The following is a 72,089-nucleotide window of genomic DNA, read 5'->3' as shown; positions in this document are numbered from 1 at the left end:
GTCTCTGAACCAACCTTCCTCCATTGCCTTTTTCCTGGAACTTGTCCATTAAGCTGAAAGAAGATGTCAGTCTTGTAACTTACTTCCTTCATGAGCAGGTCTGGGTCTCTTGCATGACTTAGACCAAGCGAGTAAGTAAAGCAGAAATGCCCACATTCATACCAGGCTGGCACTGGAGTTACTTCATCTGAGAAAGCTGCCTGCTGCCTGCTACCTGTGGCTTAGCCAGCCTTGCTTAAGGTCTCCACAGAGGCTACCATTGGCATTGTGAGAGGCAAAGAAAATAGGCTGAGTCAGAGGCAGATTTGCAAGTAAGCAGGAAGCCCCTTAGAACCCTTGCCAAGAGGAACTGCAGTACTTAGCGTTCAATTAGACAGCATAAAAGAAGAGGGCACTCGGAGTAAGTTATAGGGCAATTGAAAGCTGCTCCATTATGTTTGAAAATGGGACATAGAGTATTCCCCATTTCAGATTACAAGGTCAGGGTGTCAAATGGGATCATCAGTGCAGATATTGAAGACTCTGTGAAAGGGTGGTGATAATCAATAGTTATAATGGAGGCTTACATGCTAGGCAATGTGCCAGGCACTCCATATGTGTCATCTAATTAAATTCTTACAACACTTCTGTGAGGATATAGAGATTCAGAAAGGTTAATTAACTGGCCTAAAACCATCCAGCTTTTAAGTTGTTGAGTCATATTTGAAAGCCAATTCCATCAGGCTCCAAGAGCTTTGCATTGTAATTGCTTCTTCAAAAATATTCCAAATATTCTCCTCCTGAGAATTAAGTATGATCTACTCCAGTGAAAACCAAATGTCCCAACAATTAGGACTATGAGAACACTCTAGACCTAGAGTCATGTGAATCGTGGGGTGTTAGAAAGGTTATTAGACCAGTTATTAGAAGAACTGAAATATGGTTTCTAGACCTTTTGATGAGTACCTGAATGACTCCTCTTAAACTTAGAGGGAGTATATGTAAAGGAGTTATCATAGTGACTAGCTTGCAGTGAATGTGTAATAGATGTACCTTCTTGTTATTATTTGAAACACTAAATATTGCTTAAAGACTTTCAGAAATGACTTTATGGTTGGAAGCCACAATACTAGACAATCTCTAAAGTCCTTTCTAGTTCTAAAAGTTTGATTCTTTCTGCTTTCTCCATCCCAATCTTCAAGGTTTTCCTAGAAACTTTTGAACCTGCATTAAACTATAAAGCTCAATCCTAATCCTCCTATTTAGAGGCACCATAGTTGACATCAAATATATTTTCTTCTGATCTATTTTCTTTTGTGTTTTTACATGATAAATATTATTGTGCATAACAAACTTCTATCATGTTTTCTTCATTTAACTTTTTATTGTATTTTTTCCACATCCTTAAATTTTTTCCTCAATATTACTTTCAATGACTGAAGAATAATCTATCATTTGGATATGTCATTTGGATATTGATCAGTTAGCTTATAACATTTAGCTAAAAGAAATAATGCTTCAATTAATATCTTTGTATAATAAATCATAGCATTTAAAATTATTTCCTAAAGGCAGAGACTTTGAATTGAAGAAGAAATTGCCATGCTTTTATACAAGTTATCCGAGTTCTTGACTTATGAGTCATTTTGCCAATTGAAGCTATTTCTTCAAGCATTACTTTAAAGACAGATGTGTGGATGGTACATTTATTTAACATATGTGTACCTGAGAGTATTTTCCTGTTGCTTTCACATATGAATTATTGTATTCTATTATTATCCCCTCAAAACCATTTCTCTCTTTTTCTCTATAGCTTGGTATCACAGAGGAAAAGTGTATTGTCAAACAGATATACATTTCTTTACAGGTCATTTGTGGATCATCTGAAAGGATGCTTACAGAATTTTATTTTTACTTATAATTAAAATATTCCATTTTAGGCCGGGCGCGGTGGCTCAAGCCTGTAATCCCAGCACTTTGGGAGGCCGAGACGGGCGGATCATGAGGTCAGGAGATCGAGACCATCCTGGCTAACACGGTGAAACCCCGTCTCTACTAAAAAATACAAAAAAAAAAAAACTAGCCGGGCGAAGTGGCGGGTGCCTGTAGTCCCAGCTACTTGGGAGGCTGAGGCAGGAGAATGGCGTGAACCCGAGAGAAGGAGCTTGCAGTGAGCTGAGATCTGGCCACTGCACTCCAGCCTGGGGGACAGAGCAAGACTCCGTCTCAAAAAAAAAAAAAAAAAAAAATTCCATTTTAGATTTACATTTAGATTTGGGTCATTTTCTTTGATTCTATCTGAGAATGTAGTAAGATTTCTCACCCTAATATCTTCCTATTAAAATTCTCCTTAAAAAAACTGTGCGGAACATTCTTCAATTATGTTCTCCATTATTGATTCAATATTAATGATTCTGGATTTTTCCTGAGAAATTCATGTAATTATTAGGTGGAATGTTTAGTCTCTGTTTTCTCTATATATATCATCACTCACATTTTAATATTTATCCCATTCCTCTAATTATTAAACACACTTTAAAGTTTGTCATTTGTATCACTAAACTGAATTTTTCTGCCACTTCTGATCTTTAATACCTCAAATATAGATTTAATTCTGTACTTATGGTTTACAGAAAATCTACATTTTATTTTTTTCTTCCATCTTATTATGTTATCTGTTAAGTTTAGGTTTTCCTAGAAACTTTTGAAACTGCATTAAAGTATTTTAACTGCATTTTAACCTTGTGGAATTCTGTTTCTGTTCCAGAGAGGTCACACCTCATAGCATCTTCTTAAATATACAAACAATTTTCTAAACTCCTTTTCTGATCCCTGTAGTAAATTACCTTCAAAGATTTGCTATTCCTCTGCATCTTTACAATAAAATAGCCTTTCATCAATCCTGTAGAATATTCTAATGGATCCCATAATGTTTTTGTTCTCGTGTGCTTGAATAAATGTGCTTTATGCAGAGTCAAAGTTTGCTATGTGTTATTAATCATTGAGGCCTTTGAATTCTGGTAAACACTTTTCTCGTATTTTATAGTCAAAGAACAAAATGGTACACACAGTTCCCAGCCCAATTTCTTGTTTCCACTGGGCACTCAACCTATGTGGAAAAAAATGCTGAGTGCCGGGTGCATGTAGCCCCCGCCTCATCCCCACAGACATACCCACTGTAATACTCCCCTCCCTTATATGTCTTGTTTTGTTGTTTTCTCAGGGGTTATGTATATGGGTAATGTAAAATTTACTGAAAAAATGTGTATTGAGAGTGCACTAAAGAAGTAAGAAGCCATATTTTGTCTGCCAAAAAGAATGACATCCATGTAGTTGAGAGCCATTGCTCCATTTTCTTGGATGTGTTTCTTAACCAGATTGATGGTGATGAACACAGGTTCTACCTATTTATTTTAGGACCAGAGTTTTTCATAGGTGAATTAGCAAAAATGCAAGAAAAGTTGTGTCTAAGGCTACAGCAAGATATAATCTTAAGCCAGAAGCAATATTCTAGGAACCAAATGTCTGCCTCACTTTCTTGGGTCACAGGAGCTAAATTAATTTACTCTAGGCTGTGTTTAAGATTAGAAGCTAGTTTTGCTGGTATAACTTCCTTTTTCTTCTTGTCTTCATCAACATCTTTCACCATCATGTCTTCTTCATTTTTCTAAGTAGCTCTCTCTTTCATTTAAAATTTTCACTTCTTTCCTTTGAAGCCAAACATTCCTTTTAGTAGAATGAATTCTATGCAATAATAAAGAGATCTTTCTGTAGCAATGAGATGTGAAAATAATCATTTTCTTCTACATGTCTCTAATTTACACAACATAGATACCATCAATTTCTAATGCACTGGATAGTTATGCTTAATTATTTTTTACATCATTTCCCACTAATGAGTTTAGGGGAAGTGATTACTGGAGATGTGATTGAAGTACTAGAAATCCATTTGGGAGACAGATGGTTCATCTCAATCCAAGAGCTCAATCCATCAGTACGAAAATAGAATCATGCCCCAGGTGAGATAGTAGATGTGTGAAATGCCATGTTTGTGTGTGTTCAACACACGTGCAGGCATGTGGTTTTATAGGCCATTGGTTATGACTCTGTGTGGATATAGGACCTGTGTAAAGAGTTTAAGATTCATTAAAATAGTATACACTCTGAAGTGACAAATTTTATAGTTCTCTGAATGTACAATGTTCCCTTTAGTGACTTTCTACATTTTGAGACGTAATGATCATTCAGAGTTTATTATCATGTAAATGAATACGGGGAGTTGGTAGAACTTTGCAATTGTCTTTCACCACTGCTAATATCTGCCATTGGGGGCAGAAATAGAAGTTGTAGGAAGAGGAATAAATGCCTAAACTCACTTCTCTCTCTCCTTCCTAACTCACTCCTGTTTTCTCCTATCTCTCTTCCCTACAATGTGGCAAAACTGTTCTCAAGGATTCTTGCTTCCTTCTCCACTTTAATCTTTCTGCTTTCTTCCGTTAAATACTCAGAGCAGGTTTCCCTTCTTACCCATTGGGAAATCTTCCTCTCTTCACTTAAATTCCATCTCTTTTTTAAAAAAAACCTGTGCTGTCATTGGACAAAATTCTAACCTTAGATATCCTCTCCCTTTCTGCCCAAACCAAATAATCCAGAAGATAGGAGTAAAGGTGAGCGCAAACATCTTTGTAAGTATGAATTGTAAAGTTATGAAAAATGACATCTCAGAACCTCCAAAAAGTTTTAGAATGTTATATATGGCATGCTGCCAGATTATTGACATTCATGAAAAACCTCTTCATCTCCCCAAATGTAAATAATAATAATAGTTTATTGAGAGTCTATTATGTGCCAAGCATAAGCTTAGGCTTGGAATTCAATGATGAATTAGATGTAATCCCTTTCCTGTAGGAGCTCTCTGCACAGAGGTACTGCTAGGCACTCAAAATAAGAAATAGCAACATAATGTAGTCCTAAGATCACTCATGGGAGTACCAATAGAGGAGTCATGTGATGGTTAATTTTAGGTGTCAACTTGACTGAATTAAGGGATACTCAGATAGCTGGTAAAGCATTATTTCTGTGTATGTTTGTGTGGGGGTTTCTGAAAGAGATTGACATTTGAATCAGTAGACTGAGTAAGAAAGATCTGCCCTCACCAAGTGTGAGCAGGCACCATCCAATCCATTAAGGGACCAGATAGAACAAAAAGGCAGAGGAAAACTGAATTTGTTTTCTCTTCTTGAGCTGGGACTCTCATCTTCTGCTCTTGGATATCAGAACTCAAGATTCTCTCCCCTTTGAACTCTGGAACTTGCACCAATCCCTCCCCCAACCAAAGCTTTTGGCCTTGAACTGAGAGTTATACATTCAGCTCTCCTAGTTCTTTGGCCTTCAGACTTGGACTGAGCGAGGCTACTGGCTTCCCTGATTTTCCAGCTTGCAGATTGAATAATGTGGGACTGCTTAGCCTCCAAAATTATGTGAGCCAATTCCCATAATAAATACCCATAGGTAGATAGATATAGATATAGATAGATATAGAGATAGATAGATAGATAGATAGATAGATAGATAGATAGATATAAATTTTTGAGATATGGTCTGGTTCTGTTGCCCAGGCTGGAGTGCAGTGGTGCAATCTTGGCTTACTGTAACCGCCACAGGATCAGGTTCAAGTGATCCTCCCACCTCAGCCTCCCAAGTAGCTGGGACTATGGGCACATGCCACCATGCCTGGCTAATTTTTGTATGTTTTTGTAAATATGGGGTTTTTCCATGTTGCCCAAGCTGGTCTCAAGTTCCTAAGCTCAGCGATACAATCCACCTCAGCCTCCTAAAGTGCTGGAATTACAGGGTGAGCCATGGCATCTGGCCCCCTCTCACATATTGATATCTATTATCTGTATCTCTCTCTCTGTGTGTGTGTGTGTGTGTGTGTGTGTGTGTGTGTGTGTGTGTGTGTGTCCTATTGGTTCTGTTTCTTTGGAGAACCTTGACTAATACAAGTGATTATATCTGGAGATTTGGGAAAAAAATATCCTGGAAACGTGACCTGCTAGTTGGATTTTAAAGAGTGAGAGGGATTGGTAGGTTGAGTAAAATAATGAATAAACTCTTATGCAGAAGAAAGAGTAGGTACAAAACTTTGGCGATATTAAAGAGCAGAGCACATTTGGGTGAAGGTATCTTAGTCCATTTTGTGCTGCTATAGCAGAATATTTGAGACTGGGTATTTTATAAATGACAGAAATGTATTTCTTACAATTCTAGAGACTAGGAAGTCCAAGATCATGCCATTGGCAGGTTCAGTCTCTGGTTCCAAGATGGCATTAGGTTGCTGCAAAAGTGATTGCAAGTTTTGTCATTGAAAGTAATGACAAAAACCGCAATTACTTTTGCACCAAACTTATACCTTGTTGCCGTATCTGCTGAAGGGAAGGAACATTGCGTTCTCACATAGCAGAAGATCAAAAGAGAGTGAATTTACTTCTTTTATAGCTTCTATAGTGGCATTAATTATTCATGAGGGCTCTGCCCTCATACTTAAACACCACCAATTAGGTCCCACCTCCCAACACTGTTGCACTGGGGATTAAGTTTCCAACATGTGAATTTGTGGAGACACATTCAGACCATAGCAGAAGGCAGGAAGTTCACTGTAACTGGATCCCACAGTATCACAAGGAGATGCAGGAAGCAAAAAGGCATAACACGAAGCTGGGAAAGTGGGTAGAAGCTTCATTTTGAAGGTAGCATAAGGTATGTGAAGGCTTTTATCTTCTAGATGGTGGTGAACCACTGGGTGGGCTTTGAGAAGGGATGTGAAAGGATCCAACTTTTATCTTAGAAAGCTCATACAGAATGTAGTATGCAGAGTAAGGGTGAGTTGGGTATGGAGATGTGACCCTGGGGGAAGGAACCCTGATCAGAACACTATGGCCATGGTCCATCCAAGAAAGAAGCTCAGATCACAGCAAGGGATAGATGACTTCAGAGAACACAAACATTCTCCTTTCAGCTAAAACTATAATATATCAACATCATCCAAGGAACAAAACGTAAAAATGTTGAGAGGTTGTTTCTAATCTTTTCTGATATGCTCAACTCTACTGAGCTCTAAAAGGAAATTTTGCATTCGGCTCTATTTCTCTGTTTGTATTTTATTGTTGTCTGCAGTAGTGAGAACTACACTAGAAAATATCTGCAGTGGTTTCCACCTAAAACAGCTTAACATCTTACTTTATTATGGCTTCCTTTTCACTTTGAAACAAGTTGGTCTGTGTGGCTAAATCTGCCAAATGGAGAACCCCAGTGAGCTCCTCGGAAAACAGTTCCCTATGCCAAACACCAGTTTAATATTCCTTCAGTGGAAGGTGTCTCTCTGAGGGAAACCATCTAAAAAATTGTCAGCCTCCTCTTGAGACCATTTCTGTTTTGTTTCTGAAACAAATTATGGGCCAGCAGTGCCCTCACCTGGCATCTTGAAATCATAGAGTGACATTCCTATTTTCAAGCACAGAGGAGGATTTTTATAGAAATAAGCCATTAGTAGTATTAGTTCTCTCTCCTTGAAGACCCAAACTAATGAGTTACTTGGGGCCACAAGTTGTGGCTGAAATGGGGATCAAGGAGAAGGCTACTTTTCCATGGTCAATGTAAAGGAGGCAATTGAAGTATTCAACAAAACAAACAAAAAGACAAACAAACCTGAATTTGTTGTCTGAAGCTGAGTCCAAATGTCGGCATTGCTTCTCACCTCGGCTGTGACCCTGGCAGGTCATATTCCTTTTGCTCACCTTATGGAACCCTTGTAAGCGTTAGATGCAAGAATGTATCTGAAAGCATCTGTCCATGGCAAATGTTCAATTTATGTCATATAAAAACCTGAAATTTCCCTAAAGGACTGTAGTTGATACAAATTTTCTAGGAAAAAAAAAAAAAAAAAAGAATCTGCTAGCAAATACCAAGAGCTATAAACGTGTATGGGCCTTTCAAGCCAATAACTACACTTTTAGAACTTATCGTAGGAAAATTAACTGAATCTATAAAATGTATGCACAAAAGATGTTCATTATGGTGATATGTATAATAAAATTTGGAAGTAATCCCAAAGTGAATATCTAAGAAACTAGAGAAATGGTTAAATTGACTTGCTATGTCTATGCCACATATTGATGCTGCCATTTAAAAACAAAGTTTCAAGAAAATTTTAATTATATAAAAATATGATGTTAGAAGACCAGGCTGTATATTATATCAACTATATTATAAGAGATGTAAATAAAACAAATAGAAAAAATCTTTGAAATAAAAAATTAGATGATATCAAGTAATGGTAAAGATATGGGGAAAATGGGTACTTTCACATATTTCTAATAGAAGTGAAAATTTAAAATACTCTGGACAGCCTTTTTGATAAATTTGTTAAAGTAAAAAAATATATAAATGCATATGATAGAAAAAGTTTCATCTGAGCACAAAAATGTGCATAAAGATATTCACCAACATCTTGTTATAATAGTGAAAAATCAGAAACAGCTTGCTTGTCCACCCATATTGAAATGATTAAATGAATTACGATGTGTGTGTTTGGACAGACCACGTGATTCTGTGGGAGCAATCAACATATAAATCATGATGCCTTAAAAAAACAATAAAAATTTTCTCACACTGTAGTGAAAGTAACTAATCACACTTCAGCTGGGGCTCAGCTGCGTCATCCTTAAGATCCAGACAGAACTGCACTGTCCCACATGGTAGCTACTAGCCACATGGAGCTATTGAGCCCTTGAAATGTATCTAGTCCAAATTGATAAACACTGTAAGTATAAGATATGTACTGTATTTCAAAGGCTGAGTATAAAAGTGTAAAATATCTCCTTAATAGTTTTTCGTGTTGAATGTATGTTGAAATAATAGTTTGGGTATATTGGATAAATAAAATCCATTATTAAAATTAATTTTGCCTGTGTTTAACATTTTTTAAATGCAACTTACAGAACACTTAAAATTAAATAACAGCTTAGATTATATTTTTTACTAGGCAGTGCTGGTTGAGAATGCCACTAGTCACAACAGCAAGTGAAAAGAGAAAGATGAAGCATGTGTCACCTCTTAAAGCTTTTGCCTGGGAGTGACATATGGGACATGGGTTTATGTCTCCTTGACCAAAGGCAATCATACTGGCAACCTGAATTTAGTAGAGTGGGACGCTCCCATCCTACTGTGTTCCCAGAGACAGAGAGAGAGAGAGAACTAGGACATTGGAGAGCAGCCCTCCTATCAACCATGCTGTGGACACAAGGGATTAAAATAATGTTAGGTCTCTACATGTTGATGTGAAAAGAGTCCAAGACAAATCATTGAGTAAAAAAGCAAGTTATTTAACAATACATATTGTATCACACTGTTTACAAAACACACGCCCACACAGGCAGAACAAAATTGCACCTATTATGAGGGCATATATTATACAGGTAACAAACTAGAAAAATGTCTGGAAGATGTATGCTAAATTTAAAGCAATGGTTACCTCTTTGTAGGGGAGAGGTTGCTTTATCTTTAATGTTCGAATATCAGACAATGAAAGTGAAGTGTGTTTGGGCTGTTTGGGCTGGATATCTTCTGTTTGCCCCTCTGGTTGAACTCTTTACCCTCCCTGACCCTGTCCTATGCCCAGGGGTGTAGGCTGCCTAAATGGGCTGCAGCCTTGATTGCTGGTTTCTGATGTATCTGGTCAGAGAAAGCCACTGGTAGGGAAGGGGAAGAGTGAGGATGAGGCATGTATTCTCCTTCCAGTGATGTTGCACCACCTCCTCTCACTGTCAGGAGGTGGTCCCTACACAGTTCTCTCTGTCTTGGGTTCTGACCATTGTCTTCTCCCACTCAGGCTCCAGGTGGCAATGTCATCCCCACTAATACCAAACCCTAGGTGCTGCACTATCTCTTGTGGTTTCCTTACATTCCATCCAGTCTCTTATAAATAGGAAGTTTACTAAACTCTCTTCAAGTTGCTCAACTTTAAAATATCCTGTACTTTTGCTGGGACTGTGAGTAATGCATTTTAAAATGAAGAAAACAATCACAGAAGAAAAAAAAAAAACCTTGACCAAATTATGACCAAAAATGACAAGATTGTTTGCCTCACCATTTTTGGCATCAGGATTATCTGTATTTTCTGTGCTGTTGTACTTCTTTGTGGTTACTAAGTATCTCTATAATAAATATTACGTTTACAGTTCATTTAAAAAGTAAAAGTCTAAAATGAAAACAAAAACAAAAACAAAAACAAAAAAACACAAGTAAATGAAGTTACTCTAAAAGTGAATTTGAGGTCCTAATAAATTCTTTGCTTAAGCCAGTGTCCAGAAGAGATTTTCCTGAGCTTTCTTCTAGGAATTTATAGTTTGAGGTTTCAAGTTTAAGTCTTTAATCCATCTGCATGTGGCAGATGGATTAAATAGTCATCTGCATATGGCTAGCCAGTTTTTTCAACATCATTCATTGAATAGGGAGTCCTTTCCAATGCTTATTTTGGTCGACTTTGTCAAAGATCAGTTAGTTGTAGGTGTGTGGCTTTATTTATGGTTCTCTATTCTGTTCCATTAATCTCAGTGTCTATTTCTGTATCAGCACAGTGCTGTTTTGGTTACTATAGCCTTGTAGTACAGTTTGAAGTTGGGTAATATGATGCCTCTGGCTTTTCTTCTTTTTGCTGAGGATTGCTTTGGCTACTCATGGTTCCACATGAATTGTAGAATTCATTTTTTATGATTCTGTGAAAGTTGACCTTGGTAATCTAATAGGAATTGCAATGATTCTGTATGTTGTTTCGGGCAATATAGACATCTTAATGATATTGATTCTTCTAATCCATGAGCATGGAATATTTTTTCCATTTGTTTGTTTTATCTCTGACTTCTTTAAGGAGTGTTTTGTAGTTCTCCTTGTAAAGATCTTTCACTTCCTTGGTAGATGTATTCGTAGGTTTTTGTTTGTTTGTTTGTTTTGAGATGGAGTCTTGCTCTGTCGCCCAGGCTGGAGTGCAGTGGCACGATCTCAGCTCACTGCAAGCTCCGCCTCCTGGATTCACGCCATTCTCCTGCCTCAGCCTCCCAAGTAGCTGGGACTACAGGCACCCACCACCATACCTGGGTAATTTTTTGCATTTTTAGTAGAGACGGGGTTTCACCGTGTTAGCCAGGATGGTGTCGATCTCCTGACCTCATGATCCACCCTCCTCGGCCTCCCAAAGTGCTGAGATTACAGGCATGAGCCACCGTGCCCGGCTGCCTTTTTTTTTTTTTTTTTTTTTTTTTTTTTTTTTTTTTTGTGGCTTTTGTAAATGGAATTGAGTTCTTGATTTGGTTCTCAACTTGAACATTATTGATGTATAGAAATGCTACTAATTTTGTACATTGATTTTATATCCTGAAACTTTATTGAAGTCATTTATCTGGTCTAGGAGTCTTTTCGAGGAATCTTTAGGGTTTTCTAGGTAAAGTATCATATCATCAGCAAACAGATTATTTGACTTCATTATTTCCTATTTGGATGTCTTCTATTTGTTTATTTTGCCCGATTGCCCTGGTTAGGACTTTCAGTACTACGCTGAATAGAAGTGGTGAGAGTGGACATCCTTGTCTTGTTCCTGTTCTTTGGGAGAATGCTTCCAGTTTTTGCCCATTTGGTACGACATTAGCTGTGTATTTGTTATAGATGGCTCTCATTATTTTGAGGCCTCAAAAGCAAACACAACAAAACAATTGACAACTGGGATATAATTAAACTAAAGGACTTCTGCACAGCAAAAGAAACTATCAACAGAGTAAACAATCTACAAAATGGAAGAAAATATTTGCAAATTATGCACCCAACAAAGGACTAATTTACAGAATCTATAAGAAACTTAAACCAATCAACAAGAAAAAATAAATAACCCCATTAAAAAGTGGACAAAACACACAAGCAGACACTTGAAGACATACATGTGGCTAAAACACATGAAAAAATGCTCATCATCACTAAATTATCAGAGAGATACAAATTAAAACATGGTGCAATACCATCTTACACAAGCCAGAATGGCTATTATTAAAAAGTAAAAAAAAAACAAAAGCAGACATTGGCAAGGATGCGGAGAAAAGGGCATGCTTATACACTGTTTATAGTTTAGCCCTGGTGGAAAGCAGTATGGAGATTTATCAAATAACTAAAAATAGAAATGCCATTTAACTCAGCAATCCCACCACTGGTTACGTGCCCAAAGGAAAAGAAACTGTTCTACCAAAAAGACATCTGCACTCAAATGTTTATCACAGCACTATTCATAATAGCATAGTCATAGAATCAACATAGGTGACTATCAATGGTGGAATGGACAAAGAAAATGTGGTACATATACACCATGGAATACTATGCAGCCATAAAAAAGAATGAAGTCATGTCCTTTGCAGAAACATGGATGCAGCTACAAGTCATTATCCTAAGTGAAATAACTCAGAAACAGAAAATCAAATACTGCATGTTTTAACTTACAAGTGGGAGCTAAACAATGGGCACATATGGACATAAACATGGAAATAATTGACACTGGGAACTATGGGGAGAGACAGGGGAGGAGAGGGGCAAGGGTAGAAAAGCTACCTATTGGGTACTGCGTTCACTATTCAGGTAACGGATTCAATAGAAGCCCCAACCCCAGTGTCATACAATGCATCCATGTAACAAAGCTACACCTGTACTCCCTGACTCTATTCTCTGCTTGTGACCTTACAACCCATTGCTAACAGCACCACTGCTTTGCTCTCATCGTGGCAGGGCAGCTTCCTGACTTGTGAGTGGACTCTGATACATCATCCCACAAGGACAGGCTGAGGAGTCCCAGTATGAGAGATCTCAGATCTCAGCGTAAGTAATGACAGAGCACTACTTCCCATGGCACACTGAGCCAAAACACACCTGCCAAGTCCCTCTGTTGAGACAGTTAGATTTTTCAAGAACCAGAACCACAAAAATTACCTTTACTGGCCTATGTGAAACAAGGGTTCTTCCCACCCACGAGTAACATTTGTTTAATTTCTTCATTCACTTACATTACTGAGTCATGCACTGCCAATGTCTACCAGAGCACACATGGTGATTTCCACATGCAATAAGACAAAGAAGCAAGGCAAACCAGGGATAGGCATTGTTCCTTTCTTTAAGGCTGTGTGTTCCATTCCTTAATTATATCATCCATAGTACATGAGGTTGGCAGGGGCCAGGAGAAGAGAACCAGCACACCAAGGAGGGCAAAGTGACTGAATTAATTAATCCATCCCTAAATAAATGTTATCTTATAGTAGTGGTTCTCTACCAGGCACAATTTTTCCTCTCTACAATGGCAATGTCTGGAGACACTTTTTGTTGTCTCGACTGGGAGAGGGGCTTCAGCTGGCATCTAGTGGGTAGAGGTCAGAGATGTTGTTAACCATCTTTTTTTTAAATTTTTTTCTTTTTGAGATGGAGTCTCACTCTGTTGCCCAGTCTGAAGTGCAGTGGTATGATCTCCACTCACTGCAACCTCCGCCTCCCAGGTTCAAGTGATCCTCCTGGCTCAGCCCCCCTAGTAGCTGGGATTGCAGGCAAGCACCACTATGCCCAGCTAATTTTTGTATTTTTTTATAGACGGGGTTTTGCCATGTTGGTCAGGCTGGTCTCGAACTCCTGACCTCAGGTGATCCACCCGCCTCGACCTCCCAAAGTGCTGGGATTATAGGTGTGAGCCACTGCACCCAGCCTGTTGCTAACCATCTTGCAATGCACAGGGCAGCCCCCACAAGAAACTTCCTAGCCCAAATGTCAGTAGTACCCAGGTTGAGAAACCCTGCCTTAGGGCAATGGATAGACACCACCGGTTAGTCTCCTAGGAGCACTTGAGGTTTCAGAAGAAATTGGAGCTGCCCAGGACAAGGCCCAGCCTCATGCACTCACCTGATTTTCTGGGACGGGTGTTGGTACAGCTTAGGGTTTGATAATTTGATAAAAGCTAGTCTTCCTCCTTAGCTCAAGAAAGCCAATTTTGTGTGCATTATTATCTGAATGGAACTCTTATTAGTAGATCTGATTGGCCCAGATAATGTTTGATTTGATTAGAACTTTTCTGTTATCTTAATTGTAACTGCTTCCAAACTAAACACAGACTTCAGGTCCAGGGGACCTTTGAATCTCACCAAAGCTCATCTTCGAATCACAGCTTTTCAAATGAGGATATGGCCTGGACTGAGGGTGATTTCTGAGGAGGAGTCTCGGGAAGCAGGGTCTGCTGGGATAGTTATATTAGGGACATGGGTTCAAGTCTAGACTCACCCTCTTACTGGCTGTGTAGCCAAGAGCAATACACTCTCTGAGCTACGGTTTTATTTTTTATAAAATAGAAATAACAGCTTCTGTATTGGGTAGTAGTACAGTACACAGAGTAGTATCTCCATACATGGGAGTATGCTATTATTATTAGTGGTGAGAGTGATATAATCAGTTAACCAGCCACTTGACTCCTATAGGTATGTCCACCTCAGACTATCTCTTAGCTTTTGTAACAAAGCAGGATTGCCAGGATGTTCTAAGTCAAGTCAGTGTAATTGAATTCCAGCTCCTTCTTTGTGCCAAATGCTAAGAGTAAAGTAGTGAACCTGCTGGGCTTGGCCCTGCTACATGGAGCTTGCTCTTTCTTGATGTGGCCTTACCTCTGTCCCTCCTCATCACAGTCAGAGGCAGCAGATGCAGGACTCAATCCCTCTCCTTTTGTCTCCAAATCCAAATCCATTTCCCTCAACCACGCCATGTACTAAGTGCCATACATTTGACTTGGTATTTTCTATACATTCTCTTTTCACCTGTTTGGGCTTTAGAGTAAGATAGATATGGGTGTGGTATGAATCTCTTACTCTGCTACCCAATGTTTTATCTTCAAACAATGGTTGAAACCTGTTAAACACAGTGTTTCTGGCACATGGCAAGCCCTCATAAATACGAGTCATGCTTCTATTCCTTCATCAAGTGCCCATCGTCCAGATGTGACCCTGTGGCAGCATGAAGGCAGGGACCATGCTTGTTTTGTTACCGTGAGAGTCCCCAGTCCCAGCATGGTGCCTGGTGGTCAGTGTTTACTGAATGAGTGCAAAGCCAAGACCCGTGAGCTAGGCTGTGACTCCAGGGTCTGAGTTTTTGTAATTCCACACTGTCTCTCTGGGAGTCCCCAAGTAACCCCATGGGGAGACAGATGATCCAACAAACTATAGCAACTAAATATGTCGCTAGCCACTCTTTCAGACCATGGGCTTCTAAGATACGATCTCAGAGTTTAGGTGGGAGAGGAGTTCACAATATTGCCTCAGCTCTGTTGATAAAGGGGCTTTTATATTATTGATCCTGTGCTGCCATTAACTTCAGCACTGGTTTAAGAGAAGAGGAACTTCTGAAATGTTAAGATCAGAAAGAAGGGAAAGAGAATGAACCAGCCAGAGAGACAGGAAAGGAGTCCAAGTGGGAGGACACAGAGTAGGATGCTATTTGATAATTTCTGACCTATCTTTGCCTCTACCGTGTTTCTGCTGCATAGCTCTTTGCTTTAGCATCGAAGTGCCTCAGGCTCCTCACCTGGAGGATGTATAATATAATTTCTACTTTATCATTCCAAATAATGTTTACAAGTTTGCAGGGCACTCCATAGATGTGAAGGTGGAAGATTCAAAAGTGCTTGAAAAAGGAATGATGAAGGCATATTAATGTACATGATAAGCATTTAGTGATCACCTACTATGTGTCAGGTGCTGTGCCAGGCACACAGAGACTAGTAAGATATTGTCCTTGCCCTCAAAGGACTTCCTGTTGAACAGTTTTAATTTAAAATGCAGACACTGACAGCAGAGATTACTATGTACAACCTCAACATCCTCTCTGCAAACTGCCACCAGGAAAGATAATGAACATCACACTGAAGTCACAGCTGAAAAGTTCCAGAACCAACCATCCCAATAGAGAAGTTTGGCATGTGCTGCAAGACAGTTGAACTTTCCTTACCTTTTCATAAAAAATATTTTAATTCTACAGAAAAAGTAACAATAAAATGGGTGACAACTAGGAGTACCAAGATCTGCTCAGCTTGATTTCTTTGGGCTTTTCTACTTCAGTCACTTGGAGAGCGAGAGTGCCCTGGAAGTACCAGCCTTGTACTTTGCAGAGAGGGCTGAGAGGCAAGCAGGGGTCAGGCTGTGGAAGTGTGGCCTGGTGCAGAAGGGCAGGGCCCTGTCCTACTGGACTCCAAGGGAGAACAGTGCTTTGAGGCTACTAGGCTATGAAAATCAAGTCCATCCACTCTATCTGCAGAAGTTCACTTTCTGAAGGAAAGGTAGTTCAGTCTAAATTAACAAGATTATCTAAAGGAGGAGATGAGCCAATGGAAAAAGAAAAATCGGTTTCGTGTAGAAAGATGTAGATTCTGATCTGACCCTAGTAATTAGCAGATGTGTACTTCAGCAAATTATGTAACCATTTAGAAATCTGGGGTGCCTATAATTGGGATTATCAGCAACAACAGATCTCAAAGGATTGTAAAAGGATGACCCAGTACCTGATCAAGGTATGTACTCAATCAGAAGTACTTTTTTCTTTTTCCCTTCACTTTTAATTCATAAATAAAAATTGTGTACATCATGTGCAAAGTGATGTTTTGAAATATACATACATTGTGGGAAGATTAAATCAAGCTAATTCACATATGCATTACCTCACATACTTATCATTCTTTTGTGGTGAGAACAGTTAAAACCTACTCTCTTAGCAATTTTCAAGAATGCAGTATGTTGTTATTAACTATAGTCAACATGTGTACGATGTATCTCTTGAACTTATTCCTCCTATCTAACAGAAATTTTGTGTCCTCGAATCAACATATCCCCAACTCCAAAGAAGTTATCTTCTTAAAAGATACTCAACTTTATTATGTCTAAATTCCTACCTATGAAAATTTAAATTGATGACTAGATATCAACAGCATAAAGTTTTATTAAACAAACAGATAAGCATATGTTTAGTGAGAGAATTGTCTACAGCAGAGGAAGGGCTCCCAAATTACTTCATAACAGAGTCCTATCTTCCAAGTTCCAATCCTGCCTGTACAAACACAATCCCCTTCACACTATTACTCCATTTGGTAGGCACATATTTCTGAAAATGAAAAACAAACAGAAACTCTGACAGAGCTGTAGTTATCATATTTTGCACACTAGTGACATACAAATTCAGAATTCATGTGATTAAAAATAGTCAGTGACTACTTTGACATGATCCACAGAAGCGTCATTGGATTTACACCTGGTCACCTCTGAGATACCCCAAATACTCCCACTCATTGCTGCTTCTTATGGGAATCCGTTCCAGAAAATCATTTTTCTTGGAAAAGCTATATACCAGCAACCTGTCCCCAGATGCAAGAGATCTCTTGAATCACAAGATTAGAGTGGCCACAGAAGAATAACATAACTTACCAGATTGTTCAAGCCACCTAAATGTGAAATAACAGAGGAGATACTATACAGTAGCACCCTATCCCTGCTCCCCTTTCCCCATATCCATGCCACTTATAAGGACCCTCAGGCCCCTGCTCTTAAAAGAGCACCAGCCTAGCAGTCAGCAAATATGCTTAGATAGTGTGTCGTTACTAGAGGAAAGTTATAAATTAAGATAATAATAAACCTAAAAATTAAAATCACTTATTTTTTCCACTCAGAAAAAATAAAAAGAATTTTGTTGAATATAATCTAACAATTTATTTAATGTAATTAGAATCTGGAAAGAAATGCTGTTGATAACTTAAAGAAATTTTTTTTAAATGAAATCTCCCTCTGTTACCCAGGCTGGCGTGCAGTGGTATGATCTTGGCTTACTGCAGCCTCTGCCTCCTGGGTTCAGGTGATTCTCCTTCCTTCACCTCCTGAGTAGCTGGGATTACAGGCGTGCACCATCACACTGGCTAATTTTTGTACTTTTAGTAGAGAGGGGGTTTCACCATGTTGGCCAGGCTGGTCTTGAACTCCTGACCTCAGGTGACCTGCCCACCTCAGCCTCCTAAAATGCTGGGATTACAGGAATGAGCCACTGTGCCCAGCCAATAACTTGAAATTTTTGACCTAATAAACTGTTTATAGCTTTTCAAGTCTATATATTTACTTTTTAATTTTATAATACTGTTTTCTAATGTATCACAGTTTAGCAAACCACTTTTTGTTAGACAGTAAGGCAATTTCCAGGTTTTCACTATTGTATACAATGCTATCTTGAACATTTTTTTTGTAGCTAAATCTTTTTACTTTTTTACACATTCTTAAGCATTTTGTTAGGATAAGTTACTGGAAGTAGAATTCCTGGGCCAAAGACTATGTAAATGTTGATGAGCTTTAATGCAGATTAGCACTTTGTCCTTCAGAAACTGATTGTATGAGTTTATGCCCAGTCTTCTCCATCCTCATTGTTTAAACAAAAGCTTTGTTGTAGTACAACATACATGCAAAAAAGTGAGCAAATCTTAAATGTACATTTTGTCAAAAAGTGAACTCAACTGTGAAACAGGAACACAGATTATTAACGGAGACAGAACATCACCAGCAACTCAGAAGCCCCTCATGTTCCTCTGTCATTACCCTCTTCTACCAGCATAAAACCACTATTCTGACTTCTAAGATCATAGCTAAATAGGTAAGTTTGGCTGGGCGTGGTGGCTCATGCCTGTAATCCCAGCACTTTGGGAGGCCGAGACAGGTGGATCACTAGGTTATGAGTTTGACACCAGCCTGGCCAAGATGGTGAAACTCCATGTCTACTAAAAATACAAAAGTTATCTGGGTGTGGTGGCATGCACCTGTAATTCCACCTACTGAGAAGGCTGAGGCAGAAGAATCACTTGAACCCGGGAGGTAGAGGTTGCAGTGAGTCGAGATCACACCACTGCACCTCTAGCCTGGGCAACAGAGCAAGACTCTGTCTAAAAAAAAAAAAAACAAAACAAAAAGGTAAATTTTCCAGTTTTTCTGCTTTATAGACTTGGAATCACATGGTATGCATTTTTTGGCCTGGCTTCTTTTGCTCAATATTTTTAAGATTCATCCTTGTGTTGCATATAATTATTCATATGAATTTTTTTAGTTGTCTAGACTCCATTGTGTGAAAATGGTGATATGCCATAAATTATCCATTGTATTATTAGTATACAATGTTGGTGGGTTATTTATACTTTTTGGCTCTTAAGAATAACGTGGCTGTATGTACATTCTTGCATGTTTTTGGTGAAGATATTTCACATTTTTTCTGTATATACAAAAAAAGTTATAGGTACTGTTAAAGAGTTTTTCTAAAGAGTCATTCCAATCTAGACTTCCACCTTCAGCATGTGAGAGTTCAGTGGTTCCTGTCCTTGCTAAGATTTGATATAATCAGTCATTTTTATCTCAAGCATTCTGGTAGGTATGTAGTAAAACCACATTGTAATTTTAATTTGCATTTCCCTGATAAGTAATGAGGTTAATAATCTTTAAATATATGTTTTGGCCATTTGTCATGTTGCTGTAAATGATAGGGTTTTGTTCCTTTTATGGTTGAATAGTATTCCATTGTGTGTACACACCACATTTTCTTTATGCATTCATCTGTTGATGGATACTTAGGTTGGTTTCATATCTTGGCTACTGTGAACAGTGCTGTGATATTGTGAATAGTGCTACAATAAATAAGGGAGTACAAATAGATATCTCTTCAATATACCAATTTCTTTTCTTTTGGCTCTGTACCCAGCAGTAGGATTGCTGGATCATATATTAGTTCTATTTTTAGTTTTCTGGGGAACCTCCATACTGTTTTCCATAATGGTTGTATTAATTTACATCCCCACATTGTGTGAGTTCCCCTTTCTCTGAATCTTCACAGACATCTGGTTTTGTGTGTGTGTATGTGTCTCTTTTATAATAGCCAATTTAATTGAGGTGAGATAATACCTCTTTGTGGTTTTGATTTGCATTTTCTGGATGATCAGTAATGTTGAATATTTTTTAATATACCTGTTGGCCATTTGTATGTCTTCCTTTAATAAATGCCTATTTTGATTCTTTGTCCATTTTAAAAATTAGATATTTTGGGTTTTGCTATTGAGTTGAGTTCCTTATATATTCTGATTATTAATCCCTTTACAAATGGAGAGTTTGCAAATATTTTCCCATAGCTGTATAACATTCCATAGTGTTAATATAATACCATTTATTTTTATTGGTTTTTATAAGTTTATTATGTGCTTAGGTGTGGCTTTCTTTGTACTTACTTTGGGTTTGCAGAGCTTCTGGTGTATGTAGCTTAATTTCTTTCATGAATTTTGGAAAATTCTCAGACATTGACTCTTCAAATACTACTTTCAATCCATCCTTTTCATCTCAACTTCTCAGACTCAAAAAGTACGTATATATTGTGTGCTCTTTTCTGTATTTTGCATTATTTTATTTCTCTGTGCTTCAGTCTAGATATGTTTTGATCTATATTCCAGTTTATTAACTCTCTCTTTAACTACATCACATTTTGAGGGGTATTTTTTACTTTTAAAATTTCTGTTGAATTCTTTCTCATGTTTTAAAGTTATTCACTCTAAGTCTTCATTTGGTCTCTTAACTCTTTGAATACATTAATAATGACTGTTAAAATCCCTATCTCATAACTCTAATATCTAGATCTCCCATGGAACTATTTCTATTGTTTGGTTGACTTTTGGGGTCATATCTCATATTCTGTTTTGTCTGGTTAATCTTGATTGAGTATGAGGCTTGTGTTCAAAAACTTTAGAGATCACGTGAGGATCTGTATGATGTTCTTCTCCAGAGAGGATTTACTATTACTTATGACAGGCTGATAGCCTAGATGCACATTAACCTAGTGCAATTATGGATTGAGCTTCATTCTTGGTGAAGACTAGACTAATCTAGTGTAAGGCCTTGAGGGTAGGGATCTCAGTTGAAACTCTGGAATATTTGTCAGGGTCGCTCCTCCTTGCCCGGCTCTGAAATAAGATGTTCCCCCCATCTCATGACACTGATGAATATCTCTGCTTAGGTTCTCAGCTTCTCTTTTCTGGCTCTCTGCTCATCTCTTCATCTTTGCCACTGCTTTCCAGTCTCCAAATGTTTCAGAGAGGATGCCTTGGCAAATGTGATTACATCTCTAGGCTTCCAGTCTCTTGGAAATCTTAGGTTTCTCAAGTTTTCATTACCTCTATAACTCTCTGATACCTTCAGACAGATTAATTTTCAAGTACTTTTTGCAACTTTTGGAGACTAAAAAAAATATATCTGCAAGGTTAAATAAATTAGCCAGTGTTGTATGGCTGGAAGTGTACAATGGGATTAGAACTCACACCTGTAAAACAGGATAATGATAGGAACTGCCTCAGAGGTTCATGCAACAGCTATTTACTGAGCACATTTTGTGTGCCAAGTAGGGTAAGTTTACAGGCATATCATGTGATACATCCATCCCTTCAAGCCATTCACCACCTAGAGCAGAGAGAGCTAGAAGAGCAAATATACTAAAATGTGGTGAATGTGATAGAGACTGTACCAGGGAGAGCTAGAAGCTTGTGGACTCATGAGTTTGTGTTTGTGTGTGTGTGTGCACACGTGCACGCACGTGTGTGTGTGTGTTTTGGGGGTGGGAGAGAAAGTTTCCTGGAGGGGATGTTGCAAATAAATTTTGAAGATTGAGTAAGAGTGAGGTCAAGTGTTTCTCAATTCTGGCTGCCCATGAGAAAACACCTGGGAGTCAGGGCTTCACCCTGACCAATTAAATCAGAATCACAGAGTAGGGGTTGAGGGGTGGGTTGGAAGGAGACCAGGCATTAGTATATTTTTAAGACATCCTGTGTGATTCTAATGTGCAGGCAAGGTAGGAAACAATTTGTGATGATAATACTGAGTGTCAACTTGATTGGATTGAAAGATGCAAAATATTGATCCTAGGTGTGTCTGTGAGGGTGTTGCCAAAGATTAACATTTGAGTCAGTGGGTTGGAAAAGACAGACCCACCCTTAGTCTGGGTGGGCACCTTCTAATCAGCTGCCAGCGCAGCCAGGATATTAAGCAGGCAGAAAACTATGAAAAGGCTAGACTGGCTTAGCCTTCCAGACTACATCTTTCTCCCACACTGGATGTTTCCTGCCCTTGAACACCGGACTCCAAGTTCTTCAGCTTTGGGACTCGGACTGGCTTCCTTGCTCCTTAGCTTGCAGGTGGCCTATTGTGGGACCATCTGATCATGTGAGTTAATACTACTTGATAAACTTCATATATATATATATATATATATATATATATATATATATATATATGTGTGTGTGTGTGTGTGTGTGTGTGTGTATATATATATGTGTGTGTGTGTGTGTGTATATATGTACATGTGTGTGTGTGTATATATATATATATATCCTATTAGTTCTGTCCCTCTAGAGAACCTTAATAAACAACTGAAGTAGCCAAAGGAGGAGTGGAGAAGAGAAAGTGAATCCTACCAGAAAGAGTGGCATGTGTGAAATCTCAGAGAGGCAAGAGGAAAAGATTCAAAGGTACTGCAGAAATCAGTTTAGTATATGGTTTTACAAACTGAAGTTCATGATTTCTTAGTGAGTCATGAAACTCATTTTGTATGTCATGACCAGCTTTAAAAAACACTTAGAATGAATAGAATTGGAAATATCAGGGCATGTGGTACATAGTAAAGATCACTATTTCCAGAAACTTTTGTTTCACAAACACATGTGAATGTGTGCCCTGGGCCCTGCAAAACATGCTTCTTGCTGTGGGCATGGTTGCATGCCCACAACTTTTCTGAGAAACTTGTGTGTGTAGGGGGAAAAAGCAACTAGCCCACTAAGCAGGTATGAAAGGGCAGTAATTGGGACAGAATTGCTTTGTGACTACACCCTATTGAATTCTGCTCTTTCAACAGCATGTGTGCATACCTATAGCAATGAGATAAATATACAATAACAAAAAAACATGATTAATATTTCAACAAATTACCCTGCTATTTATTCATTGATTGGTTTATTCAACAAATAGTGACTTAACACCTAACATGTGTCAAACTCTATCCAAAGCACTTGGAATACAGTTGTAAGCGAGAGTGACCTTGTTTTTTCCTCTCTCCTGGAGGATATAAAGGAGCTTAGGTACAAAGTTTGAATTAAGAACCCTGGCTGTGAAGTCAGAGCTGCAAATTTCTGCCCTCAGGGACCTCAGAGGAAAGGATCTAACTTAGGGAACAAATAGTGTAAATTGTTTTCTCCAATATTTTACAATGAAATGAATGAGGTGATTAATCATTGCTGTGCTGTTTCTAATTTTGGCTGACTGAGCAAGCCTTTTACTCTCTCATCTTCAATTTGACACCTATACAAAAGTCGTTGATGTTCACTAGATTATCTTTTTAAAAAATTATTATTAAGTGATAATATTTTGGAATCTGTGACTCTATAATTAGTGGTAAGAAGGCATTTCCAGGTTCAACACATTCTTAACACTCTGAGACACTAGAGGGCAGTAAAACCACACACATGAAACAATGCACGCTTCAGGGCTTATCACCATGAAAAGGTTTTTGCTAAGTTGCATGCTTTCTTGCTGTTCAGGTTGATTCTGCTGTGAATACCAGGCATGGATTTTCTTCATCACTTATATCTCTGACACAGGTCAATTTCACAACCATCTTATTGCTCTCAATCCTCATTGCAGTGAGTGTTTTCATAATTAAAATTTAGAACTCTTGATTTGAAAATAGAATGTAGTCAGTCCTTTATGTCCATGGTTCTGCATCTGCGGATTCTACTAATGAAGGATCTAAAATATCTGGAAAAAAACAATGAAAAATAACCATATAGCAATAAAAGTAACACAAATAAAAACAACACAGTATAACAACTATTTCTATCATTTACATTGTATTAGGTATCATAAGTAATCTAGGACTGATTTAAAAGATATGGGAGAATGTGCGTAGGTTATATGGAACATCCCCAGATTTTGGTATCTGCTCATGGAGGTTCCGAGAACCAATACCCCACGGATATGAAAGGAGGCCTGTAATATCTGAAATTGTGACTATCCTGCAAAATTCTTGCCGTGAGATTGTTATAACTAAGAACTTTTTGTATTTGATCAAAGCCCCTTCTGATTCAACTCATGTACCAACCAAGTCAGACTGGAAATAAGCAAACTTTCATATTGTGCACCAGATATTTGTTTGGGTCGAGGTGACGGGGAGAGCGCATGGAATAAAAACATCCTTTGCTGATATCAGGATGATCTGACGTGCTGCATTGTGCTGTCAGCCAGCACCCTGGTGGTTACACAGCTGAGGCTAGGAACCTCAGTGCAAGTATGAAGCAAGAAATCAGAAACCAGAGGAAGTCCTGGGAGTTCGGAACAATGAGAAGCTCTTTTTTTTCTCTGTTGAAAGAACAGGGAGCGCAGGAGCAGACTTCAAATACAACTGACACGATTTTGATTTCATAACAAGGGAGACAGTCCCTGATCTTGAGGCATGAATTGCCAGTCAGAGGCTTATATCATTGATCAACAGGATGCAACTTGGGGGAGGGCCCTGAGACTTTCCAAGTCCAGCCTACTCAGTTTGTAGATCGGTTTATATATGGAGCTCAGAGAGGGGTGGTCTCGCATAAAGTCTCACAGCAAACCTACAACAAGGCCATTCCTATTGCAAGTCTTGGTCTAAGATGATAATTCCTTAGACTGAAAGTTTAGGTTTAAGGAATAAGTAATTTAGGGCCCTCAGTTGGTATCCAGATTGTTGTTGGCATTGTTCCCAGAATGTGTTAAAGTGGTACAGTCAAACATAGGATAGTACAAATTTCTGGCTGACTATGATTTTGAGACTGGGAAATCATGATGCTCCTAGAACAAATCGTCAGACAAGGGTCTTTGCCCAGTAGGTCAGCTTCTTTTCTTGTGTATTCCAATTCTTCCAACACTCCAGAAAATTTGGTGGTCATTGAGAGAGGCTGTTAGGCTTCTATGTGACCAAGTCTTAACCCGTTGCTTTGTTAAAGGACTAAATGCTATCTTACCTGCCTGACATTCCCACCTCTCTTACTAAAGAGAACCTGCTTTTTCCTCTCTCCTATTAGTGAAAATGAGCTTTTCAATTCATTGAGATTACTCAGGGAAATAGAAGGGAATTGATAGAGCTTATATTCATTATGAATCAGATAATAAGGAAGCTACTTTGAGCATATGGCTTTATTTGATCTCCCAAAACACCCTCATTAGGGAGAGATGATCATTCCCATTTAACAGTTGCATAAAATGAGTCTCAGAAATGAAAGAAACCAGTTAAGTGTTCAAAGAAGCTATAAGCCACAAAGTCAAAATTCAAAACCAGGGGTGTTTGATTCTAAAATGCATTTTTCTCCAGGTAGAATGAAAATCTTGATTGTGGAAGTCAGATACTGAATTATAATATACCCAAAGCAGGGCGAGAGAATCAGAAAAGAAAGTGCTCCCAGATAAAGAGAGGCTCTCTCCAGGTTGGCTTAAGGCTGAGCCCAGGCTCTGTGATATAAATGTAGGTAGATGGGGTTGTGCTTGTCAAGTGGAGGCATGCCGATTTACTAATGTTGGATTCTAATGTTGCATGATGTTTTGTGCTTTATGGAGCACTTTTATGTATATTATCTCATTTGTTTTCTCACTGCAGTCCCACAAAACAGGAGGAAATAGTGTTGATGACATTGGCTATGTTTGATAGATTTTTATAGAATTTAATATAGTTTGATAATTTCTCGGAAGGAAGGAAACACCAAGCCTGTTGTACAGTCTCTCTGTGTTCAAGATGGGAAAATTTGGGCTCATAAGAATATATTTCACCACTGTGATGGGAGAAGGCATTTGACAAATCAAGGGATCTTTGATGTCAGCCTAAGAGAAGAAAAATAAAGTTGAACAATGCCTAGGGGACTCTATTTTTCCATGTATGGGATGACACTGTGCAATATTATAAAATGGGAGCCCTTGCATGTATCAATCTCATTCATTTGCCCATTCATTTATCTACAAATGGGCATTAAACATCCACTAGTTGTTTGGCATTGTGCTAAGCTTACAAATAAAATGGTGAGCAGAAATGCATATTGTCTCTACCCGCATGAAGCTGCGACTTTACATTTTTGCCAATATAATAGCTATATACTGATCCTTACTTGTGGTTTTAATTTTAATTTCCCAGGTTATTAATGAAGTTGACACCTTGTCATATTGGCAGCCATTAAAATGTCTCATGTGAAGGGAAGAAACCAATAGATCTATGTTTCCATAAGGTCTGTCTGGCTCTGCTATAGAGAGTGGACTGAGAGAAGCCTGTCAGGAAGCTTGTTCAGCAATCCAGTCCAAGGCAGATGACAGCTTAGGTTGGAGGCAGTCATAAAGGCACCAAACTAAGAAATTTAGGAGTTGTAGTTGACAGCAGTGTTTCCAAATTTCTGAGGGTCTTTAGAATTTGGAAATTGGAAATTGGAATCCTGGGGATTTTCAGGAATTTCCAAAATCATATGTTTTTTTAAAAAAAAACTTTGAACATTTCTTGTGTTTCTTAATTATTATTATGGATAGCAGAAAAAGTTGTTTCAATAAATAAGAAGTAAAAAGAAGGTTTAGAGACTTTACAAAGAATTGTAGCCTATAGATTTAAACACTTGAAAATGCTGGCACATTTTTGGATGGTACTGTGGTAATGTAGTTTTCAGATCTCCTAGGGAGACAAATGATACTTCACAGAATCACATGTCAAAATTGCCCACTTTAGGATGTAATTTCTTTGCAAAACTTGCTGTTTCTTGAAACACTACTCATAAGATTTGTATAAAGCATACGACGTGTATAAGCTTATTAATATTCATTTTACTTGAAAAAATGACTCACTATTAGCAACAGAGAGGGCCAGGGACACACACTCATAAACATATCCATAGCTAGAAAGGAAATATTAATTAGATTCTGACTGTCTTTGGGCTAATGTCTGGTTCCTAGAAATGTCCACCTTAACCTTTGATTTTTCTTGCCAAATTTTCCTACTCTTGCTTTGAACTTCAAGCCAGGAGCGTCTTTGTGTTACTCTTTAAGTTTTAACTCTCAAAGGAAATTTATATTATTTGTTTTTCATTTTCCTGATTTCTTAACTGATTTTTCTCAAAATTGAGGAATTCAGAAAGGTATAAATTTTCCAAGAAATACTGGAAAGGAATTTCAGCATGGAAATACAGGGCTCCTGGTAGATTGGCATGGTGAAACAGTCTGGCTGAAAGGGGGCAGATGAATCTTGTGCCTGTTTTTGTGTGTTTTCTCCAAATCAATTAGTTTCCCTAAGATTGGTCATCATGGGAAAGCTGAGGCAGGTCAACAGCTAACACACCAAATAGACATTTGAACATCAACAACAAACACACCACTCCATTATCCACAATGAAAATGAAATTTCCAAACAGAGCTCTCTTACTCCTCTTTGAAAAAGTAATACACCCATTCAGACTGGACAATGTTATTAGTTTGCATGAGAACCAAGAGATCCACCAACAAAAGAGGCCCAGCGGAGGAACAACCGAGAAGAAAGGGAGACAGCTGCAAGCACACAAGAGGCGCTGCTTTCTCTCCTAAATTACTTCTTTTTAATGTACAAATGGTGAGGTTTTTCTTATTACTGGGGGAAAATGTTAATTTGTAAAAAATTGGGACTTTTTTTCCACAATAAAAGCAAGAAGAAGAAATTGGAATCATTCACAATCCCAACTCTCAAAGATAACCACTGTTTATACGGAAAAGGAATTCTATATATGAGTACACACAAACATGTAAAACTGGTCCTGTTTTGTTTCCTGTTTTTTTCTACTAAGTACGTTGTAAAAATGTTTCTGTGCTGAATCAAAGACTGCTATTTGTGCTCATTTGCTCTTTAGTAACAGAATCCATCAAAATGTTTCATGATTGTCCACAATTCTTTTAAAAACCCTACTTCCCAGCCTCCTTTCCATCTACATGTAGCCATGAGACCAAGTTCTAGCCAGTGGAAGGGATGGCAGTACTGCACTGAAGGAGAGGGATATGCCCTCCATTGCCCATTCTTGCTACTTTCATCTAAAGGGAATGAAGACAAAGTGTGGACTGTCTTGGATCATGCTCTACAAGATAATAGGATAGAGGAAGACTGATAACAAGATAGATAGACTGATAACAAAATAGACATAATGATACAGAAGGCTGGTATGACAAAATAGATTGTTAACAAGATAGACAGCAGAAGAACAAAATATAAAGAGACTGAGGCCCTCAGTGACCTCATGGAGCAGAGCTACTGCAAGCCCTGGACTGACCATCTCCAAACTGTGAATAAGGAAGAAACTCCCATTTTCTTTGCTTTATTATAAACTGAGTCTTCTTAATAGTAGCTGAATCTATATCCTAATACATGTCTCCAAGTATCCCTCTACAATACAGTTTGAATGACTGTGTATTTTTCATTATATTGATGTTCAATATCAAAATTTACTGAACTCAACTAAGTATAAATTGTTGACCATTTCTGTTACTTTTAAACTTTTCTTCAAAATCAATTCCACTGCAATGAATATCTTCGTACATTAAAGCAAGTAATATACCCATTCAAAGAGCAGAGAGCAGGCTGAAACACAAGTCTTTCTAAAATCTAGGGCTCTTCCCATGGGATCAGATACTCTGGACTTGGTATGGGGACAAGATGGGTCAACTAGAGATTTGCACATGATTCCTGGAGGTTGATTCTCTTTTAGGCACCTTACCAAATTATTCCTTGATTCAAATCCTGGAAAAAAAAACCACGTTTTTTTACATAGTCATTATCTACTCGTGAAGATTAGGTGATTGATAAATTGCAAACCATGTCTGTGTCATAATGAAATATGCATGGTTTAAAAGATAGAATATAGACAAAAACATTAATGTAGGAATAAGACAAATTAATTGAGATTAAAAAATAAAAAATAATCTGATTATCTCAAGTATCCAAACAAAGTCCAAAGTCATCAAATAATCTCAATCCTTTTCCTTTGTTTTTGAATACAGGCAGTGTTCACCAAGATGCATGAGGGAGTCTGAGCAGAGATGAAAGTAGAGGTTGGATTCTTCTATCTACTGGTTTATGATAATGACCCTTGTTAGAGCTTCTAGTAGCACAGTCTTCTCCAGGTGCTTTCTCAGAATTGTGACATGTATACTCATCTAGGAATGTGTAGCTATTGGTAGTGCTGAAGTTTATATGTGAACTTCACTTATAAACTTGGCACAGTCCCCCTTTTTTGAAGCATTTGTTATAGCTTTCTCCACAGGGAATATTTTTCAGGCTGTGTGGGAATAAGAAAATTGGGAGGAAAATGAACACTATGGAGAGTCAGGAATACAGTGTTCTAGAAGAATCTTAAAAATCCACAGCTATGTATATATGTTGAAATAAATGGCCTCCCTTTGATTGGAAGAGGCACTTCTAAAAGAACTTTTTAAAAAAATTGAACAACAGCATGATGGTAAAGTGGGAGAAAAAATGATCTAAGATCTGTCTGTCTGGTATAAGTTTTTCTTAGGACAAAAATCAGAATAACCACATTATCACACAATGTGAAGGAAAAAAAAAGTTATTTGAAGAGGTAGATGGCAGATCTTCCACAAAGTCTTTTGTGAGGCAAAGGATAAAATCAAGGAACTGATTGACAACGGGAGAAGAAACCTTTGGCTTGCTAGTGTTTTTTTAAGAATTGAGTTTATTTTGTAAAGGCATTTGTGGCTAATGAAATTGGATAGGATGCTCTTGTGTTCTTAGAAGACATTTTATACTGAGAGGATTGGGATATACTTTCACTGTTTTATTCTGTTGTTTTTTAAAGCATCAATTAATTGCTCGACTTTGGTTCATGCCCATTGTGAGGTAATCAAAGCAAGATTAGGATATAAGGATGCAGAGTGTCAGGAATGGGCAGTGAGGTGGATTTGTGGCCAGATCTTAACTGACCACGTGGATGATGGCATAAACTAAATTATCAAAATCTGCCAAAAAATCCAGGAAATTCAACATTAGGTCAAAGAGTATTCTAGAGCAGTGTCTCTCAGCCTGATCACTGACCCACTGAAATATTTTTTAGAAAATTTGATGCCTGGTTCTTACCAATTCTTATTTAATTAGTTTGAGGAGTGACCTGACATTAAGATGTTAAATGCTCCCCAGATAACTCTGATGTTCAGACTACGTTGAGAACCACAGATCTAAAAGGCTGGCCAGGGCAATGAATTAGTGGTATCTCTTCGTCTTTGTCTCTTCACTATCTCTTGCAAGTCTAGGGAATCTAGAATGCAGACTTTCCTTTTGCACACTAGTTAAGCCAGACAGGGAAGACTACTGAGTAAGGTGATATCCCTCCCCTCTGCACCTCAACCCTTTGTGCGGGGTTTAAAACTGTGTCTTTGTTCTTGTTCATACCAGTGTTTCCCCTTCATCTGGTCAATCAAACCCTATGTTTAGAATCAGAGCAGTTGGTGGTGCAACTCCGGATTTATACAATCAGTTCTTTCTTTTCCTTTGCATTCTTTGTTTTGTTTTGTTTGTGCTTTGTATTTACCTTGTTTTTAAATATTTGTGAATTTTATACCAACATAAAACAAAAGGAACTGTCACTTTTGCTTCCTAAACTACATAGCTGGTTTCATGTAAGGGCATGTTTTACTTTTTAAATTTTTACATTCATCAAATATTAAAGCATGCTTTAAAAAATTATTTATGATTTTCTTTTTGATATTGCCCTGGGACTCACCAAGGGCTCATAATTGCCCTGCTTATATTTGACATTCATCGTCAAAGGACCCTGGCAGCCCTAGAACTGTAATATCTGACTGCAGAGCAATGAATTTTCAACTTAGGTTTTCAGAGCTTCTACAAATTACCTGCTTCTTTTTTAATGCCCTATTAATGAAGATCCAAAGTGTGGCATCATTAGAAAGTGCATTTTCCAGCTGGACAACCCATCGTACATACAGTATATCTGCATTTGGACTGTCTGTCCATGTTAGGAGTCTAGGGTCAGCCTGACCTGAAGAACAGCAGAGATGCAACCACACAGGCAAACATGAGAACCATGCGTTTACTATGAATTTGGATCTCTTGCTCCCACCTGCAACTAGACCTTGGCAAGGACTCAACTGAGAGGGGCAGCACGTCCTGGGACATGAGGGGGTAGGGTCTTTTGAGCTCCTCTATTCACCACCCCCTGGCTACTGTATTTCCCATCTCCCTTTTCACCTCCAGCTGTCATCTTCTATTGTTGGGCTGTGTGGGGAGTAGAGGTGGGAGGGGACTGTGTGCCCTTGGAGCAGCAGACAAGGCAAGTGTGTCTGCTTCTTGATCTTGAAATGCTAAAACCAAACCTCCAGAGATGCACACTTCAGATGTTTGTGGTTTGGACAAAATAAAGACTAAGATTGGGCTGCCTAGCTGGGCTCATGGCTGGTGGCTCAGGCTCCAGCACTTGCAGACTGTCAGAGTCCCTGGAGCCTCCCACAGTAGTGCTGTCCTTGTGTGATGCATTAGCCCCCTGGGGCCTCTTTCAAGGCTCAACAGTGCAGTGCCCACCTCTGTGCTCCGCTCCACATTAGCCAGCCATGAGGGAGAGGATCTGGCTCAGAGCTGGTTACTGCTACAGCTAAGAAGTGCGTCAGCATCACCAGTCCAGTTTACCCCCAAATGCAAGATGATACACATCCCTTTTGCCATTGAACTTGGGTTGATCTTGAGTAAATTATTGAACAGCCATCCAACTTCTAGAACAATCGTTTTCAAGCCTCTGAGTCATCTGGTAACTTGTCAAAAATGCAAATTTTCAGGCCATGCCCCAGACCTGTTAAATCAGAAATTCTTGAAGGTGAGGGCTTCAAGGTGATTTGATTGAATACCTCAGGGGAGTATTGTATCAAACAGTGATTATGGGCAGAGGGGAGGGAACCAGTCTCACCAGATTAGGAACCCTTGAGCAAGTTACCTAAGCTTCCCGAGCCTCCATTTTTTCATCTGTCAAATGGAAGCATGAGAATTCTGGCCTCACTAGGTGGTTATGGTGCTCATTTGGAATGGAGCAGCCCAGTCCTTAGCACATAAATCCCATGAGCCCTTGTTCTGATCTTGTGTGGAATCTGCTTTTGTGCTTCTCTTGCATTTCTGTCACTTGTCATCCTATAATCTACTCTCAGGTAGTGAGAATCATTGCCACAGGAAATAGTCAGCTCAGTGAGCAGTTAGCCAAGACAGCCACTGGGGGGCGAGGAAGGACCAGACTGTGAGTGGGCTGGAGCATCTGGAGGAGGAGCCCAGGCCAGGGACTCAGGAAGCAGGGGCTGTCACATCACAGTCAGCGACGATGGCCCAGAGAAAAGTTCTTCAAGGGGGGTCAGAGGTCCGAAACCCCAGCAGAGGAAACGGACCAGAGCCAGGCCCCTTCAAACGTCCCACGCTTGTTAATATGCCTCCAGTCATCCCAGAAGGGCCTGGGGCTGCCTCTGGGTGGCCAGAAATCTGAGAGCCGGGCAGTTCCTCCGAGGGAGCATGTCCCTTCTGTATCAGACACAGTGCTGATGTAGGGGGCTTCTGACCTTCAGGGCAGCCAGGTTAACCCTCCACAGACCAGGGTCGTGGAGGATGGGTGGAGATCATACTTTCTGTGGCCTCAAGAAGCCAAGAAAAATACCCCAGAGCAGAGAAATCCATAGGTCCCACCACACTGTGCTCTGAAAGCTGCTGCTGACACAGCCTTAGCTTCTTAGCAGCCAGTGCCAATCGATTTGGGGAAATTTGCCAAATGGGCTTTATCCTGGTTGGTGCTCCCAGCCAGCCTAGCTTTGCTGCCCCACCATGGGCCCCTGCTCCTTGCTCTGAGCTGACAAGAACTACCTCCTTCCCTTAGTGATGTGCGATTGTCACCCTCCTTGGCCTCACCCACACAGCCTCAGGGACACCTCCCAGGTTCAGGCAGGAGTAGCTCTAGGGTGCATAGGGGTTTCATTATTTTTCAGCAGCCATATTTCCTTTAGGCCTTGGCCTTCGTGGGACTTGTGAGGAGGGTTTGCCTCTGCCCTGTGTTCAAGATGAAGGTTGTTGAGGTCATGGTTTGTTGGAGGGAAGCTTTGGCCGCAGTTGCAGAGGTAAAGCAGTGGTTGGTGGGGTGAGAACACGCTGTGCGCTGGCCTGGGTGGCCTAGTGGGGTTTCTTTCCCCTGATGTCTGGATGAATGTCCTGGGGAATCGCCCTTTGCATGACAGCTGCAGTTAATTCTGATTTACGGCCTCTGAGCCTCCCTCTACCACCTGGAGAAGGAGCTGTCGAAATGACTTTGTGGCAGACGTTGCTGGTATTTTTATTGTGGTGCTCCCTGCCCTGGTCCTGGTGCGGCCTGTGCTCCCTCCGTCTGCCAGCTGTGTGGAGAGAAGGCCAGCTAAGTCTTTCCCTGCCTGTCTTGGCCCAGTTGACCCAGGTCTGGCTGGCCATGCCCTCTCCTTCCTGGCCAGCTCATCTTCCCTTGACTGGCCTTGCTGATGCCCTCCCTGGAAGATCCTATCCCTGCCCCTGCCCTGTCCCTTGGCTGCTAGGTGTTCCTTTGGTCCTGTCTGCATTTGCTCTTTCTCACCTGTGACTAATGTTTAGTGACATATCCTTCTCATTCTGGCTATGAGTCCCTGGAGTATAGAACCATGGTTGCTAGTCTCTGTTAAATCAATTTAATAAATATTAACTGAGTGTCCTCCATGGGCCAGGCACTAGCTAGGTGCCAGTGATGCTCATGGAGCTAGACGAGCAGAGAATCACACAACACAAAGGTCATGGGTAGAGACAAATGCTACAAAAAAAGCAAACAGTGCATGCGATTGGGATCTACTTTCAACACATCAGAGGGAAGTGACAGCCATATTGAAACCTGCAAAAAGAAGGTGCCCACGGGTGAGAGCCCTGCCTGTCTCTCAGACGGCTGCACCCCACTGCCTATGTAGACAGGAAGAGCATCTGGCTGAGGGTACAGCAAGTGCAAAGGCCAGGAGGTAAAACTAGCTTAAATTTCTAGAAACTGATGAATGAGCAGTATGAATTCAGTGGTTGATAGGAGATGAAATATTGTCAAATTTCCCATGTCCAAGCTGAACTCATTTCCCCACAAAACCTGCCCCTCCTCTTATCTTTCACATCTCCATTCTTCTACTGCTCAGGGGCCAAACTTTGCAGCTATCCTTGACCCTCTCTCACACTCTGTAGCCGCTCTCTCAGCAAGTCCAGTCAGCTTCATTGTGCATGATGACCATCCTAGTTCAACTCCACCTGGAGTGAGCAGAAGCCTCATACCTGATTTCTACCCCTAAGCAGCCAGAAGGAAACTTTGAAAATGTAAGCTAGATGACAGTGCTGTGCTGCTCAAATTCTTCCGTAGCTCCCATCTCATTCAGAGCATAACCTGCAAGTGTGTATGGTGACCCACAAGGCCTGGCATGCACTCTGTCTCTCCTATCCGCTGTGCTCCAGCACCAGCCTTCATTTCTTCATACATGCGAAGCACACACCCTACCTCAGGGCCTTTGCACCTGCTCTTCTCTCAGCTGGAGAACTCCCTGTTGCCTCCCCTCATACACACATACCCACATGGCTTTTTATGTCTCTGCTGGAATATCAACTTATTATGGAGGCTTCTCACCAACCTGTCTACTCCTCCTCAATGTCTCCATCACCTACCCTGAGCACTTTCTTTCTTTTTTTTTCTTTAGTTCTTTATTTTATTATAATTATTTTTTTTGAGACAGAGTCTTGCTCTGTCACTGGGCTAGAGTGCAGTGGCACGACCTCAGCTCACTGCAACCTCTGACTCCCAGGTGCAAGCAATTCTCCTGCCTCAGCCTCCTGAGTAGCAACCTCCACCTCCAAGGTTCAAGTGATTCTCCTGCCTCAGCCTCCCGAGCAGCTGAAACTACAGGCATGTGCAATGACACCCAGCTAATTTTTGTATTTTTAGTAGAGATGGGGTTTCACCATGTTGATCAGGATGGTTTCGATCTCCTGACTTTGTGATCTGCCTGCCTTGGCCTCCCAAAGTGCTGGGATTACAGGCATGAGCCACTGTTCCTGGTGAGCACTTTCTATTTTTCTCCCTGACCCTTATCACTCTTTGATGCATTCATTGTTTGTTGTCTGTTCCCCTTAGGATGGAAGCTCATTGGATGTAGGGACTTCATTCTGTACATTGCTGTATCTCCAGCACCTGCCTGGCATGTGGCAGATCCCCCAAAATATTTTGGAGGTCTGAAACATACATGGGTTGGACCATGGAAAATGTAATAGACAGATTTAAGCACTATAGGTTTTATTCTAAAAGCAGTAAGAAGCCACTGGGAAGTTTTGTTTTTGTTTTTGTTTTTTTGAGACAGAATCTTGCTCTGTCACCAAGGCTGAGTGCAGTGGTGCAATCTTGGCCCCCTGCAACCTCCACCTCCTGGGCTCAAGTGATCCTCCCACCTCAGCCTCCTGAGTAGCTGGACTACAGGCATGTGCCATTATTCCTGGCTAATTTTTGTATTTTTTGTAGGGACAGGGTTTTGACATGTTGCCCAGGCTGGTCTTGAACACCTAGGCTCAAGCAATACACCTTCCTTGGCCTCCCAAAGTGCTGAGATTACAGATGTGAGCCATCATGCCTGGCCCCACTGGGAAGTTTTAAGCAGTAGAGAATGTGATCTGCTTTGCATTTTGAGTTTACTGTGGATATATTGTGGAGAATGACTGAGAGCAGGGGGCCAGAGATGGAACTCAGGGAATTTGCTGGTGGCTTGCATCAGGATGATCAGTGGATGTGAAGAGAAGAATATGAGCAAAGTAATTGGCAGATGAGCTGGACATAAGCTGGTGCCCAGGGCCACAGATTCCACATATGGCCCCAGGCCTCTGTGACTCACCCTCAGCTAGGCTGGGCATCGAGAAGGGCCCGCTGTGCTGGCACTCAGGCAGATGCAGGGAGTTTAGACTCTGAATTCTTCTGCAGATGGGAGTCTGAACTGAACCATCTACACTTCTCCCTTCATGCCCAGTGATGAACATCTTGAGAGCAAGGGTGTGTCTGTTTGCAACACTCTTCATTCCACTCCTCACACACACACACTGCTGAAGATGTTCAACACTGCTGGAGGATGGAGTCTCTGACAGTAAATGCCAAGACAAACTGGAGTGCAAGATGTCTATTAGGTCACACCTATAATCCCAGCACTCTGGGAGGCCGAGGCGGGTGGATCACCTGAGGTCAGGTGTTCGAGACCAGCCTGACCAACATGGAGAAACCCATCTCTACTAAAAACACAAAATTAGCTGGATATGGTGGCGGGTGCCTGTAGTCCCAGCTACTCAGGAGGCTGAGGCAGGAGAATAACTTGAAACCAGGAGGCGGAGGTTGCAGTGAGCCAAAATCATGCCATTGCACTCCAGCCTGGGCAACAAGAGCGAAACTCCCTCTCAAAAAACAAAACAAAACAAAACAAACAAGATGTCTATTAGGAATGAACACCTGTGGAAGGAAGGGGAGGAAGCAGGATGGCTCAGAGGGAAAAGTCAAAATACAATGTAGACCTGATAAAGCCTTGGCCCACTTGATAAGGAGCATGAGAGCAAAGATCACCCATCATTGTTGGGCTGGGCTGAAATGGCTGGCCTATGCCACTGAATACAGGCTGCCCAGGAAGGTGTGACCCAGGCTTTCTGCAGCTGAGGCAGATCCTAGAGGAGCTGACAGCTGGAGGTGCCTGCTTTATTCCCCCAGCAGCTGGGGAGCAAGTCCTTCCTTGAAGGGTATTTGGGTGGCTTGTCTGTGAGTCTACTATGGAGGATATGCAATTGCTGAGGGCAACTTGAGTGAAACCCACTGTTCCTCCCTATATGATATAAACTGGTCCCCAAGAAGAGTTAGCAACAGCCTGGGCTCTTTCTAGGCCTCTGGCCTGAGCCAACTGGCCTGAGTTGAGCACATGAACTAGACACTAGTCTTGTATCAAAGCATCTCTTCAGACTCCAAAGAATACTTACAGATGAGATTCATTGAGAGGGCAATTCAGAGTCATTTCAGCCTCTGTTACATTGGGGAAAGATATAGGCCTTGTGATCCCATTCAGTCTAGTGTTCCAATCTGATTCTGCCAAACACCAGCTCATGAGCCCAGGCAAGTTGACAAGCTGTCTGGAGGTATTTTCCCTCTTCTGTAGAATGTGTGTAATGATATTCAAGAGATAGGGCTGTCTCACTAATCTTGTCTTTTCGTTGACCTGCAGGTTTTGTTGAATGAATGAGTACCATTTGTTGTCAGATACTTGCACCATGGTCTCAGGCAGGTCACAGCAGTCATAAGCTCCTGGAGGGCAAGGGCTTCTATTCACACACGGAGGTGTGAACAGGAGCCACCCCTATTTTACCACTTCTCAGTGCATGAGATTTCTTTGTCTAATTGCCACTTCTCCAGCTTGTGTTCACTGCCAATTTCATGACTGAAAATGTAGGGCCTGGTCCAGAGCCTGGCCCAGAGTTGGCCCCCACATTAGTTGGAATGATTGACACTGGCCATAACACCCTGGGGTTTCAACATCACCCCAACAGTCAGCTCATGACATCCTCTGAGAACAAGTCCCAATTTTACCCTGATCTCAGCCCATCTTTCTGGAATCTCATTTGCATGGCAGGATGTATGCTGCCCCAGCTGTATTATAAAGTTGATCCAGAGTGGAGCATTTGCCATAGCTCACTGGTTCGGAGGCAATTTAATGTCACCCTGGAAAGCCTGTCTAAATTCCTTCCTGTCAGCTTTCTTTCACCTATAAATTTTTTTTCTCTAGGTTGTGAGATTAAAGATTGAATATCCACAGAGGAAAACATAGCCTTTGATAGGACTCCAAAGAACTTATGTTTGGCCATTTCAGCAAATTGACCCCTGGTTCTTCAAAGCACAGTCCTTCACTTTGCTCCATAAAGCCTGGTGTAGTAGGATAAGTGCCTGCTATGGACCTAGAAAGACCTGAATTCAAGTCCTATGAGGTCTTGAACAAGTCTGCCCAACTTCTGAGAGCTTTGATTCCCATATCTGTGATGCTTATCTTGCAGGTTGGTTGAGAGTTTAGAAAAGTAATTGCCTGATACACTACACCTGCTCAACAGCATGCACTTACCATTTCCTTTTGCCAAAGGAAGGGGACAGAGGGTAGGCAGTGCTGATATCTGTTTTGTTTAATGCTGTGTGATTTGCACTCAATGTGGGGACATGGAAAGTTCTGGCATCTGTTGCACTGACTCAGGACTGAGGAGGTCAGCAGGAGTGCAGGCACCTGAAAGAGTGAAAAGCCATAATATGGCCCTGAGGGGGACTGTCACAGAAAGTAGGAGCCTCTGAATGGTGAGCCAAAAGACAGAAGATTGAGCTTCTCTCCCATCAGTACCATCTGCACTTACATTACTCTTGTGGCAGATAGAACTGAGAATATGACTGAGACCCCTGCTCTGTCCTCTGCCTTCAAGAGAGCCTGGATGTATCCTAAACACTGAGAAGCAGGCTGTTAGGTAGACTTTTTCAGGGAGGGAGAAGGAAAAGGGTTGGGGCTTATAAACTTATAAACCAGATTGGAAGCTCCTTAAAGGCAGTAACTATGTCTGTATGGTCACCACTGAATTCTTAGCACTGAGTCCGACACATAGGAGACATTCAATATTTGTTTAATCCAAGTCAAGTTGTACAATGATTTTTTTTTTTTCATCCATCCATCCATTTGACACCCATTTGCTGAGGGCATACTCTGTCCTTGGTACTGGATTGGGTTGAGTTTATAGAGACAAAGTCAGCCTCTTATAGCTCACAGCCTCAGCAAGGGAGACAGTCATGGGTAACCAATAGTACCACTGGGGACCAAATTTTCTAATAGAGAGGAGCCCTGGGAGCATGAGGTAGGCATTCAACTTGCAGGAGGTAAAGAAGGACAAACAAAAAAATTCTGGAGGAAGGGCAGGCAAAGAACTGTGAGAAAATAAATAGTTGTTCTTTATAAATTACCCAGTCTCAGTTATTTTGTTATACCTGCACAAAATGAACTAAGACAGAAATTAATCTGAGCATACTTGAGAGAAGTGAAGAGGGAGTTCAGCTCTGGTGTGGACCTAAGTTTTCATGGAGGGGTGCTAGCGGGCACCAGTGCTGGCTTTAGGAAGCACACTTTGTTCAGGGCACAGGACACATGCCCATCAATCCAGGCTCTCCTGAAGGCTCTTGATTATGAGTCCTGTTCTCATAGTAGTTAGGAGACACTGTAGGCATTCATATGTGGGAAGGCTGATGGGGAGCTCCAGCATTCAGTTTTCCATCAAACCACACATCCTCAGCCTCAACACGGTATGAACCAGCCCATGGCCAACACACCGTTTCTTTTTGTTGCAAGGTGGCCAGTTTAGATTGGCATTCAGAATGGGAGTTTTCTAACTGAACCAAATGCCAACCAACAACCCTCAACCTTCTAATCAGGAGACAATTTAGTGGTGAGTGAGTACTCCCAGGTCTGGCTGTATGCTAGTTACATGCAAAATAAAATCTAATAGATCTAATCAAATAACTCAAATACATTTACTTGTGCTTAATTAGGAACAAAGGGGCTATAGTGCTCAACACCTCTATTCTCTTGGCATTTGGCTTCTAAAAATCACTGCTATGGCCTATGCAACTCCAAAACATGATTTTTTCCTACAAATTTGGTCTCTCTCTCTCTCTTTCTCTCTCTCTCTCTCTCTCTCTCTCTCTGTGTGTGTGTGTGTGTGTGTGTGTGTGTGTGTGTGTGTGTTACAAATTATTTGGGGATTTATAACCACATTTGATAATAAATTAACACATTGCTAGAATTTATACTTCTGGTGTAAAAAGCATAGAAGGAAGTGATCCAACACCCAACTTCTCTGCAGTGTAGGAAATTATTGAGTGAAAAGGGTCTGGATGATTGGAAATTATATCCTCCTAACAAAAATCCACTATGTTTCTCTGCTTCATATGCATGTGAACCCATGTTCTCTCATGTTTTCTTGCTGTCTTTTAATTATATATTAAAGTATAATTCAAGTCCAATGTTTCTAGCCAGAGCAATTAAAAAAGGGAAAGAAATAAGAGACATAATTACAGAAAGGGAAGAAGTAAAATTATCTCTATTTGCTGATGACATGATCTTATGTATAGAAAACCATAAATGCTTCACCAAAAAAACTGTTAAAACTGATAAGTAAAATAAACCAGGGACAGAAAGACAAATACTGCATGATCTCACTTACATGTAAAAACCTAACAAAGTTGAACTCATAGAAATAGAGAGTAGAAAGAGGCTGAGAGTGGGCTGGGAGGGAGGGAATGAAGAGTTGCTGATCAAAGGGTACAATGTTTCAGATTGAGTTGGGAATGGGAGTTGTTAATCAAAGGGTACAAAGTTTCAGAAAGACAGTAGGGATAGATTTTGAGATATATTGCACACCAGGGTGACTACAGTCAATAATACTGTATTGTATATTTCAAAACAACTAAGAGTAAATTTCAAATCCTCACCATAAAAAAAGATAGGTAAGCAAGGTGATAGATGTATTAATTAGCTTGATTTAATCACACTCATTGTGTATATATATGTTAAAACATCTATTGTTTTAACACCCCACAAATGTATACAGCTATGATTTGACAGCAAAACAATTTAACAGCCCACAGAACCACGTCCTAAATAAATAGTTGTTATAAATTAAAATGAATAAAAGCAAAAAAAGAGGTATGTGTGATTGTGAATATGCTTGGTCTATGCCTGCCAGTGATGCTCTGGGGCAAGAGGCTGAGAGAGTTGAGGTTTCTAAGAGGTTCTGTGGGGGCGTCCCTGCTTTCTTTGGCAGGGTCAGGCATTGCTGGCAAGTCAGGCTTTGATATACACTGCTCTTTGAGACTTGTTGTCTCCTCCTGGCCCTTGTCAAGAGGGCTAAGTCAAGCAGTGAGGGGCAAAATGACAATTTAACAAATGCCACAGAAAGTTATTGTTGGCAGTTCTCTGGGTAGAGCTAGTTCAAGAACCCTCCAAAAATCTTCCCTCTGGTTACATGTTACTTTCAGATATCTCAAGAAGACTTCTGTTGGAACAGGAATACATTATCTGGTCAGGAGACTACATTAATCAATAGTAGCTACTGATAATTTTGCAGGAAGTAGCTTACCTCCTCACCAGAAAGCTGCTTCAAGGTTCTATGGACACCGAAGCCAGAGTGAGTGTTTCTCAAGAGTGAAGGTTAGGAGGAAGGCAGAAAGGATGGGAAGATGGCAGAGGTCTAGCATAAAAGACTCTCCCAGCAAGGCATTTGTGGGAGTAATGTTGGGACAATGAGAAACTCGAGGCTTGAAAGGAGACCTCTGATAAACGATATCTTCTTGTTTTATTAGGGTGCAGTCTTGTCCCATTTTCTACAGCACTGTTTCCCTTTCCTACCCGTCTACTTTGGAGAGATACAGAGGAGACAAATACAAAGAGGGGATTAAGTCTGAAAGAATTCTACTTTCTATTTTTTTCTGAGATGAACCCAAGGGGATTAAGTTCGAAAAAATTCTACTTTCTATTTTTTTTCTGAGATGAACCCAAGGTGATATTTCTCAAAGAGGTGATAAAAAACATATTATTTGAAATTGCAGTGTAGTGTCAATAAGAGGCTATTTCCTATTCAAGCCAAGAGGTGTCTGGAACCAAAGGAAACTTCTTTGTGCTTTTTCAGCTTGGTCTTGCGATTTCTGGCATTGCCATGGGCCAAGGCAAGCTGCCTTCTGGCACAGTGACCCTTTAAATGTCAACTAACTGCTGTGCTAGAGAGAAGAGAGAAAGACAATTAGCCTGGGCATGGCATTTGGGACTCCCTTAGCCAATATTCCTATGTATTTTGAATGCCATTATTTATAGTTAAAATTTTCTAAGTCACCCAGGTGTGCAGGATTTGAACTATAGTTTTTTATCAAATGTTTACTCTCAGAATCCAGTCTTATTCCTTTCAAGAGAGTACTTCCCACAGAAATACAAACTACTGTCAGAGAATACTCTGACACCTCTATGCAAATAAACTAGAAAATCTAGAAAAAAATTGATAAATTCCTGGACACATACACCCTCCCAAGACTAAACCAGGAAGAAGTTGAATCTCTGAATAGATCAATAACAGGCCCTATAATTGAGGCAATAATTAATAGCCTACCAACAAAAAAAAAAGTCCAGGACCAGATAGATTCACAGAAGAATTCTACCAGAGGTGTAAGAAGGAGCTGGTACCATTCCTTCTGAAATTATTCAAATCAATAGAAAAAGAGGGAATCCTCCCTAACTCATTTTATGAGGCCAGTGGCATCCTGATACCAGAGCCTGGCAGAGACACAACAAAAAAAGAGAATTTTAGACCAATAACCCTGATGAACATCAATGCAAAAGTCCTTAATAAAATACTGGCAAACTGAATCCAGCAGCACATCAAAAAGCTTATCCACCACGATCAAATTGACTTCTTCATTGAGATGCAAGCCTGGTTCAACATACGCAAATCAATAAACATAATCCATCACATAAACAGAACCAATGACAAAAACCACATGATTATCTCAATAGATGCAGAAAAAGCATTTGACAAAATTCAACAGCCCTTCATGCTAAAAACTGTCAATAAACTAGGTATTGATGGAATGTATCTCAATATAATAAGACCTATTTATGACAAATCCACAGCCAATAACATATAATGGACAATAACTGGAGGCATTACCTTTGAAAACTGGCACAAGACAGGGATGCCCTCTCTCACCACTCCTATTCAACACAGTGTTGGAAGTTCTGGCGAGGGCAATCAGGCAAGAGAAATAAATAAAGGGTATTCAATTAGGAAAAGAGAAAGTTAAGTTGTACCTCTTTGCATATGACATGATTGTATATTTAGAAAACCTCATTGTCTCAGCTCAAAATCTCCTTAAGCTGATAAGCAACTTCAGCAAATCTCAGGACACAAAATCAATGTGCAAAAATCACAAGCATTCTTCTACACCAATAACAGACACACAGACAGCCAAATCATGAGTGAACTCCCATTCACAAGATGAAGAGAATAAAATACCTAGGAATCTAACTTACGAGGGATGTGACGGACCTCTTAAAGGAGAACTACAAACCACTGCTCGATGAAATAAAAGAGGACACAAATGGAAGAACATCCCTTGCTCACGTATAGGAAGAATCAATATCATGAAAATGGCCATACTGCCCAAGGTAATTTATAGATTCAATGCCATCCCCATCAAGCTACCGATGACTTTCTTCACAGAATTGGAAGAAAACTGCTTTAAAGTTCATATGAAACCAAAAAAGAGCCCGCATTGCCAAGACAATCCTAAGCCAAAAGAACAAAGCTGGGAGTATCACGCTACCTGACTTCAAACTATACTACAAGGCTAAAGTAACCAAAACAGCATGGTACTGGTACCAAAACAGAGATATAGACCAATGGAACAGAACAGAGCCCTCAGAAATAACACCACACATCTACAACCATCTGATCTTTGACAAACCTGACAAAAACAAGAAATGGGGAAAGGATTCTCTATTTAATAAATGGTGCTGGGAAAACTGGCTAGCCATATGTAGAAAGCTGAAATTGGATCCCTTCCTTACACCTTATTCAAAAGTAATTCAAGATGGATTAAAGACTTAAATGTTAGACCTAAAACCATAAAAACCCTAGAAGAAAACCTAGGCAATAGCATTCAGGACATAGGCATGGGCAAAGACTTCATGACTAAAACATCAAAAGCAATGGCAACAGAAGCCAAAATTGACAAATGGGATCTAATTAAATTAAAGAGCTTCTGCACAGCAAAAGAAACTACCATCAGAGTGAACAGGCAAAATATAGAATGGGAGAAAATTTTTGCAATCTACTCATCTGACAAAGGGCTAATATCCGGAATCTACAAAGAACTTAAACAAATTTACAAGAAAAAAACAAACAAACTCATCAAAAAGTGGGCAAAGGATATGAACAGACACTTCTCAAAAGAAGACATTTATGCAGCCAACAGACACATGAAAAAATGCTCATTATCACTGGTCATCAGAGAAATGCAAATCAAAACCACAATGAGATACCATCTCACACCAGTTAGATTGGCAATCATTAAAAAGTCAGGAAACAACAGATGCTGGAGAGGATGTGGAGGAATAGGAACACTTTTACACTGTTGGTGGGAGTGTAAACTAGTTCAACCACTGTGGAAGACAGTGTGGCGATTCCTCAAGGATCTAGAACTAGAAATACCATTTGACCCAGCGATCCCATTACTGGGTATATACCCAAAGGATTATAAATCATGCTACTGTAAAGACACATGTGCACGTATGTTTATTGCAGCACTATTCACAATAGCAAAGACTTGGAACTAACCCAAATGTCCATCAATGATAGACTGGATTAAGAAAATGTGGCACATCTACACCATGGAATACAATGCAGCCATAAACAAGGATGAGTTCATGTCCTTTGCAGGGACATGGATGAAGCTGGAAACCATAATTCTGAGCAAACTATCACAAGGACAGAAAACCAAACACCACATGTTCTTATTCATGGGTGGGAATTGAACAATGAGAACACTTGTACACAGGGCGGGGAACATCACACCCCAGGGCCTGTCGTGGGGTAGGGGGCAGAGGGTGGGATAGCATTAGAAGAAATACCTAATGTAAATGACGAGTTAATGGGTGCAACACACCAACATGGCACATGTATACATATGTAACAAACCTGCACGTTGTGCACATTTACCCTAGAACTTAAGGTATAATAATAAAACAAACAAACCAAAAAAAAGCAAAAGTTCTAATATTCACCCACCTCTTTTATTAGCTGTGGAGTTTTCAGGTAAAAAATAAGTGTTTAATTGGCAAAAAATAAAAATAAAAATAAAGTGCTTCCTTGTTAGTGGGTTAATAGCATCCAACTGGTAGATTATTGTATGGATCATATGTTGTAATCTCCCTACAAATCTGGAACTCAAGAGTCTGGTCTCTGTGCCTATTGTGTTATATAGCCTTTCACATTTTGTGTAACCTCTTCTGGCTCACTTTTCTCAATGGCAAAATAGTAATAATAATTCAGGCATGTACTGTCTAGTTTTATTTTATGTTTATTCAGTGTTTTCTGCTCTTTAGTGATAGGAAAAATAAAAGCATACATTGGCAAACAATGTAAAACCTTATTCAATAACAGATGGAAACTAGGAGGATGTGGACAATCATCAGTGAGGCTCCTGCACAGCTCTTTTGAATGCGGTCCACACAGGTCCAATATGTGATAAGACTGGGCCTTTAAAAATTCATACCAAATCTCACAGTTTCTATCCATGTACAAATTCCATGCTGGCTCAGGGTAATTTCTGCAAAGTGACTGTGCCTTTCACATAATTTATGTTCTCTTTTCACTCTGTGGGGGCTGTAGGCAGATGCCTGCAGGAGTGTGAATTTGATGAAGTCATCAGCCAGCTCTGTGCTGTTCCTGACTGGGCTGGTGCTTCCGGACCCTGCTGGGCAGAAAGTCTGTGGAAAGCTCTCAATCTGTGCACCAAAAGGGGTGTAATGACTCAGCTAGGAACCCCAATAACCAAAGAGGGAAGGCATGGCACTGCATTCCCTCAGCCAGAGACAACTCTTATTTTCCCTCAAGAGTCATCCTGGGCCTGAACAAGCTCTTGGAATTATAAAGGCTGATTCCCAGGGTCAGCATAATGGGTCTAAAGACCACAGGAGAATTTCCTGATCCAGGAAGGTTGGGGTGGGATGGAGGGAGTGGTGTGTATGTGTGTGCACATGCGTTTATGTGTATTAGGGAGTTAGGGATGGAAAGGGTCTGCTGTTACTGAGAATCCACAGTCTATTTGGGAATAGGCTTCTTGCATCTGTGATGTAATGAGATATTGAGTCAACAGGCCCCTCCAGGGAGCACCAGGACCGGTACTTTGGTTTCCAGATATTTGGGGTGGGGATGAGTTGGAGGATCCCTCTTGCCTTTGAAGTCGAGCCTCTCTGGGTAGTTTATCTCACTGTAAAGACATTGCTCTTTTATGTCCAATTATGGTCCCACAGAAGGATGTTCTTTACTGGATCATAATTCTCTTCAAGTCACCAAAGGATACTGAACACTCACTCTATGTCAGGCCTTCTGTATCAGAAACTAAGGAAAAGCGTGAATATGATGGTGGTTCTGAGTTCAAGAAGCTTACGAAACAGCAAAAGCTTCCTGTGAGCTAGCTGTATACCAGGCTCTGTCCTAAGTCCTCACAACAGCCATATGCAGCAATTGCATTAATATTATTGTTACTTTAGAGATGAAAAATTGAGTCATGGATTAAATGATGTAAATTAATACAGCTAGTCAATTGTAGAGCCAGGCAGTCTGACTCTAGGGTTGATGAATAAACTGTTCTGGTTGCTCAGCAGTTTGAAGACCAGCCTGGGCAAAATGGTGAAATACTGTCTTTACTAAAAATACAAAAATTTAAATAAACAGCTGGGTGTGGTGGTGCAGGCCTGTGGTCCCAGCTACTTGGGAGGCTGAGATGAGAGGATCACCTGAGCCTGGGGAGGTTGAGGCTGTGGTGAGCCATGATGGCGCCATTGAACTCCAGCCTGGGCAACAGAGGGAGACCCTGTCTTAAAAATAAACAAACAAACAAAAACACTATTATTGTTTGCTGCATTAGTCTATCAAGAAGAGAACATACAGAAAAATATAATGTGTTAAGTGCTATGGAGGGGTAAGTACACAGACTGTGAGAGGAAAGAGAATGATGTATGGGAAGAGGAGAGCGACCAGACGCTGCTTCCCAGAGGAGGTGACGTCTGAGCTGAGCTCCAACATTGATTGCTCATTAGCCAGGCAAAATGGGGATGTGGGTTTCAGGCAGAGAAAAAAGAGTGCAAAAGTCTCACAGTGAGAGAGAGCATGGTTTATTGATAATTAAGGAATTCAGTGAGGTTGAATCATAAATTTCACAGCAGGAAATATTCAGACATGAGATTGCAGAGGTTTGTTTATCCATTTAACATTTGTTTAGCACCCACAATATGTCAGGCAATGTGTTAGACTCAAGTAAGACATCAATTGAAAAAAATACGGTGTTTGCCCTCATGAAACTTATAGTCTATAAAATGAAATGACATCTCACCTGGCAGAAAAAAAATTAATTAAACTTGGAAAGAAGGTAAAAAGGTGAATAGCATGTTCTCTCAATGTCATACTCGGACTTTGTTTAATGGATTAACTCAACAATAATTTGAATATCTAGAATAATGTACCTGCTTTTGATTTTGATATTCCCTATTAACTATGAAATCATACTCTGACGTTAAATGCTTTATTATTCTGTTCTCACACTGCTGTAAAGGTAGTACTCAAGACTGGGTAATTTACAAAGGAAAGAAGTTTAATTGACTCACAGCTCCACATAGCTGGGGGGGCCTCAAAACTTACAATCATGGTGGAAGGGGAAGCAGGTGAAAGAGGTCATGTGAAAGCACAGGAAAAACTACCATTTATAAAACCATCACATCTCATGAGAATTCACTCGCCATCATGAGAACAGGGAAACTGCCCCCATGATCCAATCACTTCCTATTAGGTCTCTCGCTCAGCACCTATGGGTTACAATTCAAGATGAGATTTGGGTGGGGACACAAAACTTAACCATATCAAATGCATAATGTAGGTATCTGTGTGGTAGAAAAGATAAGTTTCAAGGTCACAATTTTATTGTCCTGTAGGATGTTAACAAATTAAATCTCCATTCGAGTATGTTAGTTTTCTATTGTTGCTATAGCAAATTCCCATGAATGTCATGGCTTAAAACAACTCAGATTTATTATTCTATACTTCTGAATATCAGAAGTTTGGTACAAGTCTTACCAGACTAAAATCAAGGTCTCTGCACGCTTTGCTCCTTTTTGGAGTCTCTCAGGAGATAATCTGTTTCCTGCTCACTTGAGTTATTGGAAGAATTCAGTTCCTTACAGGTATATGACTGAGGTCCCCATCCATATTCTTGCTAAGTGTAAGTTGAGGGGTATTCCCAGCTTGTGGAGGTCATCATGTTTCTTGGCTCATGGTCCCCTTCCTCTAACTTGAAAGCCAGCAACAGCAGGTCCTTCTCACATAGCATCCTTCTGACCTACTCTCTGCCTTCCTCTTCTACTTTTATTCTGTGATTAAACTGAGAGCACTCAGATAATCCAGGATTATCTCCCGATATAAATATCCTTAGACTAAATTAATTTTTAAAATCTTTCTTGCCATGTAAGATATTATATTCACAGGTTCTGGGGATGACAGTGTTGGGGGATCGTTTTTCAGCCTACCACAATATGGTAAACATAGTCCATGTTCCTCAAAATTCTCTTTTATTTACTTACTTTTTGTGTAAAATGTAAGTTTTATTTTTCATCCTTACTATATTTTAAAGAGATATTTTTCTTAGTTTCATAGTAAGTCTTTTTAAAAAATCTATTTTTATGTTTTATTTTTGTGGGTACATAGTAGATACATATATTTATGGGGTACATGAAATGTTTTTATACAAGCATGCAATGTGAAATAAGCACATCATGGAGAATGGGGTATCCATCCACTCAAGCATTTATTCATTGAGTTGCAAACAACCTAATTACTCTCTTTATTTTAAAATGTGCAGTCATTATTAATAATAGTCACTATTTGTGCTATCAAATAGTAGGTCATTTTTATTTTTTCTATTTTTCTTTTTTGTACCCATTAACGATCCTCACCTTACCCACCCCCTCCTACTACCCTTTCCAGACTCTGGTAAACATCCTCCTACTCTCTATGTCCATGAGTTCAGTTGTTTTGATTTTTAGATCCCACAAACAAGTGAAAACATGCAATATTTGTCTTTCTGTGCCTGGCTTATTTCACTTAACATATTGATCTCCAGTTCCATCTATGTTGTTTATGTTGTTGCAAATGACTGATTCTCATTTTTTTTTATGGGTGAATAGTACTTCATTGTGTATGTGTACCACATTTTCTCTATCCATTCATCTGTTGATGGACACTCAGGTTGCTTCCAAATCTTTGCTATTGAAAACAGTGCTACAGCAAACATAGGAATCCACATACCTCGTCGATACACTGAGTTCTTTTCTTTTGGGTATATATCCAGCAGTGGAGTTGCTGGATTATATGGTAGCTCAATTTTTAGTTTGCTGAGGCATCTCCAAATTGTTCTGCATAGTGGTTGTACTAATTTACATTCCTACCAACAGTATACAAGCATTCCCTTTTCCCCATATCCTTTCCGGCATTTGTTATTGCCTGTCTTTTGGATATAAGCCATTTTAATTGGGGTGAGATGATATCTCATCATAATTTTCATTTGCATTTCTCTGATGATTAATAATGTTGAGTCCCTTTTTATATGCCTGTTTGCCATTTGTATATCTTCTTTTGAGAAATGTCTATTGAAATCTTTTGCCTGTCTTTTGATCAGATTATTTGATTTTTTTTCCCTGTAGCTTCTTATATATTCTGGTTATTAATTACTTGCCAGATGAGTAGTTTGCAAATATTTTCTCACATTCTGTGGGTTGTCTCTTCTCTTTGTTGATTACAACCTTTTCTGGGCAGAAGCTTTTTGAGTTGATGTGATCCTATTTGTCTGTTTTTGCTTTGGTTGTCTATATTTGTAGGGTAATACTCAAGAAATGTTTGCCCATACCAATGTCCTGGAGATTTTCCCCAATGTTTTGTTATAGTGGCTTCATAATTTGAGGTCTTAGATTTAAGTCTTTAATCCTCTTTGACTCTATTTGTTTATATGTTGAGAGATAGGGCTCTAGTTTCATTCTTTTGCATGTCTCTAGTCTGATTAGCTAAAACTTCTAGCACCATGTTGAGTAACAGTGGTGACAGCAGGCACCCTTGTTGTGTTCCTGATCTTAGAGGAAAACCTTTCAGTTTTCCCCCATTTAGTATATTAGCTGTGGGTCTGTTGTTTTTATCATGTTGAAGTATGTTCCTTCTATCCCCAGGTTTTCAGAGTTTTTATCATGAAGGGATGTTGAATTTTATCAAATGCTTTTCCAGTGTCAATGAAATGATCATATGATTTTTCTCCTTCATTCTGTTTATATGATATATCACACTGATTGATTTGTGTATATGGAACCATTCTTGCATCTCAGGGATAAATCCTACTTGTCATGATGAATGATCTTTCTAATGTGCTGTTGAATTCAGCTTGCTAGTATTTCATTGAGGATTTTTGCATCAATATTCATCAAGGATACTGGCCTGTAGTTTTCTTTTTTGATGTGTCTTTGACTGGTTTTGATATCAGGGTAATACTGGCCTCGTAGAATGAGTTTGGCGGTATTCCATCCTCATCTATTTTTTGGAATAGTTTGAGTAGGATTTATATTAGTTCTTCCTTAAATGTTTAGTAGAATTAGAAGAACTAATTGGTATTGGTTCTTCTTTAAATGTTTAGTAGAATTCGGTTTAGTAGAATTCACTAAAAGCCATCAGGTCCCAGGTTTCTCTTTATTGGGAGATTTTTATTGTTATTATTATGACTTCAAGCTTGTTACTTGTTATCAGTCTGTTCAGGTTTTGAATTTCTTCCTGTTTCAATCTTGGTAGGTTTTATGAATCTAGAAATTTGTCCACTTTTTGCAAATTTTCCAATTTATTGGCATATGGTTGCTCATAGTAGTCACTAGTGATCCTTTGAATTTCTGCAGTATCAGTTGTAATATGTCTTTTTTATTCTGATCTTATTTATTTGAATATTTTCTCTTTTTCTTTTAGTCTGGCTAAAGATTTGTCAATTTTGTTAGACTCTGAAAAACTTTTTTGTTTCATTGATGTTTTGTATTGTTTTTCCATTTCTGTTTCACTTATTTCTGCTCTGATCTTTATTATTTTTTTCTTCTACTAATTTTTGGTTCTGTTTTCTCTTGCTTCTCTAGTTCTTTAAGTTGCATTAGATTGTTTATTTGATCAAAATGCTCTTTTAAATAGCTTTACCATCTTATTTCCTTATTGATGAATCAGTAAATTTTGGATACATGTTGCTTCTATATTTGCATGTTTTTAAATCTTGGGGAATTGAAATAATTGTTGGTTTTTGAAGCTTTGCTGAGATTGTCAAGTGGATTAACCTGCCAGTTTTCATCAAATTCTGAGGCATTGGAAGCACACCTGGGCTGCTGCAGCTCCGATCAGTGATTTTTGACTCCTACAATGGATCTCAAGTGGTAATAAACCTTTGTCTTTCCTCTCTCTCTCAAACTTTCACTTGCTCACTCTTCTAATCATGTTTCTCTTTTTTATTTTGGCCCTTGGACAGATTTAGCCCTGGTTCTGATTTAAGCATGGCCAAGAGTCATTTGCCACTGGTGACTGCAGTGATGGGACTCTGGCTGCATAGTGTGATCATTTGGTGATCTTTACTGGAACGATGGGATATACTCTCTTGGGTGAGAAGTGAGAGATAATTCTGTCAGTCTTTTCAGTTTGTTTGTTTGACCATTTGTGAGCTCAAGTAACTAAGAAAGTATGTTGTGCTTCCTGGAACAAAGCACATTCCTTTGAGATCTGGATAAGTGAATGTTTGTATTTCTATCTGTTCTTGACCCATGACTTAGTTTACAGAACTGAAACTGCAAGCTCTCTGTAGGTTTGTGTGAAATTAAGAAAAGCTTTACTTCTCATTGTGAGTGTGAAACATTTTCCTTCTCCTGAAGGATATTAATAAATTAGATTACAATGTCTCTTAAATTAATTAAATGCTTCATAATATTAAGGAATTACATAGATATAATATTCTCAGAATTCCCCATATTAGTTTATTCTCACATTTCTATAAAATATTACCTGAGACTGAAAAGTTTATAAAGAAAAGAGGTTTAATTGGTTCACAGTTCCACAGGTTGTACAGGAGGCATGACTCGGGAGCCCTCAGAAAACTTACAATCATGGCAGAAGGCAAAGGGGAACCAAACACATCTTCATATAGTGACAGGGGAGAGGAAGTGAAAGGGGAAGCACTACACACTTTCAGACAACAACTAGATTTTGTGACAACTCACTAATTATCAGGAGAACAGCAAGGGAGAAATACACCCCCATGATCCAATCAACTCACACCAGGTTACTCCCCTAACATTGGGAATTAAAATTTAACATGAGATTTGGGTGGGGACACAGAGTCAAACCATATCATTCTGTCCCTGGACGCCCCCCCCCCCACCAAGATCTCATGTTCTTCTCACATTTCAAAACATAATCATACCTTCCCAACAGACCTCCAAAGTCTTAACTCATTCCGGCATTAACTCAAAAGTTCAAGTCCAAAGTCTCATCTGAGACAAGGCAAGTTGTTTCCCCCTGTGAGCCTGTAAAATAAAAAACAAGTTAGTTTTTCTATGATATAATGGGGGTATAGGCATTGAATAAATTCTCTCATTCCAAAAGGGAGAAATTGTCCCAAACAAAGGGAGCTACAGGCCCCACGCAATTCCCAAACCCAGCAGGGAAGTTATTAAATCTTAAAGCTCCAAAATAATCTCCTTTGACTCCATGTCTCACATCCAGGCCACACTGATGCAAGGGGTAGGCTCCCAAAACCTTGGGCAGCTCTGCCTCTATGGCTTTGCAGGGTACAGCCCTCATGGCTGCTTTCACAGGCTGGCATTGAGTACCTTTGGCTTTTCCACATGCACAGTGCAAGCTGTCAAAGGACCTACCATTCTGGGAGGTGGAGGATAGTGGCCCTCTTCTCACAGCTCTGCTAGGCAGTGCCCCAGTGGGGACTCTGTGTGGCAGTTCAAGCCCCACATTTCCCCTCCACACTGCCCTAGTGGAGGGTCTCCATGAGGGCTCCATCCATTCAGCAAACTTCTGCCTGGACATTCAGGCATTTCCAAGCATCCTCTGAAATCTAGGCAGAGGTCCCCAAACCTCAACTCTTGCTTTCTGTACATGCACAAGCCCAACACCACTTGGAAGTCAGCAAGGATTGGGCCTTGCATCCTCTGAAACAATGACCCCAGCTGTACTTTGATCCATTTAGTCACGGCTTGAGCTGGGGCAATTGGGATGCAGGGTACCATGTCCCAAGGATGCACAGAGCAGCAAGTCCTTGAGCCTGACCCACAAAACCATTTTTCCCTTTTAGGCCTGCAGGCCTGTGATTGGTGGGGTTCCTGCTAAGGTCTCTGAAATGCCCTGAAGGCATTCTCTCCACTCTCTTGGCTATTCACATTCAGCTCTTCTTTACTTATGCAAATTTCTGTAGCCTTAATTTTTCCCCCCCCAGAAAATGAGTTTTTCTCTTCTGTTGCATGGTCTGACTGCATGTTTTCTGAGCTTTCATGCTCTGCTTCTTTTTAAATATAAGGTCTAGTTTTAGGTCATTTCTTTGTTTATGGAAATGAGCATAGGCTTTTAGACACAGCCAGGCCATATCTTGAACACTTTTCTGCTTAGAAATTTCTTCCACCAGATACCCTAATCATGTGTCTTAAGTTCAAAGTTCCACAGATCTCTAAAGCAGGGGCACGATGCTGCCAGTCTCTTTGCTAAAGTGTAGCAAGAGGGATCTTTTATTCCAGTTCCCAATAAGTTCCTCATCTCCATGTGAGACCACTTCAGCTTGGACACCACTGTCCATATCACTATCAGCATTTTGGTCACAACCATTCAACAAGTTTCTAGGAAGTTCCAAACTTTCCCTCACCTTCCTGTCTTCTTCTGAGCCCTCCAAACTGTTTCAACTTCTGCCCATTACACAGTTCCAAAGTTGCTTCTACATTTTCATGTATCTTTATAGCAATGCCCCACTTCTCTGGTACCAATTTTCTGTATTAGTTTGTTCTCACATTTCTATAAAGAACTACCCAGGACTGGATAGTTTTTAAAGACAAGAGGTTTAATTGACTCATGGTTCCATAGGCTGTACCAAAGGCATGGCTGGGGAGGCCTCAGGAAACTTGCAATCATGTTGGAAGTAAAGGTAAAGCAAGCAAATCTTCACATGGTGACAGGAGAGAGAGGACAAAAGGGGAAGAGCTACACAATTTTAAACAACCAGACCTTGTGAGAATTCATTAACTATCATGAGAACAGCAGGGGGAAATCCACCACCATAATTCAATCATCTCCCACTAAGTTCTACCCCAACATAGGGAATTACAATTAAACGTAAGATTTGGGTGGGGATACAGAGCCAAACCATGTCATTCCCCAAAATAAAGAAACTAAACTAATATTTTAAATGGGCTAACCTACAAAAATTCTTTCTTACAGAAAATGCTAGCTAGGAGACATTTTCATAAGAATCAAAATTCAAGTAATCAAGATGAGTCAATGTCCAAATCAGATTGATTTAATAATTAGGATTAGCAACAGTTACATGTAATTTCCTGCAGTTTTATCAGTGTGGGGTATAAATATAAGATTTTTTGAAAGTAAGGTTTGTTATATTTTCTTTTACACGAAGAGACTAGTTAATCTGAACTTCCTAAACTTTTTACACTAATTCATTTATTAGATTAGCTAATATTAGGCCTATATAATATTTAGGATTGTGAAAAAACAAAATTTTCAAATAAATTGAATTAGAGTTTTTACAAACCTTTTCTATTAACAGCAATTATATTTGTAGTATGTCTGTTTGAACGTAATTTCTAACACCCTCAGTAAACTTTGAATCTATAGACTAATGTTAAATTGATAATGGATAATGATTAATGAATAATCTCTGGCTACCTGGGTAATTTCTAAGTAAAATAGAATACAGAAATCTTGGTTACTGAGTGTCATCTTAACATCTAAATGGGTATACTTATGCTTCCTATTTGCATATATTATAGAGTGGCTGTATCTTTGGATCTTGTTAGTGGAAGTGTTTCTTTTTACCACTTGGAGAAGGTGTAAAAGGCATGTGGATGGCAGTAGGAGGTTGTATTATATGTTCCTTTATGCTTTTGGGTATGCTTAAATGCTTATGTATGATAGATAATTCTTAATTACATACTTACTTATAAATTCCCTTTTTAAAATATAATTTATCAGTTTTAATGAATATAAACGGTTAAGACTACACCAGGGGCTGGGCATGGTGGCTCATGCCTATAATCCCAGCACTTTGGGAGACTGAGGTAGGCGGATCATTTGAGCCCCAGAGTTCAAGATCAGCCTGGACAACATGGTGAAACCCTGTCTCTACTAAAAATACGAAAATTAGCTGGGTGTGGTAGTGCGAGCCTGTAATTCCAGCTACTTTGGAGGCTGAAGCAGGAGAATCACTTGAACCTGGGAGGCAGAGGTTGCAGTGAGCTGAGATTGCACCACTGCACTCCAGCCTGGGCAATAGAGTGAGACTCCACCTAAAAACAACAAAAAAACAAGACAAACAAAAAAAGACAAAAAAAACCAAACAAATAAACAAACAAAAAACTATACTAGGCATTATGGCAAATAAATTCAACTATTTGCAAGATCATGGGAAAGAAAAATGGCAAGGATAAAAGAGGTAGTTTTGACCTAAGTAAAGTGTCTGGTTGTTCCATGTGTGAAAAAGAATAATGGAAGACAAAACTTGAATATAGAAAGTTGTAGATGGTTTTTAGAAATTGATTTGTAATACTTACAAATGATGAGTCTGAAAGAAGTGAAGGAATGTCCTCAAATTCTGGAAAAGTTTGCTCAGTGCTGATGGGCTCATCCGTAAGTTTAAAAAAGGAGGGCCAGAGGAACCTAAAAATCTTCACTGCGGAGTCTGACATTAATGAAAACCTAGAATATGATTTCTCTCTGTCAAAATGATAGATTTGTCTTAGAGTATTTATTCTGCTCTTATGAGGGAGAGAAAAAGGTTATTTTTTACACCCTGTGTTATCTGTCTGGAGAGCAAGGATTCAAAGTCTCGCCAGAATAATTTTCTGTTCTTTGTGTCACTTTATCATGCCTTTGATTCTAAAGAGCCAAGATTCCATATACTTGTGTCATCTTTTTCAATGTTTATTTAAAATATTTATGGTCTCTTTGATTAATAGGTAACCAAGCTATTGTTTCTATTTTAATCAAGTGCCTAAATCTCCTCTCATAACTCATAACTCTTGATTTTGTCATTCCAAAATCAAAGCATAATTTAGAAAAATAATCAGCATGTCTTTTTACACCTAATATTCTTTTCTTTTTAACTTTTAGTTTAGGTTTGGTGGTACATGTGAAGGTTTATTATATAGGTTAACGCATGTCATGGGGGTTTCCTGTACAGTTTATTTCATCACCCAGGTATTAAGTACAGTACCAAATAGTTATCTTCTCTGCTCCTCTCCCTCCTCCACTCTCAAGTAGACCTCAGTGTCTGTTGTTTTCTTATTTGTGTTCATAAATTGTCATCATTTAGCCCCTACTTATAAGTGAGAACATGAGGTATTCGGTTTTCTGTTCCTGCATTAGTGTGCTAAGGATAATAGCCTCCAGCTCCATCCATGTTCCCACATAAGACATGATTTTCACTTGCGTCTGTGTGAAGAGACCACTAAACAGGCTTTGGGTGAGCAACAAGGCTGTTTATGTCACCCGGGTGCAGGCGGGCTGAGTCCCAAAAGAGAGTCCGTGAAGGGAGATAGGGGTGGGGCTGTTTTTATAAGATTTGGGTAGGAAGTGGCAAATTACAGTCAAAGGGGGTAGTTCTCTGTTGGGCAGGAGCAGGGGTCACAAGGTGCTCAGTGGGGGAGCTTCTGAGCCAGGAGAAGGAATTTCACAAGGCAATGTCATCAGTTAAGGCAGGAACAGGCCATTTTCGCTTCTTTTGTGACTCTTCAGTTACTTCAGGCCATCTGGATGTGCAGGTCACAGGGGATATGATAGCTTAGCTTGGGCTCAGAGGCCTGACATTCCTGTCTTCTTATGTTAATAAGAAAAATAAAATGAAATAGTGGTAAAGTGTTGTGGCAGCAAAAATTTTGGGGGTGGTATGGAGAGATAATGGGCGATGTTTCTCAGGGCTGCTATGAGCAGGATTAGGGGCAACATGGGAACCTAGAATGGGAGAGATGAAGCTGAAGGAAGATTTTGTGGTAAGGGGCGATATTGTGGGGTTGTTAAAAGGAGCATTTGTCATATAGAATGATTGGTGATGGCCTGGATACGGTTTTGGATTAATTGAGAAACTAAACGGAAGATACAAGATCTGAATAAAAGAAGGAGAAAAATAGGTATTAAAGGACTAAGAATTGGGAGGACCCAGGACATCCAGTTAGAGAGTTCCCAAGGGGGTTCAGCGTAATTACTTGCTTGGTTGGCAAGTTTCTGGGCTCTGTCCTTGAGTTTTTTTATGTTGTCATACACCAGGCCAGATTGATTTAGGTAAAAACAACACTCTTCATTTAAAAATATACAGAGTCCTCCTTTTTCAGCAGTGAGTAAGTCAAGGTCTTGGCAGTTTTGGAGGACAACTGCAGCTAAAGAGTCAACTTGGGCCTGGATGACTGATAAAGTTTCTGATATGTCTGTGATGCTAGCAGAGAAGTCATTAGAGAGGCTATGGAAGGTCATGACAGAGGTTGATATGCCTGCTATTCCAGTACCAACAGCAATAGTGGAGGCAGAAAGTCCTAAACTGAAAAGCAAGGGAATTAGTGGAATAACTCTTTTTTGTCATGTTGGTGTCACGAGGGGAACAGGGAGCTCTTTGGTCCCATTTGCAAATTGAATTTTGGGGGTAAGGAAAACTAGTGTGAATGTGCCTGTCCAATTAGCAGGTAGACACATGTAGGTAGAGGATCCACAGAGGAAGAAGAGACCTTGTGAGAGGCAAAACTGGAGATGCAAAGTAAAAAGATGAGAAGGGGTGCTGAAAGAGGTGTCTTGTTCCCAGACTCCTAGGGATCCAGCTACGGCAGCAGCCATCAGAGGTTGTAATGGGGACTGATGGGGCGACTGCTTAGAGGGGAATGTTTGATTTTCATGGTGTATGAGAAAATGTTGAGTGTCTATGAGCAACCTTTCACTGTTATTTTCAGGGCCGGGTATAAGTAAACAAGAAGAGGGTCTGGGGGAAGAGTCTGACAAGCAAGGGGAAGGCAGCCAAGAATGGAGTGAAATGCAGGGTAAGTGTCTTCCTAAGCAATAATTACTGTGAATGTTTTTAAGTTTGCCAGTATTGATAGAGGGCTTATCTGTAATACGGAGCTGGAAGGCTCCAATTGTTTCAGTGATGTGTGTAGTCGGGCTTTGGAGATGAAGACTGAAGGAACATCAATAGGGTGAAAGGTTACCTAGGGGAATTCCAGTGGGTCTTTGCTGAGAGATACATAAAGGAGTGGCCACAGGAATAGTAGTTTGTATTGTGAGGGGTCCAAATATCAGGGGAGTAGAGTTGATATAAGGAGAAAGGTTTTTTAAGTAAGTGAGGAGGAGGGAGGCAGCTTGCTGGTGTGAAATGTCTGGGGAGGTCTTGCTGGACCTGTCTAGAAAGTAAATGAGTTCTTCAGGAGGGTAAAGGTGAGGGCTGTTAAAGGAAGTTCAGAGGTGTAGGGAGACAGGAGATGTTGCCCAGTCTGTATGTAAGGTGGGGACAGCTGTGTAGGTGCTGGAAGAAAGGGAAATGCAAAGCCAGCAATTGTTTGCTAAGGAGGGATTAGAAATGGCTAGGAGAGAGTGAGTAAGATTGATAGTGTGTTGGAGATAGCTGGGGAGGGGTAGAGGGTGGCATAAGAATGAGAATGAAAGTAAGAGTGAGTATAAAAGTAAAGAATAGCCGGGCGCGGTGGCTCAAGCCTGTAATTCCAGCACTTTGGGAGGCCGAGACGGGCGGATCACGAGGTCAGGAGATTGAGACCATCCTGGCTAACACGGTGAAACCCCGTCTCTACTAAAAATACAAAAAACTAGCCGGGCGAGGTGGCGGGCACCTGTAGTCCCAGCTACTCGAGAGGCTGAGGCAGGAGAATGGCGTAAACCCGGGAGGCGGAGCTTGCAGTGAGCTGAGGTCCGGCCACTGCACTCCAGCCTGGGTGACAGAGCGAGACTCCGTCTCGAAAAAAAAAAAAAAAAAAGTAAAGAATAGAACTTCATCAGGGTGAAAGTATTGGAGGGTTCCCTGCCAGCAAAGATCATCTATCCACTCTAAGAGTGAGTTAAGAGTGGTGGTTTGGGGATAGCACCAAGAGATATCGGCTGTGATGGCTTGGAGAAACAGTGTAAACCAGCAGTATAAACAAGAATAGGGTATTTATGAGTAGTTGAAAATGGTGAATAGGAGTATGACTAGACAGAAGACAGTAGGGATGACTAGTTTTTAGGGCTCAGTCCAAGTAGTGGGGGTGACTTCATAAAGCCCTGTTGCAAAAAGTAGGGTAAAGACGAACAGACCTAATAGAATGAAGGGGTGTATTAGGCTAATAAGGATTATTACTGTTCTTCAGAAATGCGAGTGAGTTTAAGGGAAGTAGGGGAGAGTACTTTCGACTTCCAGGAGAAAGAGGAGGGATTAGGATGGCTGTCTGACAGACACAGCTTTATCCTAGAACAGTGAACCCAGTGGGGAGGATCCTGCAGGTGGACGGCAGTTGGGGTACTATAGATGACTAAGTAGGGTCCGGTCCATTGAGGTTATAGAGTTTGAGGGGTCAGATTCTTAACAAGAACTGATCGTTCAGCTGGGATGTCTTCATATGACTGGGAATCTACAGTAGGCAAGAGAAGATTAGCAGCCTGGTGAATTTCCTGTCTAGCCTGCTGGAGGACTGGAAGATAAGTTGCCTAGAGGGCTGGTGTCTGGGATGAGGTTGGGGCTGAGCAAGAAAGTGCATCCATATAAAAGTTCAAATGGACTGTACTCTGTAGTATCTCGAGGACAGGCTCTAATTCTGAGAAGGGCAAGAGGTAAAAGTACTGTCCAGTCCTTTTTAAGTTAGAGGCTGAGCTTGGTGTGGTATGTCTTTAAAAGACCATTAGTCCATTCTGCCTTTCATGAAGATTGAGGACAGTAAGGGATATGAAGGTTCCATTGAATACCAAGAGCCTGAGAAACTGCTTGGGTGATTTCACTAGTAAAGCCCGGTCCAGTATCAGACTGTATAGAGGTGGAAAGGAATTATGTCTGACAGAAGGGAAGAAATGACCACGGTGGCTTTCTCAGACCCTGTGGGAAAGGTCTCTACCCATCCAGTGAAAGTGTCTACCCAGACCAAGAGATATTTTAGTTTCCTGACTCAGGGCATGTGAGTAAAGTCAATTTGCCAGTCCTGGGCAGGGGCAAATCCCCGAGCTTGATGTGTAGGAGAGGGAGGGGGCCTGAACAATCCCTGAGGGGTGGTAGAATAGCAGATGGAACACTGAGAAGTGATTTCCTTGAGGATAGATTTCCATGATGGAAAGGAAATGAGAGGTTCTAAGAGATGGGCTAGTGGCTTATAACCCACATGAAAGAGGTTATGAAATGAAGACAGAATAGAATGAGCCTGTGAGGCTGGAAGGAGATATTTTCCTTGGTCTAAGAATTATTTCCCTTGTGTGGGAAGAGATTGATAGGTGGAAGTTTCAGCAGGGGAGTAGGTGGGAGTGACCTATAAGAAGGAGAAAAATTGGCCATGAGGGATAGAAGTTGGAATGCTAGCTGCTTCTTTAGCCACCTTATCAGCATAAGCATTGCCTAGAGCAATGGGATCTGATGCCTTTTGAGGCCCCTTGCAGTGAATGACTCCAGCTTCCTTTGGAAGTAAAGCAGCCTTGAGAAGAGTATTTATTAAAGAGGTATTAATGATAGAGGACCCTTGTGTGGTGAGGAAACCTCTTTCTGCCCATGTAACAGCATGATGGTGCAGGATATGGAAGGCATATTTAGAGTCAACATAAATATTGACACGTAATCCCTTTGCAAGAGTAAGTGCCCGAGATAAGGCAATGAGTTCAGCTTGCTGAGAGGTAGTGGAGGTGGGCAGACTGGTAGCCTCACTGATAGATGTGGAAGATACTATAGCATAGCCTGCCTTTGCTGGTGAGTGGCGATTAGGCCTGCTGGAACTGCCATCAATAAACCAAATGTGATCAGGGTGAGGAACAGGAAAGAAGGAAATATGGGGAAATGGGGTGAATGTCAGGTGGATCAGAGACATACAGTCATGAGGGTCAGGTGTGGTATCTGGAATACTGTGGGAGGCCGGATTGAAGTCCGGGCCAGGATCAATGGTAAGTGTGGGAGACTCAACAAAGAGTGAGTATAGCTGAAGAAGCCAGGGAGCAGAAAGTATATGCATCAGATGTGAGGAAGAAAATAGATTTTAGAAATTATGAGAGCTGTAGAGAGTGAGTTGAGCATAGTTTCTGATTTTGAGGGCCTCTAAAAGTATTAGGGTGGCAGCAGCCACTGCATGGAGACATGATGGCCAGCCTAAAACAGTAAGGTGAAGTTGTTTGGACAAAAAGGCTACAGGGTGTCGTCCCGGTCCTTGTGTAAGAATTCCGACTGCACAGTCCTGCACTTCAGCTGTGAGTAATGAAAAGGGTTGGGATGAGTCAGGGAGAGCTAGTGTGGGGGCAGTCTCTAAAGCTGTCTTCAAGGAATGGAAAGAGGAGTGGGGAAAGGATTTAGGATCTATGGGGTCAGCTAGGTTTCCTTTGGTGAGTTTATATAATGATTTTGTTAGGATGGCAAAACCAGGTATCCAAAGGTGAAAGTATCCAACCATGCCTAGGAAGGAAAGGAGTTGTTGTTTTGTAGAAGGTGTTGGGGTTTGAGAGGTCAGTCGGACATGATCGGCAGGGACAGCATGTGTGTTTTTATGAAGAATTATGCCGAGGTAGGTAACAGATGGAGAAGAAATTTGAGCTTTGGAGGGGGATACCCAATATCATTTGGAGAATAAATGTTGAAGGAGCAGGAGGGTGTCTTGTTGAGCAGATTCAAAGGAGGGGCTACAAAGAAGAAGGTCATCAATATATTGAATAAGGTGAGAAGCGGAGGGGTGGAAAGAAAGTAAGTCATGGGAAAGAGCTTGGAGGAAGTAATGAGGTCTGTCCCTGAAACCTTGTGGCAGCGCAGCCCAGGTAAACTGCTGGGACTGATGGGTGTTAGGGTCAGTGCAGGTAAAAGCAAAGGGAGGCTGGGATGAGAGGTGCCGGGGAATAGTGAAAAGAGCATCTTTGAGATCAAGAACGGAACAGTGAGTTGTGGAGGAAGGTATTGAGGACAAAAGAGTGTATGGGTTGGGCACTACAGGGTGGATAGGCAAAACAATTTGGTTGACAAGGCGCAAATCCTGAACTAACCTGTAAGACTTGTCTGGTTTTTGGACAGGGAAAATTGGGGAATTGTAAGGAGCGTTCATAGGCTTTAAAAGGCCATGCTGTAACAGGTGAGTGATAACAGGCTTTAATCCTTTTAAAGCGTGCTGTGGGATGGGATATTGGCATTGAGTGGGGTAAGGGTGATTAGGTTTTAATGGGATAGTAATGGGCATGTGATCGGTTGCCAGAGAGGGAGTGGAGGTGTCCCATATTTGTGGGTTAAGGTGGGGGCATATGAGAGGAAGACACAAAGGAGGCTTTGGGTTGGGAAGAAGGGCAGCAATGAGGAGTGGCTATAGCCCAGGAATAGTCAGGGAAGCAGATAATTTGGTTAAAATGTCTCAGCCTTATAAGGGAACTGGGCAGGCGGGGATAACTAAAAAAGAGTGCATAAAAGAATGTTGTCCAAATTGGCACCAGAGTGGGGAGTTTTAAGGGGTTTTGAAGCTTGGCCATCAATACCCACAACAGTGACAGGGTCAAGGGAAACAGGCCCTTGAAAAGAAGGTAATGTGGAGTGGGTAGCCCCTGTATCGATTAATCAGGGAATGGACTTACCCTCCACTGTGAGAGTTACCTGAAGCTCGGTGTCCATGATGGTCCAGGGGACGTCCGAGGCAATCAGGCAGCATCAGTCTTCAGCCACTAAGCCAAGCTGATCTGGGAAGGAGTCAGTCAGAGAGCCTTGGGCTAGAGCTTTAAGGGCCCTAGGAGTGGCTGCCAGGTGAGCTGGGCAGTCTGATTTCCAGTGGGTCCCTGCACAGATGGGACACGGCTTGGAAGGAATCCCAGGCTGCAGGCATTCCATGGCCCAGTGGCCAGATTTCTGGCACTTGAAGCAAGATCCTGATGGAGGAAGTCTTGTAGGAATGCTTGACTGCTGCAGCTTAGGCATGTGTAACTTAGGCATTTTGAAGTTCTTGTGTGCTGGATGTGTGGCTGGGTTTTGCCTCACAGCAGAGGCAAGTAATTGTAACTCAGAAATGCGTTGCCATCTGGCTGCCTCCTCTCTATCATTGTACACCTTGAAGGAGATGTTGATTAATTCCTGTTGTGGGGTTTGAGGGCCAGATTCTAATTTTTGAGGTTTTTTTCTAATGTCAGGAGCTGACTAGGTGATAAAATGCATATTTAGGATGCGACGGCCTTCTGATCCTTTGCATCTCAGGGTTGCTCTCAAATGAGCCATGAACTGGGCTGGGTTTTCGTCTTTACCTTGGGTAGTTTCTTTAAGTTTGTCATAATTACCAGCTTTGTAAACTGCCTTTTTAAGCCCTTCAGCTAGGCAGGAAATCATGTAATCTCGCCTAGCTATACCTGGGGAATCTGCCTGATAGTTCCATTGGGGATCCTCTCGGGGAACTGCTCTAATGCCTTCCTGGAGGTCTGGCTTATGAAGCCGGCAGTTGTCAGCATGAGATTGGGCTAGAGAAAAAACTCTTTTCTGTTCATCTGGGGAGAGGGTAGAAGCTAGGATGACATTTAAGTCACTCCAGGTTAAATTGTAGGACAGACTTAGATATCTGAATTCCTGTATATATTTAGTGGGGTCTGAGGAGAAAGAGCCTAAACGCTAACTGATCTGAGAAAGGTCTGACAGAGAAAAAGGCACATGTATCCTGACTATGCCTGCAGCTCCAGCCACCTCTCTAAGAGGAAATTGTTGGGCAGGTGGAGGAGAGCTAGTCACGGAACCAAACTGTAAGCCGGACCGGGTGTGAGGAGGGGAGGTGATAGAAGGATTATAGGGTGGAGGAGTGGAGGCTGAGGAAGAATTGGGACCTGGCTCGGCCTGGCGATGAGAAGGTCAGATGGGTCTGTAGAAAAGGAAGATTGAAAAGACTCAGCGACACTTGGGGTTGGGACTGAGGGGACAGGTGGGAGGGAAAGAAGGAGGATTTGGGAGGAATCACATTGGGGACAGAGACTAGGGAGGGAAGGAAGTGTGAAAAATGCCTGGATGTAAGGCACTTCAGACCATTTGCCCATTTTTGACAAAAATTATCTAGGTCTTGTAGGATGGAGAAATCGAAAGTGCTGTTTTCTGGCCATTTAGAGCCATTGTCAAGTTTGTATTGGGGCCAAGCAGTGTTGCAGAAGAAAATAAGGCATTTAGGTTTTAGGTCAGGTGTGAGTTGAAGAGGTTTTAAGTTTTTGAGAACACAGGCTAAGGGAGAAGAGGGAGGAATGGAGGGTAGAAGGTTGCCCATAGTGAAGGAGGCAAGCCCAGAGAAAAGAGAGAGTAGAGACACGGAGAGAAGAGGTGTGGGGTGCTTGCCCCCAAGAAAAGCAGAAAAGGGGTAGAGAGATGGAGAGAAGGGGTCGGGGGGTGCTTGCCCCCCAGAAAAGTGGAAAAGGAGTAGAGACACGGAGAGAAGGGGTCAGGGCGCTCTTGCCCCCCATAAAAGCAGTACTTGCCACTAAGGGTGAAGGACCAAGGCAGGCATCCCCGCGTGGTCAGACACCTCTGAAACCTGGGTGAATAATCAAGCAGTCATCCCCACGTGATTGAACATCAAGGGAAGACTGTCTTCCTGAGTCTGTGACCGGCGCCAGAGTTTTAGGTTCACAGATAAAATGCGTCTCCTGTCTCTACCAGAAAAGGAAAAGAACTGAAATTAAGAGAAGGGAGAGATTGAAAGATAGCACCAAGATTGAAAGGAGAAAGAGGTTGAGAGATAGTGAGAGAGGTTGGAGAAGAGAGTAAAAAGAGGCCGCTTACCCGATTTAAAATTGGTGAGATGTTCCTTGGGCTGGTTGGTCTGAGGACCCGAGGTCGTAAGTCGATCTTTCTCACAGAGCAAAGAGCAGGAAGACAGGGGATTGATCTCCCAAGGGTCCCCCGATCCAAGTCACAGCACCAAATTTCACTCGTGTCCATGTGAAGACATCACGAAACAGGCTTTGGGTGAGCAACAAGCCTGTCTATTTTACCTGGGTGCAGGCGGGCTGAGTCCGAAAAGAGGGTCAGCGAAGGGAGATAGGGGTGGGGCTGTTTTATAAGATTTGGGTAGGCAGAGGAAAATTATAGTCAAAGCAGGTAGTTCTCTGGCAAGCAGAGGCAGGGGTCACAAGGTGCTCAGTGGGGGAGCTTCTGAGCCAGGAGAAGGAATTTCACAAGGTAATGTCATCAGTTAAGGCAGAAACAGGACATTTTCACTTCTTTTATGATTCTTCAGTTACTTCAGGCCATCTAGATGTGTACGTGCAGGTCACAGGGGATATGATGGCTTAGCTTGGGCTCAGAGGCCTGACAATGATCTTATTTTTATGGCTGCATAGTATTCCATGGTGTATATGTATCACATTTGCTTTATCCAATCTGTCATTGATGGATTTAGGATGATTCCATATCTTTGCCATTGTGAATAGTGTCGCAATGAGCATTCGCATGCATGCGTCTTTATGGTAGAATGCGTTATATTCCTCTGGGTATATACCCGGTAATGGAATTGCTGGGTTGAATGCTAGTTCTGCTTTTAGCTCTTTGAGAAATCACCATGCTGCTTTCCACAATGGTTGAACAAATTTACACTCTCACCAACAGTATATAAGCGTTCCCTTTTCTCCACAGCCTCACCAGCATCCATTATTTTTTGACTTTTTAATAATAGCCATTGTGGCTGGTGTGAGATAATACCTCATTGTGGTTTTAATTTGCATTTCTCTAATGATCACTAATATTAAGCTTTTTGTTACATGCTTGTTGGCCACACGCATGTCTTCTTTTGAAAAGTGTTTGTTCATGTCCCTTGTCTACTTTTTAATGGGGTTGTTTATCTCTTGTAAATTTTACACCTGACATCCTTTGAGATCTTCTAATGTTTAACAGGATGCTAGCAATAACAAGTTCTTTTATGCATACTTCTTAATTAGCTCAACACAGTTTTAAAACTGAATGACAAAAATATAGAGGTTCTGCATGTGAAATGTGGTGGAGTTTCTTGGGCCTGGTTTTTAGCCACAGGCTGGAAGATAGAACAATTGAGTCTTTTAAAAAGCTCTACCTGAGATTCCTTAATGAAATTTCCAGACAGAAGTTAAATTATCTGGCCTTAGTAGTTGCTTAGTACCATATGCTCATGGAGGCTTATATGGTTAATTAATACCTCTTGTTTCACTTTTGTAAATAATCAAGCTAAAACATTATGAGACTGTAACGCCAAAGGTTCTTGCCTTAGCCATGCCAAAGATTTGGTGTGGTGGCAGCCCGCAGTGAGAGACAGACACGGATTGGACCAAGAGTAAAAAAGCTGTAGGCTTTATTGAGCAGAGTGACAGTACAAAGCTTCCGCAGCGTGGAAGGGGTCTAGTGTTAGATTTTTTGATCACTGGAAGGTAGCCAGTGTTAGATTTTTTGATCATCTTTTAAACTCTTTAAGGAGGGAAATACGTGAGACCATGGGAAGATGTTATCAGAGCAAGAAACAAAGACAATTAACATGCTCAGATCTTGAGGAAAACTGGAATTGCAACTTGAGTTTTATCTACTTTATGACCTTGCAGCAGCATGGCAAAGGAGACAGGATCTCACAGGATTTTACAAATTGTGTTTACAAGGAATTGGAATTGGGAGCATAGATGAGGTCTGCTGGTCTCAGAAAAATGGGCTTTTAACGTTGCTTTTAATTTCAGGGAAGTGGGAAGGGAGAGAGGGAGAGAGAGAGGACATAGGGAAGCTTACAACAAAATTTTCGCTGTTTGTAGCTTTCTTGGGGAAGAAAACACATGCACAAATTCTGATGTTAGGAATATTTTTAGCATATATCTTCAGTATTATTCATCCAGGACCGAAGTAAGTCCTGATGCAAAGAATGAGTGAGATTCACAGCTTTCTGGGCCCCTGCTCGACCCAGGAAGCCCAGCTGACACCTCCTCTCAAGACCATCAGTTTTTCTGTGATAGAGAATAATCTTTGCAGATTATTTATGATCAAAATAGGGGGACTGCTAGGAAAAAATCTTTTTAAACTTAGAAATAAGGCAGAAAAGTGAGCACCATGTCCTTTCAATGTCATATTGGAATATTATTTCACAGGCTTATTCAAAGATTACTGATACATGGGGATATATCTGCTTTTAAGGGATTAGATACAATCAAGTTACATGTAACGTAGATTTCGCTCTGTTAAAGTAGATAATCCTAGAAGTTATATTTTATTGTCCTGTATGATATTCCAATTTTCTGTCTAACAGCAAATTTATTTCAAGATGCCTTCTTTCCTGGATTATGTAAGAGTCCCTTATTTTTAAAAATGCTCTTTGAACCAGTTTTACCATTTTACCAACTCCCTCATTATTAAATTAATAATCTTTAACACATAGTCACACTCTTAATTGTTTGGAAATTATAATTAGACATACCTTATGTTGCAGGACAGAGAACCTGGTAGAAGCAGCCTCTCTTTCCTTCTCAGCTCTAGGATGAGCCATTGCTGTGTTTCTTAATTAGATGGCACTTCATTTATCTCCCTCTATTGGCCTTCCTACTACCCAGTCTCCGGACAGTAGCTGTGGGTCAGCCAACCTCTCCGTGAGCCTCTTGTTAACTGTCTCAGAGTCCAAGGCCTGCATTACAATTTATGTCTCACTTTCTACGGAATAAATCAGTGGTTGTGCTCAGTTGTTCCAGATATAGAAAGACCCAGGGAAGAAGATGTTTTTGTCATCTTATCCCACTCTGGAGCACCTACCCCTGACAGGCCTGTTTATTTATTTAATCAACGATTTACTTAATTGTCTACTTTTTCTTTATCCAGTGATTTGTTCAGCATTCATTAAGACCCCAGGAACTGGATCAGAACCATAGTGGATGGTTTATTGACTTAATTAGGTGAAAGCTTAAAAGCTCCCATTGAAGAAATCAATAGTGCAAATACCTTTTTTTTTTTTTTTTTTGTATATAGGCAGACATTTCTATATGTGGCTAATTTAGTTGCTGTGACAAAAAAAAAACACCCAGATTTTCTGCAGTTGAACACAAAATAAGTTAATTCTTTACTCTTGCAGAGTGTAGTCTGTGGTGGAAGACAGTCATTCAGGAACCCCGGCTGCCATCTTCAATTCAGCTGGCAGATGGGTGGCAACAGGGAATTGAGAATTAGGTGAGAGGTTTTCATGGGGTAGGTCTGGAAAAGATATCATCCACCCATATTCTGTAGGACAGAATGCCATGACAAAGTAACAACTACCTGCAAGGAAGGCCAGGAAACTTAGTCTACTTGTGTTTCTGGAAAGAGAGGGCAATGAACTTGGTAAACAACTGCTGAGTAACCACAGCCTCTAATACCCAGAATCCCAGAGTCCAGGTAATCCTCACTGACCTTGAATCTGGAGGTTGCTAGAAAGGGGCTGTCATGTCTGTTTAAAACCTCACATCACTCTGTCGAGCTACTTGCTTAGCAACAATTACTGTGGTAGAAAGTACAATGGTGAAAGTGATTTCATTTCTCACCTGGGGGCAGAGACAATTCCTTTTTTTCTTTTCCTTTATCCTCATTAGTAGGAAGCTTTCGATGGTATCCACAGAATTTTGTTCAGTAGGTGTTGGGAAATGATTGACAGTTTTCAGGAAGAGATTGAGATGTTCACAGTTGACCTTCTTGAAGATAACTCAGGGCCAATGTCTCTAGCTTCACCTGTAGTACCTGGTAAATGACTTGGAAGCACATGGAAGGCACTTAGAACTACAGAGTCTTATAAAGTCTCTAATTTGATATCTTAATCCAGTTGAGCATTCTGAACCTCCAAGAGGTTAAGTAATTTCCCTGAGCCACCAGGCTACTTTACAGCAAAATACAAACAAGGCAAGTTGCTTTTTATCCAGCCCACACTATTATGCCAGGCAGCATCTCATCAAGTAGTGAATGATTAACCTTTCATTCTAATGCAAAATAAAACAAAATGTTGAGTAACCAAAAATATCAGCGATTATAATGTTTTTCCAAACTGAATGTTCTGGTTAACTCTGTTTTAGCCATAGAGCCTTTTAAATTTTAACTTATGGGGTTGAAAATATTTCTAAGACATACCAACTGGTTTTCTTGCCTTAGTAACCAGTGTTCCAAACTCCATGAGCAATGTTGCCCTAATGTTCATAGGGACAATTATTATTCCAAAATGGGGAGGAAAATAATTTTCAATAACCTAAAATTCAATTTTGATGAACTGAATGAACTGTGAGAAACTGTTTCGGGGTATTTTCTCTCCTCAACAACCTTTAAATTTCAGAACTTGAATCAGAGGAAAAGATCCAGCTTCAATCTGAAATAAATCCTGTGATGTGTATGTCTACATTGGTAAGATTCACCAAAAACCAAAATCACCTTTAGGCTAGAAACCATGTGAAGTTTCTCCAAGTTGGGTCTGCAGATTTTCCTGAAGATCACATTGCTGACGGTCAAACAGTGGGATGATTCTGAGGTGGTTTTGTTGTATTTGTTTGGTGGTGAGGAGGGGCTTGGTGGAAATATGTGACCTGAGAGATAAAAGAGATTTCTATTACCAGGAAAGGTCTTAAAACCAACTTCCACTCTTAGAGACACCCACCTTTCTTATTTTAGAAACACAACTCATTTTATTCGGTCCACTTGATCAGCATTTTCTTGAACTCGAAATGATTTAAGAAGTTGCTGTTTAATTTGATTTTCCTGGCTCATTCTCCTGGAAAGGAGGTTCTCCTATTTTAAAACATAAAGTTGTGTTTAAGCACTGCTGCCAAGGAACTGAGGGTTTGCCAGGAGCAGCCTCTATGGTTTCAGGATGCTTTGCCGCTACCATTGAATTAATTTACTGAAGGAGCTTATTTCTACCTGCTGTTAAAATCACCTACATTATGCCATGCACATAACAATTACATTTTGTGGGTTTCTTTCCTTTTTTCCTTACACACCCTCATTGGGTTGTTTCTCATAGTAGTAAAATGGGAAAAGTACACATAAAATCTTAGTGAGATCTGGCAAAGTTAGACTTCTCTTAGCATGTGCATTCCCCTCTGTTCACTCACCACTGGTGATGGCCTTCTTACATGAGTTTGCTAAGATTATTCTGTTTGATTCCACCCTGCCTTACCCAGCTGACTATGGAAAGGCAGGGATCATTGCTCATTTTTCTTTTCTGTCTCTACCCAAAGCTTAAAGTGTAAGAGGTGATTTTCCACATGCCACTCTTGACACTGTGTGCTGTTCTGAAAAATCTCTTCTGGAAGTTGAATTTTGCTAACAGTGGTTAGTTACATAATGAACATTTTATTGAACTCTTACTGGGAACATTGTATTAATGACAGAGAAAAGAAAAACTGTTCTTGCTCTCACCTTAGCTGTGGAACACCAAGCCAGGGTTAGAGAAGTGTAACAAAAACAGTGCATTTCCACAAACTACAAGAACATAATATGTCTTCCGGATGGAGAATAACTCAGTGAACAATAACCATCTGTGTCTGAGGGCCTACCATGTGCCAGGGCAGAGTAATTTTTGAGATGCTTGTCTCCCAATATGTGCTCTTTGGGATAAAAGACCAGTTGTTCTTGTTGATTACTCTATCCTTAGCAGTGAATGCGGCTTCTGGCACACTGCAGTCCTCGGTAACTCCTTGTAGAGGATAGGAGGAAGTTCAGAGATTGCACCTGACACGGGCCCTATCTATTTTATCCTTGAAGCTATCCTTAAGCACATTTATGATTTTCATTTTTACAGTTGGGGCATTCTTTCTATTAGTCATTTTATCTTTCTAACACATCAACAGATTCAGTGACACAGATGTTGTACCTAAAGGCACACATCTTTCACCTGTGAGGGGTGGATTTGATTCTGAGTCATTCTGTTACCAAAGACTGCTCACCACTGTGTAGCTGTTGCCTCCCAGCAATGAACGACTGCTGTGGGGTTGCAAGTGGCTGCTCCGAGGAGGTTAGTGCTGCCCTGAAGAGAGGTTACACTCAACAAGCATTTGAGGGCCCTTGCAGAGAACCAGAAGCAAAGTAAGGCTGGGTGGCACCTGGGCCTCACTTCATGGTGTCCCTTGCAGGTGATGATTATCACATGGCTAAGAAAGGATAATTCAGAGAGGTAAAATGTTTGTATGAAACGAAGAGAGGGTATTCGTGTTTGAATACCCTCACCAGACTCACATCAGAGACTGGGAGATTTCCGATATGATCCTCTGATGGTTCCGAGCATAGGCTGCAAACACTGAGTGATAAGAGAATCCCTTCCACAGATATTCAAGTTCAGGCATAGGGCATTACACATTAAGGCCATTAATGTTATGAGGGTGAGTCACATCTCTCAGTGGGAAGCCAGACTGCCTACCTCTTTTTCCTGTTAATCACATAACATTTTAAAGCTGGAGAATTGTATGAAAGGAACGCTAGGCAAAGCGGCATCACGGAGGGGAATAATCATAAAGTAAACAATCGGCTTAACTATCTGGCATTCTTGAGTCATGCAAATGATGAGTAGCTTGTTTTTCTGAAGACTGTTTTGACCCTAAATAAGCCCATTTTGTGGCTGTTATTTATTTATTTATTTTGAGGAAGAGTCTTGCTCTGTCACCCAGGCTGGAGTGCAGTGGTG

At 40.5% G+C, this 72,089-nt stretch overlaps 1 long non-coding RNA gene across 1 annotated transcript; it reads right to left on the bottom strand.

The window, feature by feature from the left end:
* Window positions 1-40,376: 40,376 nt before the first annotated feature.
* Window positions 40,377-68,072, bottom strand: LOC135971150 (uncharacterized). Its single transcript, XR_010587228.1, has 3 exons — window positions 67,881-68,072; window positions 42,364-42,527; window positions 40,377-41,980 (listed from the first exon to the last, which is right to left on the bottom strand). It is a non-coding gene; the product is annotated as an uncharacterized lncRNA (long non-coding RNA).
* Window positions 68,073-72,089: the final 4,017 nt, after the last annotated feature.

Source organism: Macaca fascicularis, chromosome 6 (genome assembly GCF_037993035.2).
Source record: "Macaca fascicularis isolate 582-1 chromosome 6, T2T-MFA8v1.1".
NCBI classification, from domain to species: Eukaryota; Metazoa; Chordata; class Mammalia; order Primates; family Cercopithecidae; genus Macaca; species Macaca fascicularis.
This window is presented reverse-complemented; position numbering and strand designations above follow the sequence as displayed.